Source organism: Palaemon carinicauda, chromosome 23 (genome assembly GCF_036898095.1).
Source record: "Palaemon carinicauda isolate YSFRI2023 chromosome 23, ASM3689809v2, whole genome shotgun sequence".
Classification (NCBI taxonomy): Eukaryota; Metazoa; Arthropoda; class Malacostraca; order Decapoda; family Palaemonidae; genus Palaemon; species Palaemon carinicauda.
The window spans coordinates 95,043,841-95,109,034 of NC_090747.1; the positions used below are offsets into that span (position 1 = coordinate 95,043,841).

General features: G+C 42.3%; 1 protein-coding gene across 4 annotated transcripts; it reads right to left on the reverse strand.

Moving 5' to 3' along the window:
• Window positions 1–7,660: 7,660 nt before the first annotated feature.
• LOC137617257 (GPALPP motifs-containing protein 1-like) lies at window positions 7,661–59,450 on the reverse strand. 4 transcript variants are annotated; one of them, XR_011039597.1, is made up of 7 exons: window positions 59,307–59,450; window positions 57,402–57,506; window positions 47,594–48,087; window positions 47,251–47,421; window positions 46,759–46,902; window positions 8,620–8,858; window positions 7,661–8,238 (listed from the first exon to the last, which is right to left on the reverse strand). XR_011039597.1 is itself a non-coding variant. In XM_068347234.1 (7 exons), the coding sequence occupies exons 3-7, from the start codon at window positions 57,475–57,477 to the stop codon at window positions 8,700–8,702; spliced, it is 1,044 nt and encodes a 347-aa protein (XP_068203335.1). In that variant the 5' UTR covers window positions 57,478–57,506; window positions 58,096–58,212; window positions 59,307–59,401; the 3' UTR covers window positions 8,364–8,699. The 4 variants fall into 4 exon arrangements, 3 of the variants coding, with proteins under 3 accessions (XP_068203335.1, XP_068203334.1, XP_068203336.1); XM_068347234.1 differs by lacking the exon at window positions 7,661–8,238 and adding an exon at window positions 58,096–58,212 and having other exon boundaries at window positions 8,364–8,858; window positions 59,307–59,401; XM_068347233.1 differs by lacking the exon at window positions 7,661–8,238 and having other exon boundaries at window positions 8,364–8,858.
• Window positions 59,451–65,194: the final 5,744 nt, after the last annotated feature.

The following is a 65,194-nucleotide window of genomic DNA, read 5'->3' on the forward strand; positions in this document are numbered from 1 at the left end:
TCTCCTCTGCTTGCAGAGACTGGGATTGAGAGCCTTGCTCATCACTTGTAATTTTGGTAGACATTCTGTCAGAAAAATACAACTGGGTCTTATTGTCTCCGATATAATACAGTGGTTGACAAGCAACAGTAGGCCTATGGAGTCCACCAAATGAGCGGGAACTTGCGAGTTCTGGGAATTTAACCAGGCCTGTGAATAAGTGTCCAACTGCAGTATTAGAAGCAAGGAAACGAGATATTACTAACAAATTAGGGAAATAATGACCGACAGTATGACTTTGAACACCTGGTACGCTTCTCAAAAATCTCGTGAGTAACGACTTCGGCACATGCAACATCTGTATTGGGTTACCGGGAACCTTAAGACAGGTTAGGTTTAACAGCCTAATCACAAGCTTACGCTTATAACCGGTAGATTCACTAGCACCAATTTCAATTATTTGCTAATTTACATACGTAGCAAGTTTATACAATTAGTAAAATCACAAATATTTGTCAAATAAACTCTCGGCAATATTGATCAAGTCGGATGTAAACAAATACATGTGGTCGTTGAGTTATCGGATGAAAATTTTTAAAAACAGTTAATATCTTATTTGATTTTATTAGCAATAAATGCTTTAAAATAGACAGGTCGTAGGATTTTTCAATTGTTGATTTAGGAATTTTAAACGGATAGCATGATATTAATGTTTATAGCTAAGAATCATAGATTTCTGATAAATCATAGATGGAGTACTCCCAGCCTGCTTTCGCCACCAAAGAATAAAAACGTAGCTCTTTATTAACTTATACACAAGTAACTTGCAGATAATTTACATAACTTGCCTAGATGTTATTAATTCGACTCCTTATCCTTTATTAAACTTAAATTCATAAAGAAAAAGACTTCAATAACATCAACCAACGATAGGAGTGTCAGATTACAAGATTAGAATTCTGGGATGCTTGAAATTTCTCACCTTATGTATGAATATATACCTACATACAAAGCCTGACTAATATAATATAAAACGTTGATATGATTATCACATAAATTAAAAACACAAAGGAATAATTTTAATGGGGTATAAAGAAAAGCCGAGAGATGAACAAGCAGGATTTTGAAAAAGTAGAATTTGTACTGACCAAATTTTTATTATTACTAAGACATGTGGTACAGTACAGAAATGTGTTATGTAGAATATAGAAATCCACTTTTGATGGCATTTGTGGACAATGAGAAATTTGACCAATTTGGCCAATTTTGTGGAAAATCCTGCATTATTATGTTCCTCTTACATATGTAAATTTGATTAAGACTATTCATAGCAAGTGCAAAGTTACTGTTAGTGGAGTCCTATCTCATGAATTTCCAATGAACAGTGGAGTACTCCAAGAGAATGTATTATCACTTATGTTGTTTGTTGTCCTCATGGATTTTGTAATGCATAGAACAGTTTGGGATGGCGGAGAAGAATTGTACTGGATTGGTAACAGGAAATTAGCTGACCTAGAGTATGCTGTGATGCTGTCCTTATTAGCAGAACACCACAGAACTTGCAAAGCTTGTTTACCAGAATGCATGAAATATCACATGAAGTTAGGCTCAAGATAAATAGAAGAAAGACAAAGGTGATGAGAATGTGAAATGTAATGGAAGATGAAATATTATTAGGAGAAAGGATTGAGGTGGAATTATTTAAATATTTAGGAACTATGATCTTTAATACTGTACATGGTCTTTAGAATCGGAGTTTAATGAAAGATTTAAAAAAGCAAATCAAACAATGGCTAGGTTCAGTAAAATATGGAAATAAAATTGCCTGATGTTACATAGTATAAAAATTAGGCTATGTATCAGTTTAGCGAGATCGGTGTTGCTGTATGGACATGAGTCGTGATATGACAATGAAATAATATCCAATGGATTTTGTAGATTTGAGAAAAAAACCTTCAGAAGAATATTGGAAGTTGAATGGCAAGACAGGATTATAAAGGAAACTATAAGAGAGATCATTTGAGTGCCATATGTGGATGAGATCATGGTGAGGGGTAGATGAAGATGGTTTGGGCACTCTTTTTGCACTCACCAAGAGAGATTAGTTCACCAAACTTTCAACTGGGCTCCACAGAGCACTAGAAGAGTTGGAAGACCCAGGCCTACATGCCTGAGGACTACGAATCGTGAAGCAGGAGGTGATGAATGAAGAAGTATTGATTTAAAAGCTCAAGATAGAGACGACTGGCGAAATCTAACCAAGACCCTTTGCGTCAATAGGCGTAGGAGGAGATGATGATGATAAAGAAAACAAAAGGAAAATAATTTGGAAAATACATAACCAATGCAAACAATACAAAAATATAAAAATTTATAATATGAAAAATCAATAATCAATTGAAACAATACAGAAAGTAAACTACCTTTCTTTGTATTTGAAACATATGAGTATACATGAAAATTTACATAAACAAAAATTTAACTACAATCTTTAGGCTTTAATTATATCTATCTGATGATTTTGCTTTTTTTCTAGCAACTGCCTATAAAATTCTTTACAATGAAAATTAGGGTTCCATGGGCATTGAATGATAGCTTCTACAGAAGACACTTCCAATTTGCTCTGTTAGTCATTCCACTGGATATTTATGAGAGAGAATACACGCTCAACATTAGCATTATGTCCTGGAATGCTAAATATATAAATACTGACACAAAATTAACATCTCTCAATATTGTTCTTGAAATTCCATCATACAAAGTTCCAACTAAGAAGTGTTATAGGGTATTAAAAATATAATGTTACGATGATGAACAAAATCGGGACAAAAAGGGTGTCCCAGAAGGGTCAATGTGGGAAAGGGAACAAAATTATCAAATCCGGGACATGCCCCTAACCAACGATCATCACAATGTCAGTTAGCACTAATTCAGCAAAAAATGAGTGTGAAATCTTATTTATAATGAAATGCAGATATACCTGCATGAATGGAAGCAAGATACTGTACTGTAAAAACAAAAAATAAAACTATTAATGACCAACTAAGTGATGGAACTAGTATATATTTTTCAGAAACTTCCTATTGTAGCTTGCTTAATCTACCAGGTGATCCCCTTCCTACTTAGTGATAACTATTAATCTACATTTTTCTTGAATATTATCATTTTCATTGTAAGCAATAATCCTTAATATATGGAATGAATTAGATCTATTAATATGAGTCATATGACCCAAAACTTGGGCCTGAGAGGACATTTATCACAGGTACAACTGAGAAAAACCCTGCAGTTGCATTATTTTCTAAAAGTTTAATGGCTGAACAAGATGGAAGAGCAAGTGAAAGTGGCACCATAGTAAAGAAGTATTAAGAGCAATTGTAGCTATAGGCTGAAGGGACTAAAAGAGATTAGATACCAAGAAGGAAGAACGGATGTCAGAAAATAGGAAAAGTAGGATATAATGCAAGTGCTGCTGAGGCCAAAGAAATGCTTCAAAGATTGCACTAACCCCATACAAGAATCTTTAATGGTATAGATGTGTGTAATTTCTTAGATGTTCTAAAGATTAGCATCTTTTTAGTTCTTTGGGCAGCTTCTTGAATATTCTGGGTGTTTTATGTCATAAAATGTGGTGAGCCAAGGAGAGATGGTGTGAAGAATGAATGAAGGTTAGCTATGTTCGTAGGAAAGGAAGACACAGTGGGAAATTAGCCACTTGTTGACCTGACCTGCAACCTGGGAGAACATAGGAAGATTTGAGTGCAGGAAAACAAGTTTTTGTGTGTAGGTACATGTTAAAGTAGTGAAGTTGTAGCAGAATTTTTAAGCATGTGGGTACAACTTGGCCATAAATTTAGTGAATTAAGTCAACCTGACTTTGATCAAGTCCTGCAGCAATAGCTGATCATCACATGATCACCGACCCGGCACATTGAACCTGAGGAGGTAAGAGCCCAAGTTCATCTCTGAAGTCAATGTTTGTGGCAGGAAGAGTGATTATAGGTAGTTAAGCAATAACAAATTCTCTGTAAAACCACATATTCTGGGCAATTAATACCTTAAGTCCTTTATTTTTAAATGTTTTTGTTGCATATTTTCTTCATTAATTCATATTCCTTTAAAGTTCCTAAATGCACAAACACTTATATACTGTATGGATCTAGTTCTTGAAATTTCAAGTTTTAAATTCTTTATTGTGTTACATATAAATATACAGTAGGTATCACATTCTATTCTGGCTTTAGCATCTAGACAGCAATGCTTAGTTGAGATAGGCATGACCTTAAGACACATAAATTTATTCACTACTACAGTATTTTGGCAGCTTTATAGGTAAAAGATAACATTGATGAAAAATTTGTCAAGTCAAAGTACCTGTACATCCTTCGAGGAAAATAATCCATTGATAATTACACCTTATCAAAATTGCTGAATAGCATGACATTGTTTTAGCTTTTCACAAAATCTCATTCTTCAAAAATAAAACACAAAAGAAATTTACTACCAAGATATATTTTCCTATAATTCTACATATAGCAATAACTATAAAACAATAAAAATATCTTGATTCTCAAAGGCTTTGCCTGAGGGGTTTCTTTTTTAATGAAAGGTAAAAACTAGAACAGTGTAAAGGTTAAGAAGTTGGACAGCTAGGTGTGAAGTGACCAAAGAGAACGGATAAATAAGGGTTAGAAACCTAAGACGCAAGTGAGTGAAAAGGGATACAGCAAAGAACTACAGTGTATCATACATTGAATTGGATTATAAATTTATGCCAAAGTCCAGTGTGGTCACTCAGCAGCATCATGAATATAGCAAATAAATTGGGATTGAAAATAAAAATATTTATGGCACACTATAAGCAATAACTTAATGTTTGTCACATAAATACAAAAAATTTGATTTCAGTATCATTATTATTAATATTTTTATTAAGTATTTTAAGCAGATTAGTGTCAAAAATATGTTTCTTAAATACACACGAAAACATACAAATTAATTTATTCCTATGAACCTCCTCTGGTATTCATATGGATTCTTTCTTGAAGCTGGTTGAATGTTGATGTCTATTGTAAATTCTAAAACTATTATCTCTCACTGTGATGGTCTTTCCCCTCCTGTGGAATATTGAGTATATATGGCAGTGTATGGCAATAAAGTGCTTTTCTGTCTTCCTGTCTTTCTGTTGTTTCCTACCCACAAATACAGATAATTTTTATTGTTCTTTAAGGGATTATTTAGTTGCTGATTAATAGGGGATGTCTTGCTATCTGAGAAGGCTACCACGCCTTTGGGCAAAGGCAGAGATTCTAGCTTAACCTGCTCTGTTCCAAACCCTAGGCTAACTCCTCAAATTATACCTAGTGGTTCTAGTGTACCAGTCAGCTAGGGATCTAATGGTACACAGCACATTGTGTCAATACCCTCATTGTGAGCCTTGCTTTCTCAAATTACTTCAGGACATACAGTATTGTAAAACCCTTGCTTTTCCATGATTCTGTCAGTTCTATACCACCCCATTCTGAGATAGAAGACCGAGTAGATACTTGATTACCTTTTATAATAAAGAAGAGAAAACCGAGTCATGAATTTGGATGCTTCACCACAGAAGGTGAAACTGAAATAGATGTGGAAGAAATACACATGGATGATACATCAACGTTTCATTCGTTACGAAAGCTCATTGCCAAGATACATTCAAAATAGGTTAATTCAGATAGAAAGTAAGTCGGCTACTGTAATACTTCTTTCATTCTGTTGCTAAGACCTTATCTCCCACAGAAGCATTCACTAATTTTTTAAAAAAATCAATTGCCTAAACTTATTGTTACCCTAGACCAAGCTAATTCTCTTGAATCCCTTGTTGATATAAATGAAAGGAAGTTGTTGGATGCAGGTTTTTCAAGTTGATTGACTAAAGAAATGTTTATTGGCAATAGAGTAGGAAGCATACTGTAGCGGAAATACTGTACTATCTTTTGCAGATTCTATGTAAAGGGTTGTTTCAGCTTTTACCGAAAAGTTTGTAGGTCACCGGGATCATAACCTTAAACAGTATTAGATCACTTACGTTGTTTAGATGGAAACAATTTTAGATTGTTTCAATCGAGGTTTCTTCAGTATTTGTGAATTTTGTTTAGAATAAAAAAAATTCCTAAATCTTGATTTGCAAGTTATTACACAAGATTAACTAGCTTACAGTTGTTACTGTTAAACTTGTTTTAACTAAAGGGGAGTCTCGGGTAATTGGTGTAGGTTTTTTAATCTAGGGTGTTAGATTTCCCATCTCTTTCCATCATCTTCCCACCTTCATCAGAGGTGTAGGATTCAGCCATATGAATGCCAGGGGGATTATAGAAACTGTAAAAAAAAATCTTAATAATAAAATCTATTATTTCTATACTCAACTGGAATCATGTCATGTCCCCACATGTTCCCGCTTACTAGTGATGTAATGAGGATGTTGAACATGTTTTGATGTTTTGACTTTAAAATTGAAAAGACAACAGTGATAGGATACCCAAGCACTCTTATTGTCATATTGCTATATAAACTCAATACAGTACTCTAATAGACAGGCAAGATTACAGTGAAAAAAAAAATGTGAAATTTTCAAATTCTCCATTTGATGTCAACATTTAACCAGCTTCAAGAGGCCATATGAATGCCAGGTGAGAACAAATAAATTTTACTATCAAAATTCCGTTATTATAAAAATTCGATATAAAAATACCCGAATGATTAAAAATGGAAGGCACTGTAAGACACTGTCATGAAACATGCTCAAGACTATACAGACCTCAAGATGAAATAACTGTCAGGACAGATAAGAAAAGGATGCACAGCAACTGACCCATGGAATCAGCTGCATTGAATGTAGTATGACCATGTCAAATCTTCCTAGCAAATAAACAGGTTGATCTGATATCTCCATAATCAATATACTCCATACTGTACTCAAAATACAGTAGTCTTCAGGCTTTTAGAATATTAAGGGGAAAACAGAGTGAAGGAAATTTGCATACTGCAATCCAGTTTAGCCAGTTTGTTTTTGTCTGCCGAAGACAATGAAAAGATTAAAGGTTTATGATTGTATTATCTTAATAATACAACCACCTAGTAAAGTGAAACACTGCCACTGGAACTTGTATTAGTACTGTACTCCCAAAATATTTATGCAATGCTATTACTTCCATAATTAGTTGGAAGTAATGCTATTAGTTGGTAAGTAAATCTTTAGGTGAAATTCCATATAAAGTTAATAACTCCCAACAACTAATTTCAAAATTAAATTTACCATACAACTGCAGTAGTTACTTTAATTTAGTTTGGGTAAGTTGTAAACATATGAATATTAATATTACAGTACCGCACTATACGTTACCTGAAATTGAGATAAATTAATTCTGTCTTTTGGTATTAAACGAAAAATATTGTGACATCAATTAGAACTGTACAACTTTTTTCATGTTTACACATATACTATACAAAACACAGCACTGAACATCTTACCTACCTGTATATGAATACATTGTGCAATAAATGTACATACTATACTGCACCTCATAACTGTACAGTATATTAATATCAAAGAATGAATTAGGTCTTGAAAAATGTTAAAAAAAAAATATCAAAGGTGGGAACTGACTACCAAGAAGTTAAATACTGTATTTTGTTTGTAGTCTAAACTGCCAAACTATCAATCATATTAAGATGTCACACATTTACAGGCCTTTAGAAAATGGATCATATTAGATTTGGTTAACGTACAATTTCCATAGAAATTATGTGCAAAACAAAATTTCAGCATTAAGAAATACATTGTAAGCAACAAGACTGTTTAGAAAAGCAATATACAGTACTTCTCACCATCCAAAATACAGTTTTAATTTTTCAACAAGCTAGTGATATTTCAAAAGTACTATTCACATAATCAGCCCACTTTACTTACATGTAGCCAATTGGAAATGTCCCCGCCTTACAATCTGTTAGACAGGAGTTCGAGACATGCTCAAGGTTGATAGTTTTCTGTAATGTCTGCAACCTCACCATCCTTGCAAGCAAGGGTTGAGGGGTTTGGTGGAGCCTATGGATTTACTTGCTGAGTCATCAACAGCCATTACTTTGCCCTCTCTGGTCCTAGCGTGATGAAGAGGCGGCTTGGGCACTTATCATATGTATATATATGGTCAGTATAAAGGACATTGCCCTGTCCCTTGCCTCTGAGTAACCTTTAAACCAAATCACTCATATTAAGTGCTGGAAATGAAATTAAGACAGAAATAAGTAAGAAATAACTATAACACCATACACTAGTCCCCTAAGTGTGCAGTTTGATTAAAATTACCTCCCTTTTCACGTAGGTCATAAAGAAAAAGACTACAGTATCTGCTTATATTGTAATGCTGTATTAGTCTCAATCACACAGTAGTAAAAAGGTAACTATAAATTATGTGCTCGTATGTTAAGGGTTAGGGTTACACTGTACTCTCTTAGTTAATGATATTAAACACATGAACATATACCCTACACAACAAATCAAACTTAACACCAAATTTTACCAAATTAATCATTTCCCTTTTAAAAATACTTAACAGTAAGCCATCAAACTTAGTGAAAATAGAGAAAAAAATAGCTTACATGACTAAGACATTTCTTGATAATTTATCCCTCCTTTACAATAATTTTGTAGATGGGTCATGCAGATGAATACTGTAGTTTTATAAAAACTTTCGATCTCCAGGGTTAAATCTATCATTCAACTGACGAGCTTTCTTGAGAATATTATTCTTTTGTGCCTCATCAAATTTATTAACATTCATGTCCTCTTCACGGCTGAAAGGTCGCCTTTCTTTAGGTCCAGACTGCTTTTCTTTTTTCTGAAAGATAAAAAAATAATGAGAAACATTTCCATACTTCATTATTATTATCATTATTACTTGCTAAGCTACAACCCCTATTGGAAAAGCAGGATGCTATAAGCCCAAGTATTGTACAGTATTTCAATATTACTCATATCAAATAAAAAAACAAGAGTTCTGAACCCATATCAGCCACGTCTTGTGGTGAAAGTACAAGCGTGTCTTTTCTTGATCAACAATTGGGCCTAAATTCTGTCTCAAAAAGGCACAATTGCATTTGAATTAACTAAGTAAGTTTTCAACAGTTAAAGCTGCAAAACCAGTTTATAAGCAACACAAATTTTTAAAGTAACTTGTATTTTTCCTAGCTACACAAACCTGAGTCCTTTAGGAACGTAGTATGTGTGTGAAAGCTGGATGACCACTGAGTTTAGCCATGTGCCCTGGCACTAGACTAATAAGCTCCTGCACCACTTAGGGTGGGAGACTAAGGCAGAGAGACCTTGTCACTTGCCTAACCTTTTCACCAATCAAGGCAGCAGAGACAGTCTTGCAAGTTAGAACCCTGATTGAGGCATTTTCAAAGGCTCAGACAAGGTATCGAAAACAGCAAGACTGTTAGAAACAACTCCTATGGGAGAGAGAGGTCTATCCCCTTTTTGTAGAAAGGCCATGTTTAAGTCTGGCCAGTAGCCTTGACGGCTATTACTGAGAGGAGCTCCTCCCAACCAGGAAGACGTGGAACTCCGCGACCTGGTCTAGAGATAATCTGTCTTGAGAATAATCCCTTCTATGATACTCATCATAGAGGATGGCATATTTCTCTGAGAGAGTGAAGGCCAAAGGAGTTCCTTTGGGATCTTGACACAGCAGAACAGGAAACTATTCACCATGAAGTCGTCTGGGACCCACCCGAATCAACCTGAGCCCTGGTGTAATCAAAAACAGTAGATTAGTCAATGGATTAGGGTTGAACGGGGACAGGGCGTAACCATCCAAGTGATCGTAAGGGGTTGGATTAGGGGGTGTGTGTGTGTGTGTGTGTGTGTGTGTGTGTGTGTGTGTGTGTGTGTGTGTGTGTGAAAATACCCCAAGCGTTTCCTGTCAAAAGACTTCTTGTCCGGTCAGCGATTCAAGTTAATCTTGTATTTCGAAATGACAAATTCGTAGATAATTTGTATTTTTCCTAACTATACAAACCTTAGCTATTTAACAGGGGTATTACTTTCGGCGTAGCTGAAATAACGAGCCATTAAAATTTAACGAGGGTTTACTACCCACACCGCTAGTTAGCGGGGGTAGGGGAGGGTAGCTTGCTACCACCCGTCCCCCCCCCCCCCACACACACACACCTGTGCTTGAGCTCACTTTGCTTGGTGGTAGGACTTCAAGGGGGATAGGGCTGGCGGGCAAGTTTAATTAAATAGCTAAGGTTTGTATAGTTAAGAAAAATACAAATTATCTACGAATTTGTCATTTGTTCCGTAACTGACATACAAACCCCACTATTTAATAGGGGTGACTCACCCATTAGGAAGGGTGGACGTCCCAGCCAGTACTGGTTTTTTGGCTTTGCCCGGGGGCTCGTTATTTGAGTGTGTCAGCACCCAAGAAATACGGAGTCCCTGCACCTCGCTAAAACCTTGCTACGCAAGGACTGCGGCCTACGCAAGCTGTGTGTGAAGGCATAACGAAGTGTGACTCGTCCTAGGAAGTTGATCTGAAGCTCTTTAGATGGAATCTTTAGACTAGAACTCTCCCAATACCACCTTGTCAGGGTATGGGGACGTGACAGTATTAACTTAATGCTAGGAACACAAGGAAACATGGTTTACCTGCAGTGCTTTGAGGTCAGCTATGCAGAGAACCCAGGATGTGGCTTTCCCCAAGAGAAGGGATGATGAAGAAAAGAATAAGGGCCAGTCAAACCTTTTCATTCATGCAGACTAAAACCGGGTAACAATGCCCTCAACCTTCTGCTACTTGTCCAATAAGGAGCTTGAGGTTTTAAACCAGCTGTTATGCAGCCACCACAGGGCCAATAGAGAACGTATCGAGCCTCCTGTGGGTCACGTCTTGCAGGTAGTGGGCTGTGAATGTTGTCTGACGCTTCCACACCCCAGCTTGAAGGACCTGCGTCACTAAAATATTCTTTTTGAAGGCCAGAGACGTAGCTACGCCCCTGACATCATGTGCTCTAGGGCAACGTGACGGAGGAGGGTCTGGATCCAGGGACAGATGAATCACCCTACAAATCCATGCCGAGATGGTGTTCTTAGTGACCCTCCTCTTAGTCCTCCCTGTGCTAACGAATAAAGCTGGCACATGAGGACGAACTGCAGCCGTTCTTTTAAGATATAGCCTAAAACTCCTTACTGGGCATAGTAGAAGATGGTCTGGGTCATCTGTTACAGAACGGAGACTAGAAATCCGGAAGGAGTCGAACCGAGGGTCCGCTACTCCCGGATTTTGAGTCTTAGCAATAAACTCAGGGACGAATCTCAACGTTACCTCCCACCATCCCCTTGAATGGGCGATGTCATACGAGAGACCATGAAGTTCGCTAACCCGCTTGGCCGAAGCCAAAGCTAGTAGGAACACCGTCTTCCAGGTTAGGTGGCGATCTGAAGCCTGGCGTAATGGTTCATAGGGTGGTCTCTTAAGAGACCTGAGAACTTGAACCATGTTCCTTGGAGGAGGTCTCACTTCTGACTGAGGGCAGGTAAGTTCACAACTTCATATGAGTAGGGAAAGTTCCAGCGAAGAAGAAATGTCCATTCCTTTTAGCCTGAAGGCTAGACTTAAGGCTGAGCGATAGCCTTTCACTGCCGAGACTGAAAGGCGCATTTCTTCCCGCAAATACAAGAGGAACTTCGCTATTGTTGGAATAGTGGCATCGAGTGGAGAGATACCCCTTCCACGACACCAACCACAGAAGACTTTCCACTTTGCTTGGTAGACAGCTGCAGATGACTTTCGCAGATGTCCAGACATCCAGACCGCAACTTGTTGCAAAAATCCTCTCTCAGCGAGGAGATGCTGGATAGTCTCCAGGCATGCAATCGTAGCAAAGCTATGGCTTTGTGGAAGATGATGGCATGTGGTTGTCTGAGTAGATTGTGTCGAGGAGGGAGCTCTCTCGGTAGCTCCGTTAGGAGTTGCAGAAGGTCCGGAAACCATTCCGCGTGATGCCATAGCGGAGCTATGAGGGTCATCGAAAGATTGACCGATGTTCTGGTCGTGTTGAGCACACCCCTCATCAGACAGAACGGAGGAAAGGCGTAAATGTCGATGTTGTCCCACCGTTGTTGGAAGGCATTGTACCAACCGTGTGTCACACGATCGTACATAGTTCATTTTGTGTATATATTAGGCTTGTATCTTCGCTCTTCCCTCGCACTAAAAAGAACCAGAATAAATATGTCTGCTTTTCTCCCAGCCCGTCACAGCATCTTGCCAGAGAGCCTTGGGATCCGGGACTGGGGAGCAGTACAGCGGAAGCTTGAAGTTCAGAGCTGTTGCGAACAGATCCACAGTCGGAGAACCCCACAAAGTCAGGACTTTGTTGGCTACTAGATGATCCAAAGACCACTCGCTACTCACTATCTGAGACGTTCTGCTCAGATTGTCGGCGAGCGCATTCCTCTTGCCTGGAATGAAACGTGCCGATAGTGGAATTGAGTGGACTTCGGTCCATCTCAGTATCTCTACTATAAGATGGGATAGCTGCTTTGAAAAGGTACCTCCTTGTTTGTTGATGTAAGCCACTACTGTGGTGTTGTCGCTCATCACCACCACAGAGTGACTCGCCAGGTATTGTTGGAACTGTTGAAGGGCCAAAAATACGGCCTTCATCTCTAGAAGATTTATATGGAGGCACTTTTCTGATTCTGACCACAGGCCTGAGGTCGTGTGGTGCAGTACGTGGGCCCCCCACCCTTTCTTTGAGGCGTCCGAAAACAGCATCAAATCCGGGGGGAGGACGAGAAGGTCCACTCCTCTTCGTAGGTTCTCGTCTGTCACCCACCACTGGAGGTCTGTCCGTTCCGCAGGTCCCATAGGGATCATGATGTCCGGGGAATCGTAACCTTGATTCAACCGGGACTTGAGCCGCCACTGGAGGGATCTCATCCTGAGGCGACCGTTGGGAACTAGACGAGCCAAAGATGAAAGGTGACCGAGGAGACGTAACCACGATTGGGCTGGAAGTTCTTGCGACCTTCCTCAGCCTTGCTATCCTGTCGTCTGATGGGAAAGCTTTGTGGAGATTGGTGTCTATAATCATGCCAAGGTATACCAGTCTTTGAGTGGGAAGCAGAGAGGACTTCTCGAGATTTACCATGATCCCCAGATCTTGGCAAAGTCCCAGAAGTTTGTCCCGGTGTTGAAGAAGGGGTGACACCGAGTCTGCTAGGATCAGCCAGTCGTCCAGATAACGTAGGAGATGGACGCCGATCCTGTGTGCCCACGAAGATATTAGGGTGAACACTCTGGTGAAAACCTGCGGTGTTGTGGAGAGACCAAAACACAGCACCTTGAACTGTTACTCCTTGTTGTCTAGGTTGAATCTTAAGTACTTCCTTGAAGACGGATGGACTGGGATCTGGAAGTACGCGTCCTTCAGATCCAGTGTACACATGAAGTCTTGCGGTCTCACTGCTAGTCTGACCCTGTCTGCGGTCTCCGTGCTGAACGGGGTTTGTTTGACAAACTTGTTCAGAGCCGAGAGGTCGATGACTGGTCTCCAGCCTCCAGACGCCTTCTTTACAAGAAAGAGTCGACTGAAGAAGCCTGGGGACCCGGCGAGGACCTCTTGGAGAGCGCCCTTCTTCAACAGGGTCTGGATTTCTGCCCGAAGGGCTTGCCCCCTTGCTGATCCCATGACAAGGGAGCTCAACGACACTGGATTCGTCGTCAGGGGAGGTAGAGATGTTGTGAACGGGACGCGATATCCCTGACTGATTACGGAAATCGTCCAGGAATCGGCCCCGAGTTGCTGCCACCTGTCTGCGCAACTTTGTAGGCATCCCCCCACTGGTGGACATGCAAGGGGACTGCCAATGCTAGCGTTTGCGGCCTCGGCTGCTCCCTCTAGGATTCTTACTTCCCCTGGAGGACTTTTTGCCTTTTCTGTCCTTGACAGGAAAGGGCTTAGACACCACTGTCTTCGCTGCTACCGTCAGTTTTGTGGTCTTGGTAGGACGGGACTGCTGGGGTGCTGGATGCTTATAGGGCTTGGATGTCAAAGCCCTATGCAGGAGGGAGTCTTGGTGGGACTTCCTCCACCTCTAAGCAGCCTGTTCCACATCCTTAGGCTCAGACAAGTTCGTTCCTTCCAAGGAAGAATGCCTGAGCCTATTTATCTTGGTGCTAGGGACCTTCTGATGGAACCTCTCAGCCACCGCATCCCGACGTTTCAGGATGGTGTTCGCCCACAAGTTCGAGACTTGGTGGGCCAGAAACTCGATCGTACGAGTGCCTGAGAGGAGGAACGTCTCCGTAGCTTTCCTGGTACGTTCTTTGGAGAAGTCCTCAGAGCGTATCAGGATACCTAAGGTCCCTAACCAGATATCCAGCCACGAAGTGGCTTACATAGCACACTTCGCAACCTTCTCCTGGTTAAGGATCTCGGTTGCCGAGAACGAGACCTGCCGGTTGGAGAGTCTCTCAAGAGGGACTCCCCTGGTAAGCTCTTCCAATTAATGGTGGAGAGGAAGAGCTAAACAAGACTCCTCTAAGATCTCGAAGTACTGTACCTCCTTTGCTGTACGTGAGGAGGTGGGAGAACCTTGTTGCTGGCACTGGAACGGTTGGAGGAGGCCAACTCAGAGAGCTGGACAGCGATCTTGTCCCTGGTACTCTTAACCCGAGATCTGCTACAAGCCTCTTGAGCGGCTGTATGGGAGACTGCTATAAGCCTCTTCAGAGCGCAATTTTCTAACTCTTCTGGCAAATTCCCTTGTGAACTTATTCGACTTTTATTATTTTTCTTATGATAAAATAATATTTCTGGTAGAAATTTTTATGTTATATCTTTATTTTACCTATATAATTATGTATAATATGAAACCTTTCCATATATGGACTTTAAGTTTTTTGCAAGGGAAAAAGGCGAATTGTAATTATTTTCAGTTAAAACTGGTTTTATATTAACATATTAGAAACATAAATGATGAAAAAAAAGACATATAGCATTATACATACACATACACATTAACGATATCACATCGTAATATATTGTGTATGGAGGGAAATAAAACCTGTGGCAACTCTCAAATCCTACGTCAGGACGGCGGTTGCCTAGTTTTATATTAACGACAACAATACCGAATGTTTTTGTTTTGAATATCCGCGAGTGTTTGTTTAAAAGTATAATTTTATTATAAGTAACTGGAGGGTTGTTTACAAGGAGTATGAGTTACTATTATAATGTAATGTAATATGCCTTCATGTCCAACCGACTGATTTCGTCACTGGCATACCCAAAATAAATATTGAGAGAGAGAGAGAGAGAGAGAGAGAGAGAGAGAGAGAGAGAGAGAGAGAGAGAGAGAGAGAGAGAGAGAGATAATCTTTTTAAGAAATTTTTTATTATGCCTGTTTTCATTAGGTATATCCACAATAGGAATTTTCTATATCTTTTGTATATACTGTATATACTGTATATTTTAATATGCGGTGGTGCTTTTGATATACGCATTACTATATACAAATGCTTAAAAATGTCATAAAAACCTATTGTAATTAGTCTGAACACATAGGCCAGGTCATGAGCTTATTAGTTACTATGTTTATCTATACAAGATTCCAATAATAGTTATTATGTTTTCAATATGATATGATTATCGCTCTCTTTATGTACTTTAAATATTATGACTTTTTAGGTTACAACTAATATATATATATATTTGTAAAAGACTATGATATTGCATTACTTTTATCAATTTGTTCCTTCAAATATTCTTAAGTTAGTTAATCAAAATTGTAAGTAAAAATATATATTCTCTCCAAATATGATATATTATTTTGAACAGATTTAAAATAATTGCAACGGTAACAATAGTCACTTTATGAATAGATAAAGGGGAAAAAAACAAAGCAAATAAAGTGTCTGTAAATATTAAATGTGACTACATTAACAAAAATTATTATTATTATTTCAGGAATAGATACAATTCTATATCATAGGATTTGAAAATATAAAGTATTTTTTTTTTTTTATCACGACACTTTTCAATATTTAGTAAAGGCTATTTGTTAAAAATAGCCTAAAGCCTTCATTACATAGTACGGAGTGTAGTAAATAAAAATCGCTAACCTCTACTGGGCACAAACAGTCCCGTGATACCGTGGCTGATACCCAACATACTACCCAACCTCCCCACCCATGAAAGACAATCCAGACTCACCCATTGGCCATCATGCAAGATGCCACGTCGCGCTTTAAAATTAACTTTGATGGTTTATAACAAAATAACAAACAAGATGTAGGATAAAATATTTGGATGATACATGCACGAAGTTATTACAAAAACACTGGTATAGTTATGGGTTAGCTTCTGAAATATTGTATTTTTGTCAAGATAGCCGCACCACGGGACTGTAGTAAAATGACATTGCCGCATTTCTCGGGTTAACCCCCTGAGACCAGGGCAGAGCAGCACTGGCCTTAGAAGGTTTTTGAGTGCCAAATACGCTGTCCAAGACCGTGTCTTTGCCCTCTCGAGGGGGGATCTCTGGGTCGAAACCCATTGAGAGCCCTCATAAGAGTCAGAACCTGCCAAAATGCATGCTCTGACTCTTGTAGTTCTCCTCCGGATGTCGGACTTGCAGCAAAGTCTCCTGTCCCCAAAGGCTCTTCTTGGGGAGATTCGCGGAAGTTCTCCGAGTGACTAGCTGGCTCCGTCCTAAGTCTTGTCGAGAATTTTGGCAGTCTTTGAGTCCTTCGACTCCTTCCTGGGAAGGATGTAGGACTCTAACATAGACGGTGGCAAGTTCTTCTCCGCCCCTACCCGGGAAGACTTTTCAACGCGAGGTGGGGTTCCCTCATTGGTGCGATGGGGGAATGTCTCACCTCACGTGACTCCCCTGAGGACGGGAAATCCTCGTCCGACAGGGAAGGAGAAAAAGTCTGGGGGGGTGAAGGAACTTGCCTCGAAGGCTTGCGAGGAGACAACTTAGCTCTCGGAGAAGTCACCGCGTCCGAAACTCCTCTTTTTCTCTTCAGAGGGGTAGAAACAGCCAAGGATCTGTGACCCAACTCAGAGAGAACAGGCTTGAAAGCCTGTGTAACTGCTCTGATTAGCGCACCGAACCATGGTTGTTGACTGACAGCTGCACTGTCAGACACTCCCTCTGGAGGGACAGGGATCGACGGATCCCTGGGAGGAGTTTCCATAGGGGGGTTCGCCTGGAAAGAAGAAAAAGGGTTCCTGGACCTTTCTGGATGCTTCCCTTCCACCGCAGTGTGCGCTGTTCTGCGCTTGTGGGGAGGGGAATGCGGCGATGGCGACCTTGCCATGCGTTGTCCAGCAGCCTCGCGCGCGGGAGGGTATTGACGCTCGCGCGGGGGCGCGTAATGGTGATCGCGCGATGGAGAATACCCGGGGTCGCGCGTGGGAGACTGCTGATGCGTGTGCGCGCGGGGGAAACTGTCGGCTAACAGGAGAGTGCGCAGGAGACTGATTATGCGCGCATGGGCGCGCAAGATCAGGTTGTTGGACACGCGGGCGTGCGGGCAAGAGTTCGCACGCCCCAGTAGATGTCGTAGGGCGCATGCGCGCAGGAGAGATACCCCTGGCCCACGGGCGTGCAGTTGGAGCCTGTGCACGTGGGCGCACATCTTGCGGACGCGCGTCAGTATGGTGGCGCGCAACTGCAGGAGAGGATGGGCACGCGCGTATCCCCGTGGCCGAGAGGGTGACTGCACGCGACTGTGCGATGGCGAGGGATGGCGCGCTGGAGACAGCAGTCGGTGCGTTGGCGAGCACTGGTGCATAGGAGAAGTCTTTGACTTCTCAACAGCTCCCACATCCGAAGATCGTGGGCGCTGGCGAGCGGGAGAGCGCTGGTGCGCAGGAGAGTGCTAACGCGCAGGAGAGCGCTGACGCGTTGGCGAGCGCTGATGAATCGGAGGTTGCTGGCGCGCAGGAGGTTGCTGGCGCGCAGGAGGTTGATGGCGCGCAGTGGCGTGCTACCTCAGGCAAAGCCTGGCACGCAGGAGAACGTTGGCGCGCATGCCCATCATGGCGCGTAAGGGACGTGTGCGCGCGATGGCGCGTATGGGACGTGTGCGCACAATGGCGCGTACACCCTTGATGCCCTGTAATAGGGTTCGATGCCTGACGAGCATGTAAGTCAGGATTCGTGGGCGCGTAACGCGCATCAGATCTCAGGAACGGCGACGGCAGGTCAGCAGGTCTGTCGGGTGGAAGGTCGACGTGTCCTTTGAAAGGACGACCTTCCACCGAAGGGGATCGCGAACGATCTGCTGAGAGGTCCAGGACCATAGCAGGAACAGTCGGTGAACGCTGACGAGGCTCCTCTGCAGCGGACTGCAACGATGATGATGAACCAAAGAGGCACCTTCTCACCGCAGGTGAAGGAAGGCCTCTCTGGTGAAGAGGAAGGCGAACCTTGCGATGGATACGCCCTCTGGGGGCCGTTAGATCAACAAGCTGTTCTTCTGCAGTCCTCTGAAGAGGAGTCTCTGTAAGTGAACTCCCCTGAGGGGGAGAAACACCAGCAAGAGAGACTGTTGGACTTAGTTTCTCCCTCGTTGGTTGAGCAGGCACGGGAGAAACTAAGCCTTCAGCTACTGCGGGATGTGAAGAGGCAGAGGTATTAGGAGATACCGCATTGGATACCTCTGACACCACAATGTCAACAATTGACAGAGGATCAACCTCTGCCAAAGTCGGCGATTGCTTGACAGCGGCACCCAATCGGATGTAGTAAGTAATGCTTCCTTGGAGGGCGAACCCTCGAGCCCCAAGGAAGACCAAAGCTGAAAGGGATTGGTTAATGACACATCCTCCTCCGGGGGAAGAGGTGGAGCTGCCTCGCTAGGAGAGGCAACGCCATCTCTCGAACCCCAAGCTTGGAAAACAGAACCATGGTCTACGCTACAACTCGCCGGTCCATCGAAAGAGACCGATCGAGTGGGAGCTTCGGAGGAGGTTTGGGCAACGGAAGAAGAGTCCTTGGGTTTTTCTCCTTTCAAAGAAACCTTCGAAGGAGAACTATACCGCCTGGACTTCTTCTTACGTTGCCGAGAGAACCTCTCCCACTGGGAGGTAGACCACTCCCTACACTCACCACACTTATTATTACTATAACACCGTTGGCCTCTACAGTAAGGGCAAAGGATGTGAGGGTCTGTCTCGACCGCCGACATGAATGTTCCGCAGGGGCGGTCGGATAATCCAGGACAAGTGCGCATAATCGCAGAGGCCAACTTCACACACAAACCTATCAAAGAAAAAGCAAAAAAGCATTAATGGCTGCCAAGAGAGAGGCGAGGATGAGAGAGGACACGTCCGTCTACCATCCGAGCCGAGAGCAAAGTGAGCTCAAGCACAGGTGTAAGTGAGGGGGGACGGGGTAAGTAAGCTACCCTCCCCTACCCCCGCTAACTAGCGGTGTGGGTAGTAAACCCTGGTTAAATTTTAATGGCTCGTCATTTCAGCTACGCCGAAAGTAATACCCCTATTAAATAGCGTGGTTTGTATGTCAGTTACGGAACAACTATAATTTAAGAGGTTTATCAAAGTACTTTAGACAAATAACCTAGACCAGGTAAGTATTCCATATCCTCGTTGTATTACTTATAACAAAAATAATCCGTCTCTTTCCTTCAATCGTTCCCAAACCTTCAACAGTGTAGGAGTCAGCAACATGAACATCAGTGGGGATTCATAGAAATTTACAAACTTTCAATAATAAAATTTCTTTATTCTATATTTCACTGATGTTCATTTACATACCCACATTCCTCCCCACTGACTTATAGTATCACAAGTAAGGATTATGTCAACTTCAATACTGAAGAACAGATTAACAGCGACGGCAACTTGGGCTTTTCACCCTTACTGCTAAAGGGTTCCATTCCCTTATTAAGGGCATTTACTCACTCATGTGATACAAAATGAGAACATTTTAACATTTTACTGATGTGTTGATTAAACCAGGCTTCTGGAAAAGAAGCAATATGAACATCAGGTGAGTATAGTAATGATTTTCTTTTATTAAAATTAAAATAAAAAATGATATTTTGATTATAAAATAAATTTTTGAATATACTTACCCGGTGAATATATAATAGCTGACGTCTCCGACGGCTCGACAGAAACACAAAAACTCGCGAGCGATCGCCATGAAGGTTGCGGGTGTGCCCACCAGCGCCGACTATCGGCCAGATACCGCATATACATGTAAACAGCCTCAGTTCTTCTCATTCCGCTGGGTCTCTATCGGGGAGGAAGGGAGGGCCTATAATTTATATATTCACCGGGTAAGTATATTCAAAAATTTATTTTATAATCAAAATATCATTTTTAAATATTAAACTTAGCCGGTGAATATATAATAGCTGATTCACACCCATGGTGGTGGGTAGAGACCAGTATTAATACAATATAGGCGTATATGCTTAGAGTTTTTGACAGTTATATCATAACAAAACCCAAATAAATATAGGTACCTGGTAAGGAAGCTGACTCTGACGATTACTCTGCCTTGTTAGTCCGCTTTCCTCACGAAGCCCAGCCATCCTCTTAGGATGCTGAAAGACTCCCAGGAGCTGAAGTATCCAGGGCGACAACCCATACAACAGGACCTCATCAAAACCCTTAATCTGTGGCGCTCTCAAGAAATGACATTTGACCACCCGCCAAATCAAAAAGGATGCGAAAGGCTTCTTAGCCTTCCGTACAACCCAATTAAAAACATTTCAAGAGAAGATTAAAAGGATATTGGAATTAAGGGAATGTAGTGGTAGAACCCTCACCCACTACTGCACTCGCTGCAACGAATGGACCCAGTGTGTAGCAGTCCTCATAAAGAGTCTGGACGTCTTTTAAGTAAAATGAAGCGAACACCGACTTGCTCCTCCAAAAGGTCGCGTCCATAATACTTCTTAGAGATCTGTTTTGCTTAAAGGCCACGGAAGTTGCTATAGCTCTTACTTCGTGCGTCTTGACCTTAAGCAAGCAACGATCTTTTTCACTCAAATGAGAATGAGCCTCTCGGATTAAAAATCTAATAAAATACGATAAAGCATTTTTAGACATAGGCAATGATGGCTTCTTAACTGAGCACCACAAGGCCTCAGATCCACCTCGTAAGGATTTTGTACGAGCTAAATAAAACTTAAGAGCTCTGACTGGACACAGTGCTCTTTCAAGCTCGTTGCCTACGATCTCTGACAGGCAAGGTATATCAAACGACAGAGGCCAAGGACGAGAAGGCAGTTCATTTTTGGCCAAGAAACCAAGCTGAAGTGAACATGTGGCTTTATCTGTAGAAAAGCCGATGTTCCTACTGAAGGCATGGATCTCACTGACCCTTTTAGCCGAAGCCAAGCACACTAAGAAAAGCGTCTTGAGGGTGAGATCCTTCAGGGAGGCTGAATGTAATGGCTCAAACCTGTCGGACATTAGGAACCTTAGGACCACGTCTAAGTTCCATCCAGGAGTTGCCATACGACGCTCCTTAGAGGTCTCGAAGGACTTAAGGAGATCTTGGAGATCTTTATTATTGGACAGATCTAAGCCTCTATGTCTGAACACAGACGCCAACATGCTCCTGTAGCCCTTAATAGTGGGCGCTGAGAGGGAGCGAACATTTCTCAGATGTAGGAGAAAGTCTGCAATTTGGGCTACAGAGGTACTGGAAGAGGAAATGGATGATGACTTGCACCAGTCTCTAAAGACTTCCCACTTCGACTGGTAGACCTTGATGGTAGATGCTCTCCTAGCTCTCGCAATCGCTCTGGCTGCCTCCTTCGAAAATCCTCGAGCTCTTGAGAGTCTTTCGATAGTCTGAAGGCAGTCAGACGAAGCGCGGGGAGGCTTTGATGAAGACTCCTTACGTGGGGCTGCCGTAAAAGATCCATCCTTAAAGGTAGACTCCTTGGAACGTCTACCAGCCATTGAAGTACCTCTGTGAACCACTCTCTCGCGGACCAGAGTGGAGCAACCAATGTCAACCTGGTCCCTTCGTGAGAGGTGAACTTCTGCAGCACCTTGTCTAGGATCTTGAAAGGTGGAGAGGCATAAACATCCAGGTGAGACCAGTCCAGCAGGAAAGCGTCTATGTGGGCTGCCTCTGGATCTGGAACTGGAAAGCAGTAAGTCGAGAGCCTCTTTGTCAGAGAGAGTCGCAAAAAGATCTATGGTGGGTTGACCCCATGTCATCCATAGCTTCTCGCACACAGTCTTATGCAACGTCCACTCCATGGAGATGAATTGTCCTCTTCTGCTGAGGCCGTCCGCCAAGACATTCATTTTCCTTGCACAAATCTCGCCAAAGGAGAGATGTTACATGCCTTAAATGGAGTTCCTTCTGATCCGTGGATCAAAGACCCGAGCCTTCCAGACTGTCCAGTGGAGCTCCCTAACCCAAATCCGATGCATCTGAAAACAACACATGGTTTGGGTTCTTGATCGCAAGAGAAAGACCTTCTCGAAGTCTGATGTTGCTGTTCCACCAAGTCAGACATGTCTAGACTGAGTTGGAGATTGGGAAAGAGATACTCACTAAGCCCTTCTCCTTGTTCCAATGGTTTAGGTGAAATTGGAAAGGGCATAGGTTGAGTCTCCCCAGAGAGATAAACTACTCCAGCGATGAAAGAGTTCCCACGAGGCTAGTTCAAACTCTTACAGAGCAAATGTTTTTCTCTTGCAAGTGAAGGACTTTTAACAGAGCTTGTTCCATTCTTGCGGGAGACGAAAAGGCCCGAAAAATCAGACACTGTATCTCCATTCCCAAATAAAGAATAGTCTGGGATGGGGTACTGTAAGTTACGACTTCTCTACGTTCACTATGAGACCTAGCTCCTTGGTTAGGTCTAATGTCCATTAGAGGCTCTCCAGACAGCGATATAATGACGACGCCCTGATTAGCCAGTCGTCAAAATAAAGGGAGGCTCTGAATCCTCAAAAAATGTAGAAAGCTTGCTACATTTTGCAAGGGCCTTGTAAAAACAAGAGGAGCAGGAATGAGGTCGGAGTACAGTGCTTGACATTGGTACATTACTTTCCCGTCCACAAACCTCAGATGTAGTTGAAAGTTTGGATGAATCGGGATGTGGAAGTATGCATCCTGAAGGTCGAGAGAGACCATCCAGTCGCCTTCCCTTAATGCTGCCAAGACAGATTTGGTAGTCTTCATCGTGAAGTCTGTCTTGACAATGAACACATTGAGCGCACTTACATCTTAAGTACTCCTGCAGTGAACGTGGCTGCCAGATCATTGGAGCCATCCCTGATAGCCTTGTTCCTGCAGAGAACGTGGCTGTCAGATCATTGGAGCCATCCCTGATAGCCTTGTTCATGCATGACATAATTGTACAGCAAAACTTCAAACGCTCGAAAAACTCCTAACAGGAGATGGTCTAGCTCTGAAGCCGACCATAAAATCTTGGAGCGTCTCATGGCCAGGCGACGGGGAGAGTCTATGAGGCTTGAGAAGTCTCCCTGGGCAGAGGCAGGAACTCCCAAGCTGAGAACTTCTCCCGTGTCATACCAGACGCTCGCTCTATAAGCCAGTTTAAAAGGAGGGAAAGCAAAGGCTGTCTCCCCCAAACTCCTCCTGGTGATCAACCAGTCGCCTAGCAAACGTAAAGCTCTCTTAGAAGAGCGAGAGAGCACTAGCTTAGAAAACAACGGCTTCGAAGTAGCTAGGCCTAGTGTAAACTCTGACGAAGGCGAACGAGGAGCAGCAGTTACAAAATGGTCCGGACAAAGATCCTTAAAAATCAGCATGATTTTTTTAAAGTCCATAGAGGGCTGAGCAGCTTTAGGCTCCTCTCCGTCTGACAAAGTCCCCAAAGGCATATCAGTAGGAGGGGGATCAGCAACTTCCTCATCTGAAGGAACCTCGTCCGACAATTGCCGAGTCTCATGAAAAGGAGAGACCTGCCGCGGTGGCAATGCTTGACAAGCAAAGTCCACACGCAAAGGAGCAGCAGTAGCAGTCAAGGAAGCGACGTCATGTCGCTGCTGAAAGGACTGACCAGCAACAACAACAGGAGTTGATGGACGCTCGACGTCAAGTCGAGACTGCCTTGACTGCCTAGACTGAGCAGTCAAAACAACCCTTGACTGCGGTGCTTGACGCTCAACGTCAAAACAAGGCAACTGAGCTGGTTGGCGAACGTCCTGAACGTCAACACGAGACTGCGGCAGCGGCTGAACGTCAACACGAGGCTGCGGCAGCGGCTGAAAGTCAACACGGGACTGCAGCGAGTGAGGATCCAAGTCACGTGACTGACGTGACAAACTACCGACATCACGTTTCATAACGTCAAAAGGACGAGTAAATGCTCGTTTGGGCGGCTGACGGCCAGAGTCTCGTTTAGCGTAACTCGAAAGCGAAGGTTCATCGTGAACCTGCTCAACGTCATACTTCTCCATAAGGGAGGCAAGCTTAGTCTGCATGTCCTGCAGGACAACCCATTTAGGATCAACGGGAGTCGGAACGGGCCGAGACGACGGTAACGTCTGTGTTGGCAAAGCATTGCCTTTACCGCGACCCTCGGACCCCGTGTTACGCTTGCGTTTAATAGGCGAACCGTCTTCTGACGACTGCAAAGGGTCAGAGCTGTCCCCATGGCTACAGCCAGGACGCTGGACCTGTCCTGAAGGGACTGACTTCCGCTTTAAGGGTCTAGAAACTTTGCTCCAAGGTTTCTTTTGCGAGAAGCCTTCGGATGACGAGGAGAAAACAGCCTCGCTCGTCTTATGGTAGGGGCGATCTTGACGAGACACGCCCGATACCACAGAGGGAACGTCTGTTCGTTGGTTAAAGCCTCTCGTCCCCTTAAGTCCTACGACATTACTTCTCCCTGGTGCAGGGGAGCCTGAAAGAGGTCTCGGACTAGGTGAACGACAAGCACGAACAGACGAACCCTCGGTCGCAACACTAAAAACACTTTGCGCACTTATCACTTTATCACTACGATTTTCTGTTTTTTGCACTTACTTCACTGATATCGTATTTTTCAATAATTTCACATTAGGCATGAATAAAACTGATTTCTACCTGAAGCACGCAATTCTCCCTTACATCAAAAGGTTATAATTGCGAAATGAGTCGTATAATGTAAGCACATTAGTACATGCAAAAATCAGTAAACATATATATCGAATAAAACGGAAATATATAAAGTTAAAAAGGATCAGTGACTGGGGAGGAGACTAAACACTAGTTCATTAAAGACTACGTTTTCAATCTCTCACCGTACAGTGCCTTGGGACGAGAATAAAAACTAAAAACGTTTTATCCTTTCTCCCCGTACAGAGACTTGGGACGAGAGTAAAAAACTGAATCGAGAACAACGTTATTCGCTCCCAAACTCCTTACTTGGGACGAGAATAAAGATCGGATCGTTCTCTCTTCCTCTCTCTCTCTCCGTCTCTCTCTCTCTCTCTCTTGTCACACACAAGAGAATTTCCCACTCACCCTTCGTCACTGATAATTAACAAGTTCGTTTAAATTAGTATTTAAAACACTTCAGTTTGAAAGAAGAATGAACAAAACGTCAAAATCGATTTACTCTTTCTGCAAAGTGAAACCGTGATTCTCTCTTTCTCTATCGTAACGATAGAGCGCAAACTGCGTAGCATAAATAAACCAAACGTTAGTTCATCTTTGAAAAAAAAAAACAGCATGAAGACTATTCAAAGAAAATCTTTCATAAAATATTTTCTAAAAAAAATATTCATTTCATAACTCTTACAGAGCAAATGATTTAAACTTAACGAAAATAAAAGGTGAATGGGCTCAACGTTGTTTAACTTCGGTTTCCAAGTTAGGACCACCTACATCTCGGACTAGGGGAGAAATAGGTAAAGGCCGCATATAAACAAAACATAAAATTTATCTTGATGTTTAGTATAAATGGAAAGCTAATCGAAGAGGCCTAATAAAGGCGGGTGAGATATAAAATATATAGAGAAAAATTTTATTTTTATTAATAAAATAAATTTTTGAATATACTTACCCGGTGATCATATAAGCTGCAACTCTGTTGCTCGACAGAAAAACCTACGGTCAAAATATGCCAGCGATCGCTATGCAGGTGGGGGTGTACATCAACAGCGCCATCTGTCGAGCAGGTACTTAGTACTCCAAGTAAACAAAGAACCAATTTTCTCCTCGGTCCACTGGGTCTCTATTGGGGAGGAAGGTAGGGTCCTTTAATATATGATCACCGGGGTAAGTATATTCAAAAATTTATTTTATTAATAAAAATAACATTTTTCAATATTAAACTTAGCCGGTGATCATATAAGCTGATTCACACCCAGGGGGGTGGGTAGAGACCAGCATTACATGTTTACATTATTATGAGCTAAGTATTTTGTATTTCATTTTAGCAGTTATTCAAAATAACAAACATAAAATAAATAAGTACCTGGTAAGGAAGTCGACTTGAACAATTACTCTGCCTTTTTAAGTACGTCTTCCTTACGGAGTCTCGCGATCCTCTTAGGATGCTGAGCGACCCCTAGGATCTGAAGTATCAAGGGTTGCAACCCATACAACAGGGCCTCATCAAAACCTCTAATCTAGGCGCTTCTCAAGAAATGACTTTGACCACCCGCCAAATCAAGTAGGATGCGAAAGGCCTCTTAGCCTTCCGGACAACCCAAAAACAATAATAAAACATTTCAAGAGAAAGATTAAAAAGGTTATGGAATTAGGGAATTGTAGTGGTTGAGCCCTCACCCACTACTGCACTCGTTGCTACGAATGGTCCCAGAGTGTAGCAGTTCTCGTAAAGAGACTGGACATTCTTAAGATAAAAAGACGCGAACACTGATTTGCTTTTCCAATAGGTTGCGTCGATTATACTTTGCAGAGATCTATTTTGTTTAAAGGCCACGGAAGTTGCGACAGCTCTAACTTCGTGTGTCCTTACCTTCAGCAAAGCTTGGTCTTCCTCATTCAGATGGGAATGAGCTTCTCGTATTAACAGTCTGATAAAATAGGATAAAGCATTCTTTGACATAGGCAAAGATGGATTCTTAACTGAACACCATAAAGCTTCAGACGGGCCTCGTAAAGGTTTTTAAAATAAAACTTAAGAGCTCTTACAGGACATAAGACTCTTTCTAGTTCATTTCCAACCATACGATAAGTTTGGAATATCGAACGATATTGGTCAAGGCCAAGAAGGCAGCTCGTGTTTGGCTAGAAAACCAAGTTGTAGAACATGTAGCCGTTTCGGATGAGAATCCGATGTTCTTGCTGAAGGCATGAATCTCACTGACTCTTTTAGCTGTGGCTAAGCATATCAGGAAAAGAGTCTTTAAGGTGAGATCTTTCAGGGAGGCTGATTGTAGCGGTTCGAACCTGTGTGACATAAGGAATCTTAGTACCACGTCTAAATTCCAACCAGGTGTAACCAAACGACGCTCCTTCGTGGTCTCAAAAGACTTAAGGAGGTCCTGTAGATCTTTATTGTTGGAAAGATCTAAGACTCTGTGACGGAAGGCTGATGCCAACATGCTTCTGTAACCCTTGATAGTGGGAGCTGAAAGAGATCGTTCTTTCCTCAGATATAAGAGAAAGTCAGCTATTTGAGTTACAGAGGTACTGGTCGAGGATACGGATACTGACTTGCACCAGTTTCGGAAGATTTCCCACTTCGATTGGTAGACTCTAAGGGTGGATGTTCTCCTTGCTCTAGCAATCGCTCTGGCTGCCTCCTTCGAAAAGCCTCTAGCTCTCGAGAGTCTTTCGATAGTCTGAAGGCAGTCAGACGAAGAGCGTGGAGGCCTTGGTGTACCTTCTTTACGCGTGGCTGACGTAGAAGGTCCACCCTTAGGGGAAGTGTTCTGGGAACGTCTACTAGCCATCGAAGTACCTCGGTGAGCCATTCTCTCGCGGGCCAGAGGGAAGCAACTAGCGTCAACCTTGTCCCTTCGTGAGAGGCGAACTTCTGCAGTACCTTGTTGACAATCTTGAACGGAGGGAATGCATATAGATCTAGATGTGACCAATCTAGTAGAAAGGCATCTATATGAACTGCTGCTGGGTCCGGGATTGGTGAGCAAAATATTGGGAGCCTCTTGGTCATCGAGGTTGCGAAGAGATCTATGGTTGGCTGGCCCCAGGTGGCCCAAAGTCTCTTGCATACATCCTTGTGGAGGGTCCATTCTGTTGGAATTATTTGTCCCTTCCGAATGAGACAATCTGCCATGACATTCAAGTTGCCTTGGATGAACCTCGTTACTAGTGATATGTCTAGACATTTTGACCAGGTGAGGAGGTCCCTTGCGATCTCGTACAATGTCAGAGAGTAGGTCCCTCCTTGCTTGGAGATGTACGCCAAAGCCGTGGTGTTGTCCGAGTTCACCTCCACCACTTTGCCTTGAAGGAGAGACCTGAAGCTTTTCCAGGTCAGACGTACTGCCAGTAGCTCCTTGCAGTTGAAATGCATTGTCCTTTGACTCGAGTTCCATAATCCCGAGCATTCCCTACTGTCTAATGTCGCACCCCAGCCTACGTCCGATGCGTCCGAGAAGAGAACGTGGTTGGGAGTCTGAACAGTCAGGGGAAGACCCTCTCTAAGGTTGATATAGTCCTTTCACCAAGTCAGACAAGACTTTATCTTTCCGGAAACCGGGATCGAGACCGCTTCTAGCGTCTTGTCCTTTTCCAGTGAAAAGCTAGATGGTATAGAAGAGGACGAAGGTGTAGTCTTCCTAGTGACACAAATTGATCCACGGATGACAGTGTCCCTACCAGACTCATCCACAGCCTGACTGGGCAGCGTTCCTTCTTCAGCATCTTCTGGATGGATAGCAGGGCTGGGGGCTGATCGTCTTGTTCAGCAACGTCCTCATCAGAGGGTTCCTCATCCGAAACTGATGGGGAAACGGCAACGGAGTGGGCAACGTCTGACTCGCTGAATCCGGTCGCACTGGTGGATGCGTGACGGAGCCGGACGCAATATCATGGCACTGCTGCACAGTCTGTGAACTGTCAACAACCATGGGTGCGCGAGGAAGTACAGCGTCAACCCGAAACTGTCTAGACTGTCTGGGTTGTGCAGTCAACACCCTACCGGGTTGCTGAGGTTGACGCACTGCGTCACAACAAGTCACCTCTGCTGGTTGTTGAACGTCCTGAACGTCAACAACCACCTCCGAGCGTCGCTTAACGTCAACGTGCGACTGGCAACCCACACTGGGTCGCATCGGTGGAGGAACCACCTCAACTGGCAGACGCGAGTAGGTTACTTCAGCGTCAACAGGGCGCACAACCGACCGGTTGGAAGGTTGTTGGCCAGAAGGAGGAACCACCTCAACTGGCAGACGCGAGTAGGTTACCTCAGCGTCAACAGGGCGCACAACCAACCGGTTGGAAGGTTGTTGGCCAGAAGGTTCTTCTCCGCATTTAAGTCCTCTATCAAGGACGCAAGCTTGGACTGCATGTCTTGCAGCAAAGCCCATTAGGGTCTACGGGAGCAGGTGTGGCAACAGACGGGGTTAGCGACTGAGGCGGAACCATTTACCATCCCTGAAAGCCTTGTTATATGTGACATAATAGTACAGCAAAACTTCAAAGGCTCGACAAAAGTTGAGAAGTTGACCTGTAAACAACTTGGAGCGTCTCCTGGCTAGGCGCCAGGGCGAGTCTACCAGAATTGAGAAGTCTATCTGGGCAGAGGCATGAACTCCCAAGCCGAGAACTTCTCTCGTGTCCTATCAGACTCTCGCTCTATAAGCCAGTTTAAAAGAAGGGAAATCAAAGGCTGTATCCCTAAAACTCCTCCTGGTGCAAAAACCAGTCGCCTAGCCAACGTAACGCTCTCTAGGAGAGCGAGAGAGCACTAGCTTAAAAACAACGGCTTCGAAGTAGCTAGGCCTAGTGTAAGTTCTGACGTTTAGGCGAACGAGGAGCAGCAGTTACAAGATCCGGACGAAGATCCTTAAAAAATCATCATGATTTAATTAAAGTCCATAGGAGGCTAAGCAGCTTAAGGCTCCTCTCCAAATGACAGAGTCCTCAAGGGAATATCAGAAGGAGGGAGAACAGCACTTTCTCATCTACAGGAACCTTGTCCGATAAAAGCTAGGTTATCTCAGTGAGTCTCTCACTGGTGCATTAGTAGCAGATCAGAAGGCAACGTCATGTAACTGCTTGACAGTCTGTGAACTGTCAACAACTGAACTGTCAACCACAACAGGTGCGTGAGGACATACAGCACTGGTGCATTAGTAGCAGACCAGAAGGCAACGTCATGTAACTGCTTGACAGTCTGTGAACTGTCAACAACTGAACTGTCAACCACAACAGGTGCGTGAGGACATACAGTGTTCACTCGAGACTGCTTTGACTGTCTATACTGAGCAGTCAAAACAACTCTAGAATGCGGAGGTTGACGCACCGCGTCAAAACAAAACAACTTAGACTGTTGTTGTACCTCGCGAACGTCAACGGAAGGTTCCGTGCGTTACTGAACGTCAACATGCGGCTGGCAGGGTACACTGGAACGCATGGGTGGCGGGACTCTCTCAGCTGGAGTGCGGCAGAAGGTCGCCTCAGCGTCCACAGGACGCACAACCGTGTTGGTTGTAGGCTAGAGGTTGGTGCAGTGTCAACCTTCTCCGCACGAAAGTCCCGCATCAATGACGTTAACTGAGACTGAATGGTCTGCAGCAAAGACCACTTAGGGCAGGGGTGGCCAACCTTTTGTTTCCCATGCACCAATTTTTTTCACTTCTAATTCACATGCGCCACACAAACTTTGACCCCCTTTTAATCCTCTAAGTATGGTGATTTGTACATATTTGGCGGTTATACATATACTCATTATATATATATATATATATATATATATATATATATATATATATATATATATATATATATATATATATATATATATATATATATATATATTATTCGGTTTATGACGAAGTTTTGATGGAATGATTTTCAATACAATTGGAGTAATATTAGTGGAGAAAAATTTACTTTTTTTTTTTAAACGGGATTTTTGCTAATAAATCAAAACATTTCTGATCAAATGATTTGAATCTTGTATATGACGAAGGTGTTTTATATGTCCAAACTCTAAAAAATATATAGAAAGGGTGTATTTTGAATAATTAAAAAAAGAAATGCAGAACATATCACTGTCCCCTTAAATTCTTTTTGTATTTCTTTTTTAGAAATCAGTATTATTATTAGATTTTTTTTTTTTTTCATAAGCCGGCATGTATTTTTCTTTTATTATCTCTGGGGTATAGTGCACCACATGTAATCGTGTAATGCGCCACTGTTGGCGCATGCGCAATAGGTTGGCCACCCCTGACTTAGGGTCTACAGGAGCAGGTGCGGCAACAGACGGTGTGACTGCCTGATGCGGTACCGCTTTGCCTCTCTTAGGAGGTGAGCAGTCGTCGGAAGACTGCAGCGAGTCCGAACTGACCCAGTGGCTACAACTGGGCCGTTGGACTTGCGCGGAAGGGACCGACTTGCGCTTAATAAGCTGCGAGACCTTGGTCCATGGTTTCTTACGAGAAACCTCTTCCGCAGACGAGAAATAAATGGGCTCTCTCGTCTTTGTGTGGGTGGGGCGATCTTGGGTAGATACGCCCGAAACCACGGAGGGAAACGTCTGTTCGTTGATCAAGGCCTGACGAACCCATAAGTCGTTCAACATTACTTCTCCCCTGGGCTTGGGAGCTTGCAAGAGGTCCCGGACTAGGTGAACGACAGGCACGAACAGACGAACCCTCGGACGCAACACTGTAACACTTTGCGCATATCACTTATCACTTCGATTTTCTGTTTTGCACTTATTTCACTGAAATCGAAACTTTTACTGATTTCTACCTGAAACACGCAATTCTATCCTTCATTAAAAGGTAGTAATTGCAAAAACAGTCGTATAATGCAGCTCATTAATGCTAGCAAAAAACAGAAAACATATATAAAGATAAAGAATTCAGTGGCTGGGAAAGAGACTAAACACTAGTTCAAATAAACTACGTTTACAATCTCTCACCGTACATAGCCTGGGGACAAGAATAAAACCCTAGAAACGTTTTACCTTCTTCCCCGTACAGCGACTAGGGAGGAGAATAACACGAGAACAACGTTACCCGCTTGAACGGAACGTTTTTCCTCCTCTCTCTCCCTCCGTCTCTATCTCTCTCTCTCTTTCTCTCTTGATTTCGCACCTAAGAGAAGAGCCCAATTATATATCGTCAAAAAAACATGTTATTTGACTAAAGGAAAAAACTGAAAGGTTTTCCAAATAAAAAGTTCCTTTAATTTAGAATTTAAAACATTTAAGCTAAGAAAGAATGAACGAAACGTCAGAATCGATTTACTCTTACTGCAAAGTGAAACCGTGATACACTCTCTCTCTATCGTAACGATAGAGCGCATGTTGAACGTCCTGAACGTCAACAACTGCGTAGTCTAAAAAACTAAACGTTAGTTCATCTTTGAAAACAGTACGAAGACTATCAAAGAAATTCTTTCATAAACATTAAATTTAAAAAGTTTAAAATTCTTTAAAGGCTAAATACGATATAACGGGCTCAACGTTGATTAACTTCGGTTCCAAGTTAGGACAGCCTACTATCAGGAAAGGTCGCATATAAACAAAACATAAAAATTTATTTTTATATGTTTATAATAAATGGAAAGTTAATCGAAGAGGCCTAATAAAGGCGGAGAGATATAAAATATATAGATCTATAACGTGTTAAGCAAAATTACTAAAAACCTAAACACACTTCCGTCTAAGGGAAGGGTCGGCCATTTAAAAGTGAAAGAGAGTCCATACTCTCTTTGTCACCATAATTAAATCTATCCAAAACGAGTTCAAGTTTTGAGATGAAGATAAAACCCCTGCATAGCGAAAGCTCAAAACTAGAATAGTGTACTTCACCAAATAGTTGTGAAAACAAATCCAGTTAGTAACAGCGTATTAGTAGGTCTTGCCGGTAGCCCGACAGAGAGAAAATTGATTCTTTGTTTACTTGGAGTACTAAGTACCTGCTCGACAGATGGCGCTGTTGATGTACACCCCCACCTGCATAGCGATCGCTGGCGTATTTTGACCGTAGGTTTTTCTGTCGAGCAACAGAGTTGCAGCTTATATGATCACCGGCTAAGTTTAATATTGAAAAATCTATAATTACCAACCATAATTTATAACGTGATAAAATAATTGCTAAAAGCCTAAAACACACTTCCGTACACTAAGGGAAGGGTCGGCCATCTTTACTCTATGGAAAAAACCAGAGATAAAAAAGCAAGGGCAAAACACTTTTACTCTCCTTTCAAAAGCATTTCTTTTGAGGATAGTATTGAATAATCCAACACGGCGAAAGCAATAAAACCAAAACCAAGTACTTCACCAATCCGGTAGAAAACTCGAGGTCATAAAGCGAGTGGAATCGACTTGTCGATGAAACCGACAGAGAAGAACTGAGGCTGTTTACATGTATATGCGGTATCTGGCCGATAGTCGGCGCTGGTGGGCACACCCGCAACCTTCATGGCGATCGCTCGCGAGTTTTTGTGTTTCTGTCGAGCCGTCGGAGACGTCAGCTATTATATATTCACCGGCTAAGTTTAATATTTAAAAAATGTTATTTTCCTTAGTAAAATAAATTTTTGAATATACTTACCCGATGATCATATAGCTGTCAGCTCTGCTGCCCGACAGAAAAAACCTACGGGCGGAATACGCCAGCGATCGCTATACAGGTGGGGGTGTACATCAACAGCGCCATCTGTCAAGTAGGTACTCAAGTACTCGATGTCAACATAGAACCAATTTTCTCCTCTGTCCACTGGGTCTCTATTGGGGAGGAAGGGTGGGTCCTTTAATTTATGATCATCAGGTAAGTATATTCAAAAATTTACTTTACTAAGGAAAATAACATTTTTCAATATTAAACTTACCCGATGATCATATAGCTGATTCACACCCAGGGGGGTGGGTAGAGACCAGCATTACATGTTGACATTATTATGAGCTAAGTATTCCGTATTTCATTTTAGCAGTTATTCAAAATAACAAGCATAAAATAAATAAGTACCTGGTAAGGAAGACGACTTGAACAATTACTCTGCCTTTTTAAGTACGTCTTCCTTACTGAGCCTCGCGATCCTCATAGGATGCTGAGCGACTCCTAGGAGCTGAAGTATGAAGGGTTGCAACCCATACTAAAGGTCCTCCTCAAAACCTCTAATCTAGGCGCTTCTCAAGAAATGACTTCGACCACCCGCCAAATCAAGTAGGATGCGAAAGGCTTCTTAGCCTTCCGGACAACCCAAAAATATTTCAAGAGAAAGATTAAAAAGGTTCTGGAATTAGGGAATTGTAGTGGTGGAGCCCCCACCACTACTGCACTCGTTGCTACGAATGGTCCCAGAGTGTAGCAGTTCTCGTAAAGAGACTGGACATTCTTAAGATAAAAGACGCGAACACTGATTTGCTTTTCCAATAGGTTGCGTCGAATATACTTTGCAGAGATCTATTTTGTTTAAAGGCCACGGAAGTTGCGACAGCTCTAACTTCGTGTGTCCTTACCTTCAGCCAAGCTTGGTCTTCCTCATTCAGAAGGGAATGAGCTTCTCGTATTAACAGTCTGATAAAATAGGATAAAGAATTCTCTGACATAGGCAAAGATGGATTCTTAACTGAACACCATAAAGCTTCAGACGGGCCTCGTAAAGGTTTTTAAAATAGAACTTAAGAGCTCTTACAGGACATAAGACTCTTTCTAGTTCATTTCCAACCATACGATAAGTTTGGAATATCGAACGATATTGGTCAAGGCCGAGAAGGCAGCTCGTGTTTGGCTAGAAAACCAAGTTGTAGAACATGTAGCCGTTTCGGATGAGAATCCGATGTTCTTGCTGAAGGCATGAATCTCACTGACTCTTTTAGCTGTGGTTAAGCATATCAGGAAAAGAGTCTTAAAGGTGAGATCTTTCAGGGAGGCTGATTGAAGCGGTTCGAACCTGTCTGACATAAGGAATCTTAGAACCACGTCTAAATTCCAACCAGGTGTAACCAAACGACGCTCCTTCGTGGTCTCAAAAGACTTAAGGAGGTCCTGTAGATCTTTATTGTTGGAAAGATCTAAGCCTCTGTGACGGAAGACTGATGCCAACATGCTTCTGTAACCCTTGATAGTGGGAGCTGAAAGAGATCGTTCTTTCCTCAGATAAAAGAGGAAGTCAGCTATTTGAGTTACAGAGGTACTGGTCGAGGATACGGATACTGACTTGCACCAGTTTCGGAAGATTTCCCACTTCGATTGGTAGACTCTAAGGGTGGATGTTCTCCTTGCTCTAGCAATCGCTCTGGTTGCCTCCTTCGAAAAACCTCTAGTTCTCGAGAGTCTTTCGATAGTCTGAAGGCAGTCAGACGAAGAGCGTGGAGGCCTTGGAGTACCTTCTTTACGCGTGGCAGACGTAGCAGGTCCACCCTTAGGGGAAGTGTTCTGGGAACGTCTACTAGCCATCGAAGTACCTCGGTGAGTTATTCTCTCGCGGGCCAGAGGGAAGCAACTAGCGTCAACTTTGTCCCTTCGTGAGAGGCGAACTTCTGCAGTACCTTGTTGACAATCTAGAACGGAGGGAATGCATATAGATCTAGATGTGACCAATCTAGTAGAAAGGCATCTATATGAACTACTGCTGGGTCCGGGATAGGTGAGCAAAGTATTGGGAGCCTCTTGGTCATCGAGGTTGCAAAAAGATCTATGGTTGGCTGGCCCCAGGTGGCCCAAAGTCTCTTGCATACATCCTTGTGGAGGGTCCAATCTGTTGGAATTATTTGTCCCTTCCTACTGAGACAATCTGCTATGACATTCAAGTTGCCTTGGATGAACCTCGTTACTAGTGAAAAGTCTAGACCTGTTGAACAGGTGAGGAGGTCTCTTGCGAACTCGTACCATGTCAGAGAGTAGGTCCCTCCTTGCTTGGAGATGTACGTCAAAGCAGGGTGTTGTCCGTGTTCACCTCCACCACTTTGCCTTGAAGGAGAGACCTGAAGCTTTTCCAGGTCAGACGTACTGCCAGTAGCTTCTTGCAGTTGAAATGCATTGTCCTTTGACTCGAGTTCCATAATCCCGAGCATTCCCTACCGCCTAATGTCGCACCCCAGCCTACGTCCGATGCGTCCGAGAAGAGAACGTGGTTGGGAGTCTGAACAGTCAGGGGAAGACCCTTTCAAAGGTTGATAAAGTCCTTTCACCAAGTCAGACCAGACTTTATCTTTCCGGAAACCGGGATCGAGACCGCTTCTAGCGTCTTGTCCTTTTCCAGTGAAAAGCTAGATGATACAGAAGAGGACGGAGGTGTAGTCTTCCAAGTGACACAAAATGAACCACGGATGACAGTGTCCTAACCAGACTCATCCACAGCCTGACAGGGCAGCGTTCCTTCTACAGCATCTTCTGGATGGATAGCAGGGCTGTGGGTTGATCGTCTTGTTCAGCAATGTCCTCATCAGAGGGTTCCTCATCTGAAACTGATGAGGAAACGGCAACGGAGTGGGCAACGTCTGACTTGCTGAATCCGGTCGCACTGGTGGATGCGTGACGGAGCCGGACACAATATCATGGTACTGCTGCACAGTCTGTGAACTGTCAACCATGGGGACGTGAGGAAGTACAGCGTCAACCCGAAACTGTCTAGACTGTCTGGGTTGTGCAGTCAACCCCCTACCTGGTTGTTGAGGTTGCCGCACTGTGTCACAACAAGTCACCTCTGCTGGTTGTTGAACGTCTTCCTAGTGACACACTGAACGTCCACAACCACCTCCGAGAGTCGCTTAACGTCAACGTGCGACTGGCAACCCACACTGGGTCGCATCGGTGGAGGAACCACCTCAACTGGCGGACGCGAGTAGGATACCTCAGCGTCAACAGGGCGCACAACCAACCGGTAGGAAGGTTGTTGGCCAGAAGGTTCTTCTCCGTAAAAAATCCTCTATCAAGGACACAAGCTTAGACTGCATGTCTTGCAACAAAGCCCATTAGGGTCTATGGGAGCAGGTGTGGCAACAGACGGGGTTAGCGACTGAAGCGGAACCATTTACCATCCCTGGAAGCCTTGTTATGCTTTAATTAAAGTCCATAGGAGGCTAAGCAGCTTAAGGCTCCTCTCCAAATGACAGAGTCCTCAAAGGAATATCAGTAGGAGGGAGAACAGCACTTTCTCATCTACAGGAACCATGTCCGAGAAATGTTATTTTTATTAATAAAATAAATTTTTGAATATACTTACCCGATAATCATGTAGCTGTCAACTCCGTTGCCCGACAGAATTCTATGGAGGGATACGCCAGCTATCACAAAACTAGAAGGGGGTGTATTTACCAGCGCCACCTGTGGCCAGGTACTCAAGTACTTCTTGTTGACACCTCCTCAATTATTCCTCGGTCCACTGGTTCTCTATGGGGAGGAAGGGAGGGTCGATTAAATCATGATTATCGGGTAAGTATATTCAAAAATTTATTTTATTAATAAAAATAACATTTTTCAATATTAAACTTACCCGATAATCATGTAGCTGAAAAACCAGTGTACAAGACTAAAGGATAGCTAAGTATCCCGTATTTCATATAATCAGTTATCCACAATAACAATGAAATAATAAGTACCTGGTAAGGAAGTCGACTTGAACCGTTACTCTGCCTTTAATAAGATCGTCTTCCTTACTGAGCGCAGCGTTCCTCTTGGGAGGCTGAATCAACTCAAAGGTGCTAAAGTATACAGGGCTGCAACCCATACTAAAGGACCTCATCACAACCTTTAACCTTGGCGCTTCTCAAGAAAGAATTGACCACCCGCCAAATCAACAAGGATGTGGAAGGCTTCTGAGCCGACCGTACAACCCATAAAAAGTATTCAAGAGAAAGGTTAAAAAGTTATGGGATTATGGGAATGTAGTGGCTGAGCCCTCGCCTACTACTGCATTCGTTGCTACGAATGGACCCAGGGTGTAGCAGTACTCGTAAAGAGACTGGACATCTTTGAGATAGCATGATGCGAACACTGACTTGCTTCTCCAATAGGTTGCATCCATAACACTCTGCAGAGAACGGTTCTGTTTGAAGGCCACTGAAGTAGCCACAGCTCTCACTTCATGTGTCCTTACCTTCAGCAAAGCAAGGTCTTCTTCCTTCAGATGAGAATTTGCTTCTCTAATCAGAAGCCTGATGTAGTAAGAAACTGAGTTCTTAGACATTGGTAGAGAAGGCTTCTTGATAGCACACCATAAGGCTTCTGATTGTCCTCGTAATGGTTTTGACCTTATTAGATAGTACTTAAGAGCTCTAACTGGGCAAAGTACTCTCTCCAGTTCGTTCCCCACCATGTTGGACAGGCTTGGGATCTCGAACGACTTAGGCCAAGGACGGGAAGGAAGCTCGTTTTTAGCCAAAAAACCGAGCTGCAAGGAACATGTAGCCGTTTCAGATGTGAAACCTATGTTCCTGCTGAAGGCGTGGATCTCACTTACTCTTTTACCTGTTGCTAAGCACACGAGGAAAAGAGTTTTTAATGTGAGGTCCTTAAAAGAGGCTGATTGGAGCGGTTCAAATCCTGATGACATTAGGAACCTTAGGACCACGTCTAGATTCCAGCCTGGAGTGGACAACCGACGTTCCTTTGAGGTCTCAAAAGACCTAAGGAGGTCCTGTAGATCTTTGTTGGAGGAAAGATCCAAGCCTCTGTGGCGGAAAACCGCTGCCAACATACTTCTGTAACCCTTGATCGTAGGAGCTGATAGGGATCTTACGTTCCTTAGATGTAACAGGAAGTCAGCAATCTGGGTTACAGTGGTACTGGTTGAGGAAACTGCATTGGCCTTGCACCAGCTTCGGAAGACTTCCCATTAAGACTGATAGACTCTGAGAGTGGATGTCGTCCTTGCTCTGGCAATCGCTCTGGCTGCCTCCTTCGAAAAGCCTCTAGCTCTTGAGAGTCTTTCGATAGTCTGAAGGCAGTCAGACGAAGAGCGTGGAGGTTTGGGTGTACCTTCTTTACGTGAGGTTGACGCAGAAGGTCCACTCTAGGAGGAAGAGTCCTGGGAACGTCGACCAGGCATTGCAGTACCTCGGTGAACCATTCTCTCGCGGGCCAGAGGGGAGCAACCAACGTCAGCCGTGTCCCTTTGTGAGAGGCGAACTTCTGAAGTACCCTGTTGACAATCTTGAACGGCGGGAATGCATACAGGTCGAGATGGGACCAATCCAGCAGAAAGGCATCCACGCGAACTGCTGCTGGGTCTGGAATCGGAGAACAAAACAAGAGGAGCCTCTTGGTCATCGAGGTAGCGAATAGATCTATGGTTGGCTGACCCCACAGGGCCCAAAGTCTGCTGCAAACATTCTTGTGAAGGGTCCACTCTGTGGGGAAGACCTGACCCTTCCGGCTGAGGCGATCTGCCATGACATTTATATCGCCCTGAATGAGCCTCGTTACCAGCGTGAGCTTTCGATCTTTTGACCAAATGAGGAGGTCCCTTGCGATCTCGAACAACTTCCTCGAATGAGTCCCTCCCTGCTTGGAGATGTAAGCCAAGGCTGTGGTGTAGTCGGAGTTCACCTCCACCACCTTGTTAAGCTGGAGGGACTTGAAGTTTATCAAGGCCAGATGAACTGCCAACAACTCCTTGCAATAGATGTGAAGTGTCCTTTGCTCCTGATTCCATGTTCCCGAGCATTCCTGTCCGTCCAGTGTCGCACCCCAGCCCGTGTCCGATGCGTCCGAGAAGAGACGGTGGTCGGGGGTCTGAACAGCCAATGGTAGACCTTCCTTGAGAAGAATGCTGTTCTTCCACCACGTTAGAGTAGACCTCATCTCTTCGGAAACAGGAACTGAACCCATCTCTAGCGTCATGTCCTTTATCCAGTGAGCAGCTAGATGATACTGAAGGGGGCGGAGGTGGAGTCTCCCTAACTCGATGAACAGGGCCAGCGATGAAAGTGTCCCTGTTAGACTCATCCACTGCCTGACTAAGCATCGGTTCCTTCTCAGCATGCTCTGGATGCATTCTAGGGCTTGGAAGATCCTTGGGGCCGACGGACAAGTCCGAAAAGCTCGACTCTGAAGATCCATACCCAAGGAGACAATGGTCTGGGATGGAACGAGCTGAGACTCCTCAAAATTGACCAGGAGGTCCAGTTCCTTGGTCAGATCCATAGTCCATTTGAAAATCTCCAGACAGCGACGACTTGTGGGAGCTCTTAAAAGCCAGTCGTCTGACGGAGCCGGACACAAGATCATGATACTGCTGCACAGTCTGTAAACTGTCAATCATGGGCAAGCGAGGAAGTACAGTGACAACCCGAATCTGTCTAGACTGTCTGGGTCGTACAGACAACTCCTTAACGGGTTGCTGAGGTTGCCGCACTGCGTCACAACAAGTCCCTTCTGTTGGTTGTTGAACGTCTTCCCCGTGACCCATTGACTCCGTAAACAAAAAATTCTCTAACAAGGACTAAGCTTGGACTGCATGTCATGCAACACAGCTCAAGGTCTATGGGAGCAGGTGTGGTAACAGACGGGATTAGCGGCTGAAGTGGAACCATTACCTTCCCTGTAAGCATGTTATGCTTAAATAAAAGTCCATATGTAAAGGTTATGCAGCTAAAGGCTCCCTCCAAATGACAGAGTCCTCAAGGGAATATCAGAAGGAGGGAGAAAAGAACTTTCTCATCTACAGGGACCTTATCCTAGAAAAGCTAAGTTCTCTGAGTGAGGGTTCACTGGTGCAAAAGCAGCAGACTAGAAGGCAACGTTATGAAACTGCTTGACAGTCTAGTGAGTTGGCAACAACCCAAGATGTGTTGAGAAGCATGCGGTAAGGTATGCAGAGCATGATGTATGCAGAGTATGCTGTATGCAGAGCATGCTGTATGTAGAGCATGTTGTATGCAGAGCATGCTGAATGCAGAGCATGCTGTATGCAGAGCATGTTGTATGCAGAGCATGCTGAATGCAGAGCATGCTGTATGCTGAGCATGTAGTAAGCAGAGCCTGCTGTAAGCAGAGCCTGCTGTAAGGAAAGCAGAGCGTGTGCATGGCGTTTAACATTTCTCAGAAATTCCATGACCAGTGCTAGAGTGCTTTATGCATGCTTGCATGGGGTTTAAACCATGGTATGAAAATGGAGGTAAGGTATGCTGAACAGCAGAGTCAGAACGAGCTGGAACAACAATAGTTGTGGTTTCCTCTTCAAGACTCCGATGAGGGAACACCTGAGGCTCAGTCTGCAAAGGCTGAATAAAAGACAAGCAGAAGGAAGGCGCATGGGTGGAGGAGGCTGACTCCTAGCATGAGTGGTTGAACCCAAGGTTTGCGCTTGCTGAGCGGTTGGCGGAAGCGGAGTAGCAAGTTCCAGTTCCTGTGGTGTGAGCGGAGCGCGATGAGGAAGAGGCTGCGCAGAACAAGGTAAATGTCTCGCAAGCTGAGGCTCCTGAGGCGCAAGGCTAAGGTGTTGTGGTGCTTGCCTTGTGGAGGGTTGAGCTCGCTGCAGCGAGAGCTGAGGAGACTGACTCATGGACGGGAGAGGTTGTTGTACCTCAACCGAGTGTTGCATCACTGGTGGAGCAGCAAGTGGAGGCGGAGGAAGAGAGGTATAATCCTCCTGATCCCAATGTAAAGGTTGCCTTAAGGAAGGCGGAGGCTGAACACCACAGGGAACAGCAAACTCAGCACGTGGCTCAACATCGTACGCCTGGCAGGTGGAACTGCTGGCAGGTGGTACTGCGATCAGGCGGAGCGAGTGTAGGTGGAGGGAGTGTAGGCGGAGGCGGAGGAGCAACACTCTCAGCCCGACACTCACGCATCAAGTCCGAAAGCTGTGCTTGCATGGACTGTAGTAGAGTCCACAACATCGTACGCCTGGCAGATGGTACTGTGATCAGGTGGAGCGAGTGTAGGTGGAGGGAGTGTAGGCGGAGGCGGAGGAGCAACACTCTCAGCCCGACACTCACGCATCAAGTCCGAAAGCTGTGCTTGCATGGACTGTAGTAGAGTTCACAACATCGTACGCCTGGCAGGAGGTACTGTGATCAGGCGGAGCGATCATAGGCGGGGGGGGAGTGTAGGCGGAGGCGGAGGCGCAACACTCTCAGCCCGACACTCACGCATCAAGACCGAAAGTTGTGACTGTATGGACTGCAGTAGAGTTAACTTGGGGTCGGCAGACACTAAGTTCTGCTGAGGTAAAGCCTTAACAGCAGAGATCTGTTGTGGCAGAACCTTACTCCTCTTAGGCGGAGTGTAATCAACTGATGACTGAGGAGAGTCAGAGCTAACCCAATGACTGCATTCGGGTTGTGAACTTTAACTTCGTACGTCTGGCATAGGTCTGGACTTAACGTTTAAGAGGTCTTGAGACCTGAGACCAGCGTTACTATGCCTTTATTTTCTCCCCTAATCTCTTCTGCAGACGAGCAAAATAAGGGCTCAATCGTCTGCGGGTGGGAGTGACGGTCTCGGTAAGACACGCCCACAACCACCGAGAATACTTCTGTGCGCCGATCAAGGCCTGCTGAACCCTTATGCCCTTCGACATTGCTTCTCCCCTGGGCTTGGGAGCTTGCAAGAGGTCCCGGACTGGGAGGACGACTGGCGCGCACAAAAGTACCCTCACGCACTAATCACTTATCACTTTGATTTCTGTTTGCACTTATTTCACTGAACTCGAAACTTTAAGTGGTTTGTACCTGAAATACGCAATTCTATCCTTTCTCAAAGTTAGTAATTGCGAAAACAGAATTACAATGTAACAGAAAAATCTAATGAAAGATAATTCAGTGGTTGGAAAGAGACTAAACACTAGATCACTCTAGAAACGTTTAGTTTCTTCCCCTAAAGAGACTAGGGAGAAGAGCAAAAAACGATAACGACGTTACTCGTACGCCTGGCAGGCTTGAATGAAACGTTTATCCTCTCTCTCCCTCCGTCTCTATCTCTCTCTCTCTCTCTCTCTTGACTTAGAACCTGAGAGAAGAGCCCAATCATATATATCGTTAAAACATATTATTGTTAAAGGAAAAAACTGAAAAGTTCCTTTATTAGGATCAAAACCATTAAGTTAAGAAAGAATGAACAAAACGCTAGACACGGTTACTCTTACTGCAACGTGAAACCGTGAACATTCTTTCTCTATCGTAACGATAGAGTGCAAGTTGAACGTTCTGAACGTCAACAACTGCAGAGACAAAACAAAACGTTAGTTCAACTTTGAAAACAGTACGAGACTGTCAAAGAAAATCTTTCAAACTCTGTGGCGGAAATAGCATAATATGTTAACAGGTAAAACCGAAATGACGGGCTCAAAGTTATTAACTTCGGTAAAAGACCGCCTACTATTAGGAAGGTCGAATATAAACAAATATAAAAATTAATTTTAATGAGTTTATAATAAAAGGAAGTTAATCGAAGAGGCCTATAAGAGGCGGAGAGATATAAAATAAATCTATAACTTTTGTTAAGCAAAATTAAGAAAGAGAGTCTATACTCTCTTAGACACCAACACTTCCGTCTAAGGGAAGGGTCGGCCATTGAAAGGTGAACGAGAGTTCATACTCTTTCGTCACCATTAATCAAATTAATTCCAAAAGCTAACTAAGCTAATATAGAAGTTTCCAGTAAAGCGACAGCCGAAATCAAAGAGAAATACTTCACCAAAGTCGTGAAAATACTCCAAGAACATAAGCGTATCCCAGAACGTCTTGCCGGAAGCACGACAGAGGAATAATTGAGGAGGTGTCAACAAGAAGTACTTGAGTACCTGGCCACAGGTGGCGCTGGTAAATACACCCCCTTCTAGTTTTGTGATAGCTGGCGTATCCCTCCATAGAATTCTGTCGGGCAACGGAGTTGACAGCTACATGATTATCGGGTAAGTTTAATATTGAAAAAAGCTAGGTTATCTCAGTGAGGCTCTCACTGGTGCATAAGCAGCAGACCAGAAGGCAACGTTATGTAACTGCTTGATAGTCTGTGAACTGTCAAAAACTGAACTGTCAACCACAACAGGGCGTGAGGACATACAGCACTGGTGCATTAGTAGCAGACCAGAAGGCAACGTCATGTAACTGCTTGACAGTCTGTGAGCTGGCAACAACCAAAGCTGTGTGGGGAAGCCTCAACTCCTGACTGACTAGTCTGCTGCGGGCGAGTGGCGGTAACCACAGTGGGTTGCGGAGGCTGACACACCGTGTCAAAACACGGCAGCTTGTGGTAGCTCACGCACGGCAACGGAGTGCTCCGTGTGTCTGTGGGAGTCAGCATGCGTCTGGCAGGGTCGACTGCGCATGGGTGGAGGAGCTCTCACAACAAGAGTGTGGGAGCAGGCAGCCATGCTGGGCGCACAACCGTGGCAGGTTGTAGGCAAACGGGTGCATCGTCAACCTTCTCCGCAGTCGGAGTGTGGGAGCAGGCAACAACCAAAGCGGAGTGGTGGTGCGTGGTGGGGACTGCCGTGGGTTGCGGAAACTAACGCATCGCGTCAAAACACGGCAGCTTGACTCCACCTTCCCACTGCTGATGCGGTAGCTCACGCATGTTAACGGAGGGTGCCGCACGTCGGCTAACGTGAACATGCGTCTGGCAGGGTCGATTGCGCATCGGAGGTGGAGCTCTCCGCAGCCGGAGTGTGGGAGCAGGCAGCCTCAGCGTGAGCTGGGCGCACAACCGTGGCAGGTTGTAGGCTAACGGGAGCAGTGTCAACCTTCTCCGCACGAAACTCCTGCATAACCGCAGCTAACTGAGTCTGCATAGACTGCAGTAAAGACCACTTAGGGTCTACAAAAACGGCAACAGACGGAGCTACTGTCCGTTGTGACTGAGGGTCTAAAACAGCTGGTGCGGCAACAGACGGAGTTACTGCCTGTTGCGGTACCACCTTGCCTCTCTTGGGAGGTGTGCAGTCGTCGGATGACTGCAGCGAGTCCGAACTGACCCAGTGGCTACACCTAGGCCGTTGGACTTGCGCGGAAGGGACCGACTTGCACTTAAAAAGCTGCAAGATGTGGTCCATGGTTTCTTACGAGAAACCTCTTCCGCAGACGAGGAATAAATGGGCTCTCTCGTCTTTGTGTGGGTGGGGCGATCTTGGGTAGATACGCCCGAAACCACGGAGGGAAAAACGTCTGTTCGTTGATCAAGGCCTGACGAACCCATAAGTCGTTCGACATTACTTCTCCCCTGGGCTTGGGAGCTTGTAAGAGGTCCCGGACTAGGTGAACGACTGGCACGAACAGACGAACCCTCGGACGCAACACTGTAACACTTTGCGCATATCACTTTATCACTTTTGATTTTCTGTTTGCACTTATTTCACTGAAATCGAAACTTTAACTGATTTCTACCTGAAACACGCAATCCTATCCTTCATTAAAAGGTAGTAATTGCGAAAACAGTCTTACAATGCAACAGAAAAACATAAATAAAGATAAAGAATTCAGTGGCTGGAAAAGAGACTAAACACTAGATCAAATAAACTACGTTTACAATCTCTCACCGCACAAAGCCTGGGAACAAGTATAAAACCCTAGAAACGTTTTACTTTCTTCCCCTACAGCGACTAGGGAGGAGAGTAAAAAACGAGAATAACGTTACCCGCTTGAACGAAACGTTTATTCTCCTCTCTCTCCCTCCGTCTCTATCTCTCTCTCTCTTCTCTCTTGATTTCGCACCTGAGAGAAGAGCCCAATTATATATCGTTAAAACATGTTATTTGCTAAAGGAAAAAACTGAAAGGTTTTCCAAATAAAAAGTTCCTTTAATTTAGAATTTAAACCATTTAAGCTAAGAAAGAATGAACGAAACGCTAGAATCGGTTTACTCTTACTGCAAAGTGAAACCGTGATAAACTCTCTCTCTATCGTAACGATAGAGCGCATGTTGAACGTTCTGAACGTCAACAACTGCGTAGACTAAAAAACTAAACGTTAGTTCATCTTTGAAAACAGTACGAGACTATCAAAGAAATTCTTTCATAAAACATTAAAATTAAAAAAGTATTAAATTCTTTAAAGGTTAAATACGATATAACGGGCTCAATGTTAATTAACTTCGGTTCCAAGTTAGGACCGCCTACTATTAGGAAAGGTCGCGTATAAACAAACATAAAAATTTATTTTTTTATAAGTTTATAATAAATGGAAAGTTAATCGAAGAGGCCTATAAAGGCGGAGAGATATAAAATAAATAGAACTATAACGTGTTAAGCAAAATTACCAAAAACCTAAACACACTTCCGTCTAAGGGAAGGGTCGGCCATTTAAAAGTGAAAGAGAGTCCATACTCTCTTCGTCACCATAATTAAATCTATCCAAAACGAGTTCAAGTTTTGAAATGAAGAAAAAACCCCTGCATAGCGAAACCTCAAAACTGGAAAAGTGTACTTCACCAAATCGTTGTGAAAACAAATCCAGTTAGGGACGGCGTATTTAGTAGGTCTTGCCAGTGGCACGACAGAGAGAAAATTGGTTCTATGTTGACATCGAGTACTTGAGTACCTACTTGACAGATGGCGCTGTTGATGTACACCCCCACCTGTATAGCGATCGCTGGCGTATTCCGCCCGTAGGTTTTTTCTGTCGGGCAGCAGAGCTGACAGCTATATGATCATCGGGTAAGTTTAATATTGAAAATGAACTATTATCAACTAAACAGACCTTCATTTCTTTCTTGTGTAAATCAATAAGAGCTTTAGCTCTTTTCTGTTTGTTGTGTTGCTCCACTCTAGCTGTGAGATCCTCATCCCGGCGTTGAGCAGCAGATGTTATTGGATCTATCGGGGCTTCTTCTTCTGCTTCCATCTGTAGTAAAAAATATCAAAAAATTTTGTTTAATAATCCTTAAAGCACTTTTGCGATGTGTATATGTGAAGTTGTTTAGAACCAATGCTAAAAAATAGCCGAGAATGATTAATTCATGAATAGTGATGTCTATTACACAAAACATGTGCATAAAATCAGTCTTTGTTAATCTATCCTTACTCTTTTTCTTTCTATCTTTATTTCAACTTGAATAAACATAAGAAACGTCTTCCCTACACCAACTAAAATTCTGCAGTAATATTCTATACTGTAAAATTATCTTGGCAACAATAATCCACATGATTTACATAGTGCTGCATACTTGAAGCAAAGGAGAAATTCAATTACCTCTTCTTTTCTTTTTCTATCAGATGGAGTATCCGTCCAAACTGAACGATCACCTTTCTCTTGGGGAGCTTTCTTCAAAAACTGACGTGGTGCCAACCCACAAAAATTAGGCTTGTCTTCAGGCAACTCTAACATCCATGACTCTCTTTTTTGAGGTCCACTTATATCACTCTGGAAAAAAAATATGCAGTAACATTTATGTCAGAATGATAGGGCAACAGAATATTCAGAAGAGAAAATTACTAAAAAAAATTGAACAAACATAGTATGGTATTTTATTCATAATGAAAACAACTTATATGTAAAAACAGGATATCATTCTAATAAAAAACAAAATACTCACTTTTCCTGCAAGTTTATCTTTCATTCTCTGAGCTCTAAGCTCAAACTGCTGTGCACGATATTCTTTTTCATTGAAAGCAACATTTGAAGGCAGTGGCCCAAACAATGGACCATCCTCTTCTTCACTCTCTTCCTCCTCTTCAGGTAATTGAAAGGGAGAAAGCGATTTGGGTGGAACATAACCAGCTGGAAGAGTAGGTCCTAAAATCTTCTCTGCTTTTGGAACAGAGCTCTGACTTTTGTTTTTTATCAAATGTGGAGGAAGAGCTGGTCCATACATGTCTTCCTCATCAACAGAGTCTTCGTCTTCTTCTGTAGATTTCACATGCTTTGCAGGAACATCTTCACTACCACTATGTTTTCTTTTCACTGAGCTTGAGCCAGAATCATCACTATTGCTGTGATCACTATCACTCACACTTGAATTTTTTTTCATGTGTGGAGGTAAACTTGGGGCAAAAGATTCACTGTCACTTGGGTCTCTACTATCTTCATCTTATTTTGTCATTCATTCCATGAAATAAAATAGAATAAAAATTAACTGCAATTTCAAAAAATAATTGGATTAAATTGAGAATATTTATTGTATTCAATGCTGATTTTATAGGCAAATTGTGGTTTCCCAATTAAGATACAGTATAATCATCTGTCTTTAATATATAGTGTAATATTGACTCAAGGTCTATTCCAGTATTTCCAGTTGTATCACTATAAATTATAGAAATATTGATGAAAGTTAAAAAATAATAATGAAAGTTTTAAACCTTTAAAAAAATTTCTACCACTCATGTCTTATTAGTTACATCTGCAAAATGCTTATTCAATTTCAAGTAAATTGTGTAGTGGCATTTTCCCTTTAGAGTATTGTACTGTATTTCAAAAGTATCAGACAGCAATAGTACTCATACCAGAATGAAATATCCAGACAGTATAAAAAAAGATTCAGTAGGTAGTTACCTCAAGTTACATTATCATAACACAAGATATAATGAAAACAGTGGTAAGTGTATCAGATAATTCAAGTTAAATGCTGGTATTTATTACAAACAAAAACTGAGCACTTTGCTAAAAGGAATAACAATGGAGAGAGCTGCACTTAGTGCAGGAAGGATCATGGGAACTGCTATGAATAGATAACCTAGGGAGAAGTTGTGGTAATATCTATAATGTGGAAGAGTGAAAGACAAATTAAGTACTAAAGGTGAGGCCCATACTAGAAATTAATGTTCAGTACTGTAAGTGAAATGAAGCCTATTGAGACAGTTGGAAAAAGTACAGTTGGGAAAGCAGCCATATGGATGTTATGGGAAAGGTGTGGGGGAACTGAGCACTGTGCACCATATGTAACAGATTATGTCATAAGTGGTGCTTAAAATTTCCAAATATACATGAACCACAAGACTTTCAAACCCTGAATTGCATAAGAGGATTAGTAAAGAGAGATAAGTGGAAAACCATGCTTTAGTAGAGAGGGTATTAAAAAAAATAGGAAAAGTCCCCATGAAGTGGAAAAAGATTGCAAGATTATGAGAAAGTAATATTGGAGAGAACAAAGACTTACATACATGCTTAACCCTTACAACTGTACTCTGCTTCAGAAACAGGTGCAATGAGAAATGATATTTTGATTATAAAATAAATTTTTGAATATACTTACCCGGTGAATATATAATAGCTGACGTCTCCGACGGCTCGACAGAATCCAAAAACTCGCGAGCGATCGCCATGAAGGTAGCGGGTGTGCCCACCAGCGCCGACTATCGGCCAGATACCACATATACATGTAAACAGCTCCAGTTCTTCTTATCCCGCTGGGTCTCTATCGGGGAGGAAGGGGGTGCCTTTAATTTATATATTCACCGGGTAAGTATATTCAAAAATTTATTTTTTAATCAAAATATCATTTTTAAATATTAAACTTAGCCGGTGAATATATAATAGCTGATTCACACCCATGGTGGTGGGTAGAGACCAGTATTAATACAGTTTACGGCGTATATGCTTAGAGTTTTTGATAGTTATATCATAACAAAACCCAAATAAATATAGGTACCTGGTAAGGAAGCTGACTCTAACGATTACTCTGCCTTGTTAGTCCGCTTTCCTCACGAAGCCCAGCCATCCTCTTAGGATGCTGAAAGACTCCCAGGAGCTGAAGTATCCAGGGCGACAACCCATACAACAGAACCTCGTCAAAACCCTTAATCTGGGCGCGCTCAAGAAATGACATTTGACCACCCGCCAAATCAAAAAGGATGCGAAAGGCTTCTTAGCCTTCCGTACAACCCAATTAAAAACATTTCAAGAGAAGATTAAAAGGATATTGGAATTAAGGGAATGTAGTGGTAGAACCCTTACCCACTACTGCACTCGCTGCAACGAATGGACCCAGTGTGTAGCAGTCCTCATAAAGAGTCTGGACATCTTTTAAGTAAAATGACGCAAATACCGACTTGCTTCTCCAAAAGGTCGCGTCCATAATACTTCGCAGAGATCTGTTTTGCTTAAAGGCCACGGAAGTTGCTATAGCTCTTACTTCGTGCGTCCTAACCTTAAGCAAGCAACGATCTTTTTCACTCAAGTGAGAATGAGCCTCTCGGATTAAAAATCTAATAAAATATGACAAAGCATTCTTTGACATAGGCAATGAAGGCTTCTTAACTGAGCACCACAAGGCCTCAGATCCACCTCGTAAGGATTTAGTCCGAGCTAAATAAAACTTCAGAGCTCTAACTGGACACAGCACTCTTTCAAGCTCGTTGCCTACGATCTCTGACAGGCAAGGTATATCAAATGACTTAGGCCAAGGACGAGAAGGCAGTTCATTTTTGGCCAAGAAAACCAAGCTGAAGTGAACATGTGGCTTTATCTGTAGAAAAGCCGATGTTCCTACTGAAGGCATGGATCTCACTGACCCTTTTAGCCGAAGCCAAGCACACTAAGAAAAGCGTCTTGAGGGTGAGATCCTTCAGGGAGGCTGAATGTAATGGCTCAAACCTGTCGGACATTAGGAACCTTAGGACCACGTCTAAGTTCCATCCAGGAGTTGCCATACGACGCTCCTTAGAGGTCTCGAAGGACTTAAGGAGATCTTGGAGATCTTTATTATTGGACAGATCTAAGCCTCTATGTCTGAACACAGACGCCAACATGCTCCTGTAGCCCTTAATAGTGGGCGCTGAGAGGGAGCGAACATTTCTCAGATGTAGGAGAAAGTCTGCAATTTGGGCTACAGAGGTACTGGAAGAGGAAATGGATGATGACTTGCACCAGTCTCTAAAGACTTCCCACTTCGACTGGTAGACCTTGATGGTAGATGCTCTCCTAGCTCTCGCAATCGCTCTGGCTGCCTCCTTCGAAAATCCTCGAGCTCTTGAGAGTCTTTCGATAGTCTGAAGGCAGTCAGACGAAGCGCGGGGAGGCTTTGATGAAGACTCCTTACGTGGGGCTGCCGTAAGAGATCCATCCTTAAAGGTAGACTCCTTGGAACGTCTACCAGCCATTGAAGTACCTCTGTGAACCACTCTCTCGCGGGCCAGAGTGGAGCAACCAATGTCAACCTGGTCCCTTCGTGAGAGGTGAACTTCTGCAGCACCTTGTCTAGGATCTTGAAAGGTGGAAAGGCATAAACGTCCAGGTGAGACCAGTCCAGCAGGAAAGCGTCTATGTGGGCTGCCTCTGGATCTGGAACTGGAAAGCAGTAAGTCGAGAGCCTCTTTGTCAGAGAGAGTAGCAAAAAGATCTATGGTGGGTTGACCCCATGTCATCCATAGCTTCTCGCACACAGTCTTATGCAACGTCCACTCCATGGAGATGACTTGTCCTCTTCTGCTGAGGCCGTCCGTCAAGACATTCATTTCCTTGCACAAATCTCGCCAAAGGAGAGATGTTACTGCCTTAAATGGAGTTCCTTTTGATCCGTGGATCAAAGACCCGAGCCTTCCAGACTGTCCAGTGGAGCTCCCTAACCCAAATCCGATGCATCTGAAAACAACACATGGTTTGGGTTCTTGATCGCACGAGAAAGACCTTCTCGAAGTCTGATGTTGCTGTTCCACCAAGTCAGACATGTCTAGACTGAGTTGGAGATTGGGAAAGAGATACTCACTAAGCCCTTCTCCTTGTTCCAATGTTTTAGGTGAAATCGGAAAGGGCATAGGTTGAGTCTCCCCAGAGAGATAAACTACTCCAGCGATGAAAGAGTTCCCACGAGGCTAGTTCAAACTCTTACAGAGCAACTGTTTTTCTCTTGCAAGTGAAGGACTTTTAACAGAGCTTGTTCCATTCTTGCGGGAGACGAAAAGGGCCGAAAAATCAGACACTGTATCTCCATTCCCCAAAAAAAAAGAATAGTCTGGGATGGGGTACTGTAAGTTACGACTTCTCTATGTTCACTATGAGACCTAGCTCCTTGGTTAGGTCTAATGTCCATTAGAGGCTCTCCAGACAGCGATATAATGACGACGCCCTGATTAGCCAGTCGTCAAAATAAAGGGAGGCTCTGAATCCTCAAAAAATGTAGAAAGCTTGCTACATTTTGCAAGGGCCTTGTAAAAACAAGAGGAGCAGGAATGAGGTCGGAGTACAGTGCTCGACAGTGGTACATTACTTTCCCGTCCACAAACCTCAGATGTAGTTGAAAGTTTGGATGAATCGGGATGTGGAAGTATGCATCCTGAAGGTCGAGAGAGACCATCCAGTCGCCTTCCCTTAATGCTGTCAAGACAGCTTGGTAGTCTTCATCGTGAAGTTTGTCTTGACAATGAACACATTGAGCGCACTTACATCTTAAGTACTCCTGCAGTGAACGTGGCTGCCAGATCATTGGAGCCATCCCTGATAGTCTTGTTCCTGCAGAGAACGTGGCTGTCAGATCATTGGAGCCATCCCTGATAGCCTTGTTCATGCATGACATAATTGTACAGCAAAACTTCAAACGCTCGAAAAACTCCTAACAGGAGATGGTCTAGCTCTGAAGCCGACCATAAAATCTTGGAGCGTCTCATGGCCAGGCGCCGGGGAGAGTCTATGAGGCTTGAGAAGTCTCTCTGGGCAGAGGCAGGAACTCCCAAGCCGAGAACTTCTCCCGTGTCATACCAGACGCTCGCTCTATAAGCCAGTTTAAAAGGAGGGAAAGCAAAGGCTGTCTCCCCCAAACTCCTCCTGGTGATCAACCAGTCGCCTAGCAAACGTAAAGCTCTCTTAGAAGAGCGAGAGAGCACTAGCTTAGAAAACAACGGCTTCGAAGTAGCTAGGCCTAGTGTAAACTCTGACGTTTAGGCGAACGAGGAGCAGCAGTTACAAAATGGTCCGGACAAAGATCCTTAAAAATCAGCATGATTTATTTAAAGTCCATAGAGGGCTGAGCAGCTTTAGGCTCCTCTCCGTCTGACAAAGTCCCCAAGGGAATATCAGTAGGAGGGGGATCAGCAACTTCCTCATCTGAAGGAACCTCGTCCGACAATTGCCGAGTCTCATGAAAAGGAGAGACCTGCCGCGGTGGCAATGCTTGACAGGCAAAGTCCACACGCAAAGGAGCAGCAGTAGCAGTCAAGGAAGCGACGTCATGTCGCTGCTGAAAGGACTGACCAGTAACAACAACAGGAGTTGATGGACGCTCGACGTCAAGTCGAGACTGCCTTGACTGCCTAGACTGAGCAGTCAAAACAACCCTTGACTGCGGTGCTTGACGCTCAACGTCAAAACAAGGCAACTGAGCTGGTTGGCGAACGTCCTGAACGTCAACACGAGACTGCGGCAGTGGCTGAACGTCAACACGAGGCTGCGGCAGCGGCTGAAAGTCAACACGGGACTGCAGCGAGTGAGGATCTAAGTCACGTGACTGACGTGACAAACTATCGACATCACGTTTCATAACGTCAAAAGGACGAGTAAATGCTCGTTTGGGCGGCTGACGGCCAGAGTCTCGTTTAGCGTAACGGCGACTCGAAAGCGAAGGTTCATCGTGAACCTGCTCAACGTCATACTTCTCCATAAGGGAGGCAAGCTTAGTCTGCATGTCCTGCAGGACAACCCATTTAGGATCAACGGGAGTCGGAACGGGCCGAGACGACGGTAACGTCTGTGTTGGCAAAACATTGCCTTTACCGCGACCCTCGGACCCCGTGTTACGCTTGCGTTAAATAGGCGAACCGTCTTCCGACGACTGCAAAGGGTCAGAGCTGTCCCCATGGCTACAGCCAGGACGCTGGACCTGTCCTGAAGGGACTGACTTCCGCTTTAAGGGTCTAGAAACTTTGCTCCAAGGTTTCTTTTGCGAGAAGCCTTCGGATGACGAGGAGAAAACAGCCTCGCTCGTCTTATGGTAGGGGCGATCTTGCTAGACACGCCCGATACCATAGAGGGAACGTCTGTTTGATGGTTAAAGCCTCTCGTCCCCATAAGTCCTACGACATTACTTCTCCCTGGTAGCATGGGAGCCTGAAAGAGGTCTCGGACTAGGTGAACGACAAGCACGAACAGACGAACCCTCAATCGCAACACTAAAAAACACTTTGCGCAATTATCACTTTATCACTACGATTTTCTGTTTTTGCACTTACTTCACTGATATCGTATTTTTCAATAATTTCACATTAGGCATGAATAAAACTGATTTCTACCTGAAGCACGCAATTCTCCCTTACATCAAAAGGTTATAATTGCGAAATGAGTCGTATAATGTAAGCACATTAGTACAAGCAAAAATCAGTAAACATATATATCGAATAAAACGGAAATATATAAAGTTAAAAAGGATCAGTGACTGGGGAGGAGACTAAACACTAGTTCATTAAAGACTACGTTTTCAATCTCTCACCGTACAGTGCCTTGGGACGAGAATAAAAACTAAAAACGTTTTATCCTTTCTCCCCGTACAGAGACTTGGGACGAGAGTAAAAAACTGAATCGAGAACAACTTTACTCTCTCCCAAACTCCTTACTTGGGACGAGAATAAAGATCGGATCGTTCTCTCTTCCTCTCTCTCTCTCCATATCTCTCTCTCTCTCTATATTTCACACAGAAGAGAAATGCCCACTAACCCTTCGTCAATAAACAGGTTATTTGACCAAAGGAAAAAACTGAAAGGACTAAGAAAATGAAAATTAACAAGTTCCTTTAAATTAGTATTTAAAACACTTCAGTTTGAAAGAAGAATGAACAAAACGTCAAAATCGATTTACTCTTTCTGCAAAGTGAAACCGTGATTCTCTCTTTCTCTATCGTAACGATAGAGCGCAAATTGCGTAGCATAAATAAACCAAACGTTAGTTCATCTTTGAAACAGCACGAAGACTATTCAAAGAAAATCTTTCATAAAATATCTACTAAAAAATATTCATTTCATAACTCTTACAGAGCAAATGATTTAAACTTAACGAAAATAAAAGTTGAATGGGCTCAACGTTGTTTAACTTCGGTTTCCAAGTTAGGACCGCCTACTCTCGGACTAGGGGAGGAATAGGTAAGGCCGCATATAAACAAAACATAAAATTTATCTTGATGTTTAGTATAAATGGAAAGCTAATCGAAGAGGCCTAATAAAGGCGGGTGAGATATAAAATATATAGAGGAAAATCTATAATTAACAACAACAATTTATAACGTGATAAGATAATTGCTAAAAGCCTAAAACACACTTCCGTACACTAAGGGAAGGGTCGGCCATCTTTACTCTATGGAAAAAACCAGAGATAAAAGAGCAAGGGCAAAACACTTTTACTCTCCTTTCAAAAGCATTTCTTTTGAGGATAGTATTGAATAATCCAACACGGCGAAAGCAATAAAACCAAAACCATGTACTTCACCAATTCGGTAGAAAACTCGAGGTCATAATAGCGAGTGGAATCGACTTGTCGATGAAACCGACAGAGAAGAACTGGAGCTGTTTACATGTATATGCGGTATCTGGCCGATAGTCGGCGCTGGTGGGCACACCCGCTACCTTCATGGCGATCGCTCGCGAGTTTTTGGATTCTGTCAAGCCGTCGGAGACGTCAGCTATTATATATTCACCGGCTAAGTTTAATATTTAAAAATAAAAGATTTTGACATGGTGTGATTATAGAACACGAAGATTAAGAATAAGATAGTTTGTTCAAATGATGCAAAGGGACGAGGAACAGTTAGTTAGAGGAGCTGTAAATATGAAAGTAGCAGAATCAGGAGACACAAAGCACAAGAAATCATGTCAGAAAGAGCAAAGATAAAGACTTAAATCACGTAAGAATCCAAGAAGAGAATACATAGACGAGAGTAGACAGAACTCATTCCATGCCTAATGGTGATGATATCTCAGATAAATCTTACAACAAAATTGACTTCACAGTAAGTGTGCCTTCTGTTCATTAATTTTTCTAACTTATTCTTGAACTAATTGCTCAAGTTAATGCCCAATACTGCGAATTCTATAATCCCAATAAATTACCTACGGGCCAACCAAGGGAAAGGCCCGTGCCAACAACAAGTGTTGGCTAAAATACTCCAACAAAAACAACAACAATCCCAATAAATTCATGTGGCATTATACTACTAAACGTATAAAAGGGCAATGAAATCAACAGCAAAAGCATCACAAACAAGTTTAGGAAATTTGCAGATGAACCAAGAGGGTAGTCAAAATATTTTTCTCATACATTCCTTTACCTTTTGCATTCAACCTTATATACTTAAAACTTGATGGTAAAGGAGGTTCATAAGTATAATCATCATAAGCATTAGAGCTCTTCATATGTGGAGGTAGAGTTGGTCTACAAGAGTCATTGTTTCTCTTGTCTGAATTTTTCATTTTTACGTTCTTTTAACTTCACTAAACAAGATACCCATTCTTTAAAAAAGAGAAAGAAATTCTGAGAAGTTACTAGCTCATAATGTAATGGAAGATTACATTTTCTTTTGCCACTTACACAGTGACTTTCTTCCCAATGAAATATTCATAGGTCAGGCTGAATTCTTCCCCATGAAATATTCATAGGTCAGGCTGAATTCTTCCCCATGAAATATTCATAGGTCAGGCTGAATTCTTCCCCATGAAATATTCATAGGTCAGGCTGAATTCTTCCCCATGGAATATTCATAGGTCAGGCTGAATTCTTCCCCATGAAATATTCATAGGTCAGGCTGAATTCTTCCCCATGAAATATTCATAGGTCAGGCTGGATTCTTCCCAATGAAATATTCATAGGTCAGGCTGAATTCTTCCCAATGAAATATTCATAGGTCTGGCTGGATTCTTCCCAATGAAATATTCATAGGTCAGGCTGAATTCTTCCCAAATGAAATATTCATAAGACAAGCTGAATTTTCTTCCCTTTTAACAATATTTAGTAGAATTAAGCCAGCGATGTGCTTGGTACTCAAAAGGCTCCACACATTCTTGCTAACAATGGGCAACTTTAGATATCATAACTGTACAGTACTGTATACTGTACCATAAAAATTGTAATTAAAATTTTCTTAACTTACTGTACTGCCATTAAAATAAAATATTCATGGTTTATAAGGTGAAGGATGGTATGAAGAGAAGTTCGGTGGAAGAGGATGCCTTTGATAGAAGGCACTGGAGAGGGCGCATCAGGCAACTGACCCTTTAATGTAGGGATAACGATAGGGAATAATTTTCATGGTTGAAAAAAAAAACTAGATTAAAATACCTTTTATATAAAAAAAATTCCGAACTAAAAAAAATACAACGCTACCAGAACCATGACATAAAATTTGGCAATGTTTGAAAACAGACCTACACCACCATTTCTATTTCGTGTTCAATATCTTCTTTCAAGACACATAAAGAAGGAATAAGATTTACCTTCATTTTGCCTCTGTTTTGACTTGAACCCAGGAGGCAAAGCAGGTACGTATGAATCATCATCACTATCCGACATTGTCACACCTTATCTTTGGATGAGCATACCTGAAAAGCAAATATAATCCTTAAAATAACATTAATCAATATTGTATACTAGAATAGAATATTTAAGCAGTTTCATTTACTTACAGTATAGAAGCCAATGTTCTCCAAGTACCATTCTAGAAACATTACAGTACTGATTAACAGACTAGATTGAAATTCAGCCATGGGATTTAAAAAATAAATTAATGGTGTCACATAGCAGATGCAGGGCATATATAGTTTGGAATAGCAATACTGTATAAATAATGTAATAGAAAAATGCAACACCTAATCATTCAGAGTTGCGAGCTGCTCCCTATGGGTGCTCACCTTCGTGTATACAAACCACTAATATGATGGACCAGATTAAGCAAATACAGGCAGAAGAATCTGCACCTTCATGTTCATTAACTTAGCTAATGGAGCCCTTGGGTTTATAGCATGTTGCTTTTCCAACTAGGGTTGTAGCCCAGCAAGAAGTAATAATAATAATAATAATAATAATAATAATAATAATATACTGTTTTTTAAATAAATTTTTCAGTGACAAATATGGAACTGATTTCCTAATCAAAATATAATCAAATTCTATAACATTTATTATCCTTACCTGTACATAGCCTCCAAGCTGCAAGAAATCTTAAAGTTGCTGTTAAATTAGTGACGTAACTAACGACAGTAGTCGTAAGTAGGCGCCTTCATTCATTCTTAGGTAATGATGACAATCCTGGGGGGGAGGGAATTTCAACTCGTTTAACATTCACTTGTGAACATTGAACTATCTTTCTCAACCATTCCTTAACTTGTCATCTTTTCTGTCACTTTTAACAAGACAGTTATCGCATGAGCATCGTCTGTTGACGCCATGATTGCTACAAGGGACCAAGTAAAAAACAAAGATTGTATTGTTAGTGGGCAGATATACCAGAAGGTTAATGGCCACCCTTATAGTTTCTTATGTAAAGTGAGTCCAAGCTAAATGTCCATTTCAAAAGTATGCACAATTTTCTTTAGACTTGGGAGGGTTTGGTTTAAATACAGTGGTAAAGTATTTTTTCTGTAAGAAAAATTAGTTTTTTTCCTAGGTTACATTGCCCTGTAATACAGTAAAATAATACCAATACAGTAGAACCATGCAGTAAATGATATCATGGGAATGCAGTAGCTCCTTGGATTGGATTTATGAAATTAGGATATACAGCCACATGCTGGGGCCTTAGGAGAACTTTTGGGATAAATGTAGTTCGTTGGGACAGGCGTGAACTTTCTTATTACTTGTCAAATCAATTTATTCTATGGGGCAAATGTTGTTTATTGTGGTCTAATATACTGTACAATAATATGAAGCTAGTTTTACGATTTATGAAATACTATGATTTAGTGTTATCTTGGCAGTACTGAAGCCAGTTGGAATGCAAACACAGGGTTGAGACTTGAACTTAAGGTAAACTAGGAACACAGAGGTCTACCAGGGGTCGAACAGGGGCAAAGCCCCCGCCAGGTAAGTATACAGCTCCTATGTTGGGTTAGGAGAGGAACCATAGGTTAGATAGTGTTCTCGTGTTTGTTTCCCCTTTAAAATGTGTCTTTTCAGTCATAACTTTTGAAATTTTACACACGGTGTCCCAACCAACTACAAAGGCTCCGGACTTTTAAGTTTCTTGATTATACTTCTAAGGGTAGCTTTACCTAGCCTAGGATACCGATAGGGTAAGGAGAGTACTTTGGGTACTGGTAAATTATTAGTAATGCATCTTGATGTGCCAATGGATACGATAGAGCAATGTAAGGGGTATTACAACAAAAATAATTAAAACTTACCAGATAAAGAGTAGAGTTGTTTATGTTTACCGTAGTTCAGGTTCAGGTTCAGGGGTGAGGCACATCCTTTGCAACGGCTCCTCCAAAGTTTATCTATTACTGTTTTGTCTTTTCCTCCACATCAGTTTTAATACTTCTTTTTTCTTTTCTATATTTGTTTCACTGAATAAAAAACAATCCTAATATTTTCTTTAGGTCTTCCTCGTATTATTGTACTCCTTTTTTCTCTATTCCTGGTAAAACAAAACCAAAATATAGCAAATCTTCCTCCTCATTTTCACAAAAATTACAGCTCACATTCTCGACATTATGTTTATTTACAGTGTTTAGTTTTAACGTATTGGTCCTTGCTCTAAAAAAATATCACTGAAGCAAATGTGTTGTCATAAAATTCCTCTTATTTAATTTCTTTCTTCCACGTTCTATATATTTCTAAGCTCACTTTACTTTCTATTTCTTCTTTCCACTTTTCAGTGTCCCACTTTCTGGTTTCCGATTTTATATCGGCCTTGTTCATTCTTCTTATCTGTCTTATGTCTATACTTAATTCTTCTAAGTATTTTGTCCCTTGTTTCCACCATCTTCCTTCTTTTTCTTGAATATCCAGGTTAGTTGTTTTCAAAATTTCCTTCTTCCCATTCAGGATACGATTTAAGTACTGCAGCTTCCCATCCATCACCCTTGCTTTCATAGAAGATGCACCTATCTCCCCTCTTAGAGTAGCATTAGCTGTGCTTTTAGTAGCACCTAAAATCTTCCTGTACACCCCATTTTTTATCCTTTGTAGTTTTTCTATTTCAGTCTCTGATAGATTTATAATGCTTGTTCCATATAAATTAGATGGTAAAGCAATACTTTTCCAGAACGTTTTTCCTATTATTACTTTATTGTAATTTTTCTCTATAACTGAATATGTTAGATAGGTTAATTTTTGTGCTTTTTCTATCATTACCCTTTCCTGAATTTTAAATATGTTCCTATTATTGTCTAGCTTTATTCCTAAGTATGTTAAACTTTCTACTACTTTGATTCCCTCTATGTGATCAGGCTTTTCTTTCATGTTGTAAATCATAATATTACTCATTTCTTTATTAATTTCTAACCCATATTTTTTACCAGTTTCTACTACTATTTGGATGTTACGCTTTGCATTGTGTATATCCTCTGCAATTACTAGGGCATCATCTGCAAAAATTATTCTATCTTTATTAATTGATTTCTGAAACCGTTTCCTTACTCTTTTATTTTCTTCATGACAATATACGTAATTAGTTTAAAAAGTGAAGTTGATCCTGTGCACCCCTGTTTTATTCCACTCGTAACCTCTATTTCTTGTTCTATACCTTCTCCTAAGGCAATGCCCATAGGCGTAGTATCTCCTTGATAAATATTTGCAATTGCACTTATAATTTTGGTGTTGCTTCTATATTCTTTTAAAACTTCTATTAATACCTCCCTTTCTAGAGTCAAATGCTTTACTAAAGTCTATCGCAGTTACTATTGGATGTTTCTTGTTTCTATAGCTCTCTTCTACACAATACTGTAATATAAAGATATTGTTCTCTATCCTGCCTCCACCTGTAAATCCTGCTTGACATTTATTGTCTTCTTCATTCATTGTTATCTGATTTTCTATTTCCTCTTTCACCATCATCGTGAATATTTTATACGAAATATTTAATAGAGTTATGGGTCTTAGGTCTTCTGCCATTGGCCTTGTTTTCTTTTCAACCATCTTCGTTCTTGACTTCTTCCCCATAATTGGTTTTTCTTTTTCGTCCAACTCATTTTGATAACATTTCTGGAAGGTTTCAAGACATGTTTTGCTTTTTCCTAGTGCCTTATAGAGCTTGAGTTTAAGGCCATCCGGTTCTGCTGCTTTATTTGCCTTTAGTTTTCCAAGGCAATTCTTTACTTTTTCTACTGTGATTCTTGAATTTTTCATTGGTTTTATTTTCCATTTTGTTACCATTACAAAGTCATAGTGTTCTCTAAGTATGTCCGGAATATTATATCCATCTATTCTTGTGATGTCTTCCTGGTGGGCTATTTCATTTTCATATTCTATCCGTTTTTTCTTCATTCCAAACTGAGTCTATTTTATTTTCATGCTTACAAGATATAGTTTTCCAGTATTTGACTAATTCCTCTTTTGTTTCTTCCTTATTTAGCTTAGTTCCCTGTTCTCCACAAAGTTGTACAACTTTGCCATGGGCTTTCTGTCTGTTCCTTATTCGGTCAATATTTTCCCAGAGTTTTTTATTTCTACCCAATTTTATTTCTTCTGTTACCTTATTTTTCAAATATAGTAATTTCCTTCTTTATTATTTCTTGCACTTCTCACTTCTTTTGATCATATCTCTCCTCAAATACCCTTTCTACTTCGATATTGGATTAATTTCTTTTCTTTCTGTTTAAATCCTTCCATTCCTTTATACCTTTTCTTATTCCATCGTTCGTAGTTTCCAAATTTTCCTTCTAGTATTATGTTGTGTCGTAGCCCTTGTAACGGCGATCCTGTGATTTATCTGAATACTGTTTAGGTTTTCAATTTTTCCAATGTTGAGTTCATTTACCCTTTCTATTTTGTCTTTCTTTTATGATAAACCAACACTCCTCAAAGTGTGTAAGCCTACTTTTTCAAAAAACCTCCTGGCTAGTACAGTGGTAACGTGTTTGCCTCACATTCGCGTGGCAAGAGATCGATCCCCGCCCAGGGCCGTTAGTTTAAGTTGTGTACTGGGGAGGCTACTGCTGACGTTCTGGTGAGCATCTATTCTGATGGAACTGAAACCAGACACCTTTAACCTTTTAAATATTTTATTATCTAGTTCTGGGGTGCCATTGTCTACCATTCCACATTTTGCGTTTTAAATAAGTCCCTCTTGTTTAGATCGATACCCAAACGAGTTACATTTGCCACAACTTTAAATCCCTCTACGTCTGTTTTATCTCTTAGCTAGTACAGTGGTAACGTGTTCGCCTAGCATTCGCATGGCAGAAAATCTATCCCAGCCATGGACCGTGAGTTTAAGCTGTTTACTGGAGAGGCCACTGCTATAGTTGGGCACCACAGTGGGAGTTGGGCTTTCCCGGTTGACGTTCTTGTGAGTATCTATTCGGATGAAACTGGAATTGAAATCAGACACCTTTACCTTTACTCTTTAATGCATATTAGTTTCTGTTTTAATCTTAATATTTAATTTTTCATTCTCTAAATTGTACATTATCGTAAAGACATCATCATAAAAAAGTAAATTTCTTGTTTTTAGTAATCAGTTTTCAAAGCAATTCCCTCTTTCTTCTGTCTTTATTACTTTGAACTATACTATTGGAGAAATGTAGGCTATCTTTATGTTTTTCCACTACAGATTTCTATTCCTTGTTCTACCATCTGTTTTTCCCATTGGCAGATTTGCTTATAGAATCCTCCCCCCCCCAGAAAAAAAAAATGACAAGAATTCATAACATGGGAATTTCTGTAATGAATTACACATGAATATACATAATCTAATATATAAGGATTCAACTGTTCCTACGACATTAAGAATACACTAATTAAAACAACTGTATATTTTTCATGCCCAACATTGCAGCATCTTACCACGCATGTATCAATATGAGAGAATGCGTGTCGTTTGTAGCCCCAATATTGATCTTATATATATATATATATATATATATATATATATATATATATATATATATATATATATATATATATATATATATATATATATATTTCTATATTCAAGTACTTATATGCAATTATATATGTAAGTGAGTTTAGACTACACACAGTAGCATTTTACCTATAACTCGGTTTGGTTCTTTAGTTACCCATTGCATAACTTTGCCCAAAGAGGTCCTCTTAGATATAGAAAATGCTGTTTATAGTGAACTATTTTAAACGTATATAAATTTATATGCGTTATTTTACTTGACCTCATTACATTACTTTGCACAAGAGAGAGAGAGAGAGAGAGAGAGAGAGAGAGAGAGAGAGAGAGAGAGAGAGAGACTCAGTCTAAGGGATGCCACACACTAATGGGATGAGGAATTGCTTCTTATAGAGGGCCTCTTACTTCACCTATAGTATTATGATATACGAGTATATATTTTCATGAACTCTGATCACTGACGTCTATTGTTTTATCCACTCATCTTCCTACACCCCCGCTGCGACCAACTATAGCCGACAAACAACCTGGCACAGAATTCACTGCTTATAACCAGGTCACAACGGACACTGGACTTTTAAAAGGAACCCACCCTCTCCACAAATTGTTGAAATTATTTGGTTTGTTATTCTAACCTGTGCAGGTAACACATATTCGTTATCCTAACTGCTACGTTGCATGCTTAGTTGCAGATTTTGATATTTGCAACGCCTGTTACCTATTACTTCTACGGGTCGGGAGATTAGGTGAATATGTTTTCATGCCCATGTTGATGGCACACCGCTAGGAGTTGTGTAAATAATGCATAAATAATTAAATGATTGATTTGGAAATTTCAACACTGACCGTGACACCTGTTTACTTCGTCCGGTCTGGCATTTATCCAAGATGAAATCTAATTTAATAAAACAATAGCTTAGTTTTCATATTAAGGGAAGATCAAATTCTAATGTGCGAACCACTACAAGCAATTTCTAAAAGAAAATAAAGGCTATATCTTTCGTGCAATGCCTAAGTAACAATAATAATTATATCAAGAATGAGATGGTGATATGGCGACCGCAGTCAAGATGTCATAACAGCACTTTGTCAAAATTTCATAGAAAGGCTTTTGGCGTTGAGAATCAAGGAACAAATCATATCACAATAATGATACACACACAGACACACACACCCACCCACCCACACACACACACACACACACACACACACACACACATATATATATATATATATATATATATATATATATATATATATATATATATATATATATATATATATTGTGGAATATGAAAAAAAAAACCTTTGATAGTGTGCACCGTCCAATTTTGTGGAGTGTCCTGCGTTATTATGGAGTTCCTCTTGAATATGTAAATTTGATTAAGTCTGTACATGAGCATAATAAGTGCAAAGTTAATGTTAACGGAGTCCTATCAAATGAATTTCCAGAGAACAGTGAAGTACATCAAAAGGAATGGGTTTTCACCTATGTTGTTTATCCTCCTCGTGGATTTTGTAATTCACAGAACAGTTGGGGATGGCGGAGAAGGATTTGACTGGATTGGTAACAGGAAATTAGCTGACCTAGAGTATGCTGATGACGCTGTCCTTATTAGCAAAACGCCACAGGAGTTGCAAAGCTTTTTTTACTAGAATGCATGAAATATCACATGAGGTTGTGATCAAGATAATTAGAAAAAAAGACATAGATGATGAGAACGGAATATGCAATGGAAGATGAAATATCATTGGAAGGAGAAAGGACAAATAAGGTAAAATCATTTAAATATTTAGGAACTATGATTTCTAATGCAGGGTCTTAAGAATTGGAGTTCAATGAAAGATTGAAAAAAGCAAATGAGACATTGGGTAGGTTAAGTACAATTTGGAAATCAAATCGCTGAAATTACATATAAATTCCTGCTATATACAAGTTTAGTGACATCGGTGTCACTGTATGGAAATGAGTCATGGTATGACAATGAAACACAGTATCCAACAGATTTTGTAGATTTGAGAACAAATCCCTCAGAAGAATATTGGGAGCTAATTGGCAGGACAGGATTAGAAATGAAACTATAAGAGAGATTACTCGAGTGCCATATGTGGATGAGATCACGATGAGGGGTAGATGGAGATGGTTTGGGCATGCTCTCCGCCCTCCCCAAGAGAGATTGATTCACCAAACTTTCAACTAGGCTCCAC

Bases quoted from the DNA above. Each gene is read 5' to 3' on its own strand.
- LOC137617257 (XM_068347233.1), bottom strand. From the start codon at position 57,477: ATGTCGGATAGTGATGATGATTCATACGTACCTGCTTTGCCTCCTGGG. The intron at 46,903-47,250 runs GTAATTGAATTT...TTTTTACTACAG, and splicing joins ATAGAAAAAGAAAAGAAGAG to ATGGAAGCAGAAGAAGAAGC. The intron at 8,859-46,758 runs GTCTGTTTAGTT...TTTATCTTTCAG, and splicing joins TACACAAGAAAGAAATGAAG to AAAAAAGAAAAGCAGTCTGG.